Source organism: Oratosquilla oratoria, chromosome 7 (assembly GCF_046742065.1).
Source record: "Oratosquilla oratoria isolate Oo_2021 chromosome 7, ASM4674206v1, whole genome shotgun sequence".
Lineage (NCBI taxonomy): Eukaryota > Metazoa > Arthropoda > Malacostraca > Stomatopoda > Squillidae > Oratosquilla > Oratosquilla oratoria.
In genome coordinates, this window is record NC_134783.1 from 43,709,229 (window position 1) to 43,781,317 (window position 72,089).

Genomic DNA, 72,089 nt, shown 5'->3' on the forward strand with positions numbered 1-72,089 from the left:
CTCCAGTTTTCCAATCCACCTGGCCAGCTGTCCTTCCGGTTCCTTCATCGTCTTCAACCATCTCAAGGCGGCATGATCCGTTCGAATGGTGAAGCGCGTACCATACAGGTAGTGATGGAAGTGAGCGAGTGCTTTCATCACCGCTGCCAACTCCTTCCGTGTGACGCAGTAGTTCCTTTCCGCCTTGTTAAACTTAGCACTGTAGTAACTCACCACATACTCCTTTCCATCACGAAGCTGTGACAGCACGGCTCCCACACCCTCTTGGCTCGCGTCCGTGTCCACAATGTACGGCAAGCCCATTTGTGGGTAGGGAAGCACTGGCGCTTCCACCAACGCTCGCTTCAGTGCCACGAAAGCTTGCTGGCACTCCTCGCTCCACTCGAAAATTGCTCCCTTCCTCGTCAGATGGTGCAGTGGGGCGGCGATAGTGGCGAACCCTGCCACAAACCTCCGGTAGTACGTGCACAAGCCCAGGAAACTGCGCAGCTCCGAGACATTCTGAGGGACTGGCCATCCTTCCACAGCGGTGACCTTGAGTGAGTCCGTCCTCACACCTTCCCTTCCGACGACATGTCCCAAAAAACGGCACTTCTGACTTGAATAGAGTGCACTTCTTTGGATTCAGCTTCAGGCCAGCCTTCCTCATTCGGCTGAACACTTCTGTGAGCCTAGCCAGCTCCTCCTCGAAGCTGTTTCCAAACACCAGCACGTCGTCTAGGTAGACGACTGCCGCCTTCCATTGCATACCGTCGAGTACACGTTCCATAAGACGCTCAAAGACTCCAGGGGCGTTCATGAGGCCAAAGGGCATCACGTTCCAGTGCCACAGGCCTTGCCCAATCGAGAAGGCTGTCTTCTTTTTATCCTCAGGCGCCATCTCGACTTGATGATAGCCTGACTTCAAGTCCAGCGTGGAGAACCACTGGACCCCACTGAGAGCGTCTAATGTCTCGTCGATGCGGGGGAGAGGATAAGCATCAGGGACAGTGACGGCGTTCAGCGCCCGGTAATCTACGCAGAACCTACGGCTTCCGTCCTTCTTCGTCACTAGGACTACCGGCGAGCACCACGGGCTGTCTGACCGCTCAATCACTCCCGTTGCTGCCAACTCTCGGACAAGCTTCTCCATTTCTTCTCTCTTTGCTGGTGGGACCCGACGAGGCGCCTGTTTGATGGGAGGACTATCTCTGGTAAAGATGCTGTGCTGAACCAATGACGTGCGACCCAAGTCCATGTCTCCACTGCTAAACACGTCACGGTACTGTGCGAGTAATGCCTTCACTCTACTCGCCTGCTCAGCCGTCAGATGCGTGATACTCCTCTCCGCCAAGTCTTCCAAGTACTCAGGCAGGCCCTCTGGTAGGTCCTTCCGTTTCTTCTCCTCCTTCGGTGACTCCATCTTGCTGTTAGCGGTGGCGATAGTGGTGGATGCGGTGTGGTGCATGGTCGTAGTAGCAGAGGTGCGGGCCACTCTTCCTTTCCGTGCTTTACCTTTGCTGGGTGACTTGACGGCCTGAGATCTCTGCCCTCTGGGTTCCCTTACCTCATCCCTCGTGGCGAGCTCTCCATTAGGATTCAAAGGCACTTCATAGCCTCCCACTGACATCCTACCCTCCTGGAGATCAACACACGCCCCCACGCGATTAAGGAAATCCAACCCCAACAGGTATTCATCTTCCATCTCCGCCACAAGCACAGGCAGGCGTTCAGTCACCCTGCCTACAGCCAGATTCACCCACACCGGTCCCTTCAACGGTACACAGTCTCCTGTAACACCGCACAGTTGCTGACCCACGCCCTTCACACCACGTTCTGGTAGGACTCCCTCTCGTACGAAGGTCCTCTCTGCCCCCGTATCTACTACCATCTCCACTTGGCGTCCATTGATACTCCCTGTCACCTTGATGGCGTCGGACGCCGCCACCTGACGACACCTTAGTTGGCTTGGGGCGCCCGAGTGCTCTGCTGGGAAGGTGCCCCGGCCCCCAGCTGCTTCAAGTTTCCCGCCGACGGCGTCACCCCCTTGGGCTGGCGGCACTCGGGGGAACTGTGTCCTCGTATTCCACAATTCCAGCAGCAGGGCTCGAACACCGGTCGCATTCCATCCTCTAGCGACCGTGCCCTCCTCTTGCAGTCGTGCTTTTTGTGACCTACCTGACCACAGTTAAAGCACAACCCTTTGAAAGGCTTGGAGCTCACCTTCCCACCAAGTTGAGATGGTTTGCTACTTGCCTGCGCACGCCTGGCCCAAGCACGGCTCGGACGCTTCCACGCGTCGCTGGGAGGGGGAGCAGCAGGGCTGACGCTCATGAGAAAGGCTTCAAACTCCGCTGCCCTTGCCAAAGCCTCTCTCACGTTCTTGGGCGCAGCCTGCTTCACGTGGATCTGTAACTGCCTATCGTGAAGAGCGTCCACGAAGCAGTCCTTGGCCAACATGTCCACGGTGTCCTCCGTGGCCATGGGGTAAGCGCCCCTCACTAGCGCTTCCACGTCCTGCGCTAGTAAGGGAAGGGCCTCGTCCTTCCCTCGCCTCCTCGTCTTCAGTTGAGCCCGGAACACCTCCGGTTGCCGCCTCCTGCCGAAACGACGCCGGAGAGCCCCAGCCACACTGTTGTAACATCGCAGTTGAGCGGGGGTTAAGTGCTCCAGTACTTCCAACGCCTGCCCTTTCAGCACACTCACCAGCTGAAAGGCCTTCTCTTCCTGTGACCACCTATGACGAGCTGCAACCACATCGTACTGTGCCTGGTACGCGTCCCAAGACACCTTCCCGTCATATTCAATCACCTTCCTCTCTTTCTCATACCGCGTGACCTCACCACCTCCACAGGCCCCTCGGGGTTGCAGTTCAACTGAACGACTCCCCAGACGTCTCCCTGTGAGGTCGTCCCCTGGGTTCACGTGGCAAAAGTCGTTCCTCTGCCTTACAGACGCCGGTGGCGGCGAGAGGCTACGAGGAGGTGAGGGTGGAGGTGAAGGTGGTGGGGTGATTGAGCTCACTACGCGATGCTCACCAGCATTGCACCATGTCACGGTATCGAGATTTGCTGCAATCTCCCCATTCTCCTGTCTCACCAAAACCGCCTCCAGTTACCCTGTCAAGACACGTCTGCATGTGCTCACGGTACCGCTCTTCTATTGCTTTCATCTCCTCCTTAACCTCTCCTTTCACTGCCACCACCTCCTCCTTAACCTCTTCCTTCACACGGTGGTACACGTCGTCAGTATACTGGTTAGCACGTGTTTCTAACGACCCCATGTTCTCCCCCATAATAGCCCTCAGTTCCTCTTTCACTTCAGTCATGACCTGTTTTTGTTTATCCATTTGGATCGCAAGCATATCTGCCATGACCTGTTGTTGGTGTTTCAACATCTCGGCCACTGAGTGTTGTGCCAAGAGCAACACTGACTGAGGAGATACATGTTCAGTAGCCTCTCGGTGCAACACCGTGTCCTCACATTCAATCGACGCCATGACACTCGACTCCTGCTTTCCCTCAATTTCTATGTCTTTACCCTCAATTTCTATGTCTTTATTATCACCGGTGACATCCATGATCACTTGAGTCACTTATCACTTCAATATCAAACCACTTATCACTTCGATATCAAGTCACTTATCACTTCAACCTGATCCCGCTTCTGACGCCATTTGTTACGTATTCGCATGTACATTAAACTCACCTTTTTCTATTGCACATGGGCCGTGATCATGGAATCACGAGTTAAAGACAAGTTCACGCCTACAATTGTCCGGATCAGGGAAAGGCAGGAGTTCAGTCTTCTCTTGTTTATTCTGCTTAGCGAACATGAGGATTTTACACGTGTGTTTAACACCAATGCTAGGCTTACTCTCTCTATGCGAGGTATGGCGAGCGACGCCGGGACCCCCCCCCCCTGGCGTCCCCCCAAGCATACCCTCGCTACATACCCCCTTGCTTATGCTTCGACTCTCCGACATCACGCATCACTTACACGCATACCAACCATCCAGGCACACTATGCAACATTCATACATGCAATTTCGCCACAGCACGTTATAAAATATAAAATTACAGGTGTTATATACATTCTCTTTCACCCAGAATGTTTATAACCACAGAAAATGTGATCAATCCTGTTCACATAATAAGGGGTGACTTAGCTACAACTACAAAATATCAGTACGCGACACTGGCACTCACACTCACTTTTGCCTCCTGATGCCAATATAGGCATTATCATATTTGTTGTATTATTGCTTTGCATATTATTCTTATTACCATTGCTGTTGCGCATGTAGATGTTCATGCTTAATATTTACGTTGGCAAACCTTGCATAACAATAATAAAACATTGTACTAGCTTCCACGAGTCTTAACCTGATATGGCGGCAGCGTGTGGTTTTTAGACTATTTACATGGTTTTTGGTTATATATCAAGAAACCACGTCTCGAAAGATACGCTATAAACTTCAATGAACATCCTGGAATGGGAACATTACGAAGAAAATAGACATCTTTCCTGTAATTGCGTGTGAAAATCGTGCCAGACTGACGAGTTCGGAGAAAAGTGTATGCGAATCAGCATATCCCTCAGATATTACATAAAGTTCCCCTCGTTTTGTTTACGTAACCGCCCACGTCAGACGATCGCAAACATTCATATATGAAGTGCTGACAATATTACGCTACCCTAGGCTAATCGTGAACAGTGTAGGCCTACTTCCTACTGCTGAAGACGAAAATTAGGCCACAGTGAATTATTTTCTTAATTTAACCTCCGAAACCGTAGAGGGTTCCGCCCTGGCATTTGACGACGTAGACGTCATCCATAGCAGTGACCGGGTAGGTGACAGCGTCGCGAATAACGTTCTCGAGGAAGAATAATCTAAAATGTCAACATACCAGATTCCAGCACCCCCACCTATGTCTTTAAAAGGGGATGTAGGGGAGAACTGGAAGGATTTTGAAAATTCATGGCACTACTACATGATTGCTACTAATTTGAGGTCAAAATTGAAAAAAGATGATGGAACAGATAACCCTGAGGGAATGGAAATTGTTGCTGCCACACTTTGTTCTGTCATGGGACCTGAGTGCAAAAAAGTTATGAATTCTCTTCCTACGCTGTCAGAGGAAGACAAGAAGAAACCTGCTAGGATTATTGAAGAGTTGCAGAAGCAGTTTGTGCCCCAGCGAAATGTCTTGTATGAACGGTTTTTGTTCAACTCTGCCATTCAGAAGAGCAATGAATCAGTAAATGAGTATGTGCTCCGTCTTGGACAACTAAGCGAATCGTGTGAGTTTGAAACCTTGAAAGACTCTCTCATTCGTGACAGAATTGTCGTTGGTACATCGGATGAGGCAGGGAGAGAACGACTACTCCGTGAACGGTCAGTCCCAAGCCTCGACAAAGTGATTGAAAGTCTTCGAGCAGCAGAAATCTCCAGAACACACAATCAAGTAATTACAGGTAAATTGGAAGCTACAGTAGAGTACATGAATAAGCGAAAAGGTACCAGCACATCTTCAACGAGGAAACCAGTGCACAAAAGAAACCTGAATGAAAATGTACATGAGGCACCGAAACCGAAACAGACAGGAAAGAAGAGAGGTGAGTCTCCAAATAAAACGTCTGGTTTTAGCTCTTCCAGGTGTAGATGGTGTGGCAATAATGACAGACATTTCAAGAAAAACTGCCCAGCCAGAGGTTCTAAATGCCACAAGTGTTCGAAAGTAGGCCATTATGCTTCAGTTTGCCATTTTTCAAAATCTATATTTGAAATAGACGATGATTGTGATGAAATTGTAGATAATTCTTTTGTTAGGGGAAGTCAAATCTGCTAGTGAGAATTTTTGGTCGGTTGATGTCACTGTAGATAGGAAGTGACAAACTTTAAACTTGATTGTGGATCCAAAGTGACAATTGTTAGTGACAAAACATCCTTAAAAAGAACGCTAACCCTTATTTAGGACTACTTGCTGTTCAGCTCCACTTAGAAATGGTTTGACCCCAAGTGAAATACTGATGTGCAGAAAAATCAGAACAAAGCTGCCAGTACTCCCTGATACATTGATACCAAAGGGATATAACCAAGATGATTTACTAGAAAAAGAGGAACTCTATAGAGAGAAATACTCAAAGAACTACAACAACCACCATCGTATCCAGACATTGCCAGCTCTTCAAGCAGGTGATAAAGTATACATACGAGACCAAGAACGTTATGGAGAAGTAACACAGAGACTGACTCAACCGAGATCATACAAAGTCCGGACTGATGCAGGCTCCATAATAAGAAGGAACAGACACTCTCTCATACACACAGGAAACCGCCTAACAATGAATCCAAAGAAGGGACTCCCACCCTGCTCGGTTCTTCTGATGATTCCATATATGTCAGTGATATTCCTAAAGGTGCATCTACATCTATTGTTTGTCCTAGTACTAAACCTAGTGTACCTAGCCCATTACAAACTGAAGTTAGAAGGTCCGGCAGTGTCTAAACCCAATGTACAACCTGAGATGATTTATTATTGAAACAGGATAAGACTACTATTTTGTGTATGTATCGCAAGTACAGTATCTAATTCAGTTCTTGACTAAAGGTTTACTCTAGTTTGATAGGTCATCAATATGCTTTCTTTTGCAGCTTATTCGAGAATTAGTAAACTGTTATCTGCTAATAAGTTTATTAGAGATTTTATAAACTTGAGGAGGGGTGTTGTATTATTGCTTTGCATATTATTCTTATTACCATTGCTGTTGCGCATGTAGATGTTCATGCTTAATGTTTACGTTGGCAAACCTTGCATAACAATAATAAAAGACTGTGTACTAGCTTCCACGAGTCTTATTAACCCGACAATATTCAAGGGGTTAACACTGATACAAGGCAGGTAGATGAAATTCTCTACTGTCCACCTTGTCAGACACTACCATCAAGAACCTCCACTGATCCTGTGAGAAAGAATGAGTGAATGGGAAGTTTGATGCAATGTGAAGGCGAGAATTTTTTTTTCCTTCATGCCTATCCACCTATTTTTATGGATAACAGTTGAATGGATGGAGAGGTGGTGAGGGAAAGAAAGCTGAAAGGACATATCTATAATCTTCGGGTAAAGAAAATAATTTTTAAAGTAAAATTTTATTTCAACTCAATACATCTTGAAATTAGTAAATTAGTTCACACAATGGAAATAACATGGTGGATAGCAACCATAAGAAATTGACCTTATAAATAAAGGCCTATTATTTGATTCTAATACAGTTTCAAATGCAGTTTTGTACAATGAAAATAATGTACATGTCTGATTCACAATCTTAATCAAAGAAATTCCCCAATCACAATCTCCCACGGAATTTACATTATGAACACAATTTATCACTTTCAGGCACTATGAGTCTAACAGTGTGATATATGTACAATATTCACGACATACCTCCAAGTTCAACCATACTGGGCCACAAATAAAGCTGGTGGTGGGTATACAATTAAAAAAGTGATTAATGACTAAGAATAATGTTCCAATAGAATTCATATAAAGGGTAGACTTTGAACTGGATTTGGGTCTTCATTAATACACCCCTTCAAGTCTTACATTTCACCTAAGCCGATATTATCTTTTACTTAAAACACAATAAATATACCATGATCATATGTTAAACACTAGACTAGAGATACGAGTTCTAATGGGATTATAGTGCATTTCAGCACAATACAGTTGATCCATATGTAAAATGGTCAAGAAGTTGCCTGTTGCATTACTGCAGTATTCATATTTTTTGTAATTATCAAACTTGGATGCATGTCAAATCTTGTAGTCTGATGCAGATCATCTGGGTAGATCAAAAAGGTAGAAAAACCTTTTAAAGTCCATATAAATGGGCATGCCTAATCTTCAATAATCACATATCCAAGAGATGGCTAGATTTTCAAATTAATTGATATACAGCCATACAAATACAAATATCAGTTTTTGTTGGAACTGCATTATCATAAATCATATTATAGGAGGGACAACTGCACAATTTTAATGATACTATCACACATGTTCATTAAACACAAGAAATATAAGTATAACAAAAATTATTACAAGTTTTTTCTTCTTTTCTTCAATCAGTTGCAGACACATTTAGCTATTATGCAATTTAACTGTCAACCTTATACTCTGAATTACCACACAAAATAAAATTCCCAAAGTATAATGTATTTTCCTACCACCTTGATTATGAAACTATTGTTACAATATACATACACTGGCTGAAACAATATTAATTCTAAGCATTTCTCTCAGTGTCTGAATGAGTTGCCATTAAAATATCCATGTCTACATATGATATGACCATACGAATTATTAAAATTACTTCTTCTGGATGATTAAAGGGCCAGTGTTGTCATCACAGGATTCATTGTACTTGTTGTGGCTGCCATCACAATATGGAAACTGGAAGGAGGAATGCGAGAAGTTACATACATTTACCAAAGGCTTTTTCCCCCATGCAAGGGAGGTAGCCAAAAAATAAAGGCGTAAAAACCACTCCCACCCATTCCATCCCCAACATACTCCACTCCCATTCCCCCTCTTCCCTCCCTCTTATCTTGGCACCTCCTGAATGATGCGTCGTCCCTGCATCTTGCCCACTGTCCTGGGTCAGAAGCAGTGTTGCAAGACACAGCACATCCAGCAAGGCCACTTCATTAAGTTGGTGACCCCCCCTCTCTGTCCTCTCATGCAAAAAAGGAGAAGATAGGGAGAAATCCCTTTGGGCTGCGTTAATTTATTTCTCACATCTACTCCCTCACCATCCCCTACCCACTCCCCCTCATGCATCACAGCACCATCCATACACAACCATTCTCCATTCACCCCTATCTTTTGTCCTCTCCCATTCTTCCTCAACAAACATTCTCCTCTTTCTCAGTCCCTTTCACCCCATCCATCCACCTCATCCTAGGTCAACCCCTCAAGTTCACTCCTTCCACACCTCTTTTACTAGTCTTTCTTCACTCATTCTTTCCATGTGTCCAAACCATCCCAATACTCTTTCATCAACCCTATCTCCCAACTCCCTTTCCACCCCTGTTCTCTTCCTCAACTCCTTATTTCTCACTCTATTCAGCCTAGTAATCCCTATCCTACTTCTCAGGTACCTCATTTCAAACTCCTACTCTCTTATGTTCCACATTTCTGCCCTGTACAGTGCTGTTGGCACAATCACTCCTTTATACAATCTCCTCTTAGCACCTATTCCCAAATGTCTACTTGTTACATTTTTTAATCCACCAAGTCACTCGCTTCTCTCAATCTACATTCTATCTCCACCTCTACTTTTCCCACTCACATTCTGCTGCCACTTTCTCCCCTTGTACATCTCATCACCTTACTTTTACCCACATTTATCTTCAACTTCCTTCTTTCGCACACCTTCCCAAATTCTGTCACTAACTTCCTCAATCCCTCCTCTGACCCTGCTACAAGTGCAGTGTCGTCAGCAAACTGGCTTATCTTCCACTTTTCTCCATTATCTTTAACCATCTCCAATCCCTCATCCACTACCCTTGCAGTTACCTCTTGCACCAACCCCATCCATGTATAAATTGAGCAGCCAGGGTGACATAACACATCCCTGATGAAGTCCCACCTTTACTTCAAACCACCCACTCTCTCCATTTCTAATCCTAACACAAGCTCTACTACAAGGGAGGTAGCCAAAAAGAGAAGGCATAAAACCACTCCCACCCATTCCATCCCTAAATACCCCCCCCCCCCACCCTCCCTCTTATCTTAGCACCTCCTGGATGACGGGTCATTCCTGCACCTTGTCCACTGCCCTGGGTTAGAGGCAGTGTCACAAGACAGCATATCCACAGCAAGGCCGATTCATTAAATCGGCGACCCCCCACTCTCTCTCACCCCATGCAGAAAAGGAGAAGACGGGGAGAAATTCCTTTGGGCTGTATCAAATTCTTCTCACACATACTACCTCACCCTTCATCCCCCCACCCATTCCAACCTCATGCATCACAGCATCATCCATATACAACCATTCTCCATTCACCCCTGTCTTCTGTCCTCTCCCATCCTTCCTCAATTTTTCCATACATAATTTCATAAGACTATACAACTCATATTGAAAAACAGAAACATAAAACATGACCAATTCATACAAAAGAAATGTAATAATTAAAACTAATTACCCAAAAACTACTCTACTGACCTTTTTGCTTCTCCAACAGCGACAGAAGACTGCTTTATTGCCAATGTCTTCAATGTCTACCATGTCGACCACCTTGGGCTCGTTCTTTTTAACAGATGGATTTACCTTGCCAATACCTAGCTAATGGGTATGCAAGATGGGCAAACATTAATATCTATACCACAATCAGTGTGTAATATCCAGTTTCAAAGTATTTTGTTACATCAGATAAGAAAGTTATCAAGAAATTGGATCACACTTGTCTCCCTTTCAACTTTGAGTGTACCTTTGCAAATCTAAATAAATGTGATCTTAAATCTCAACAAAGACAAACTAGTTTCTGGAGTAACTGTGATCCTACCCACACGTTAGGCCCATAACTTGTCTTTGAGGTCAATTCTGTCAAGTTCTCATTGTTATCTAATCTGCAGTCTCAAGGTAGCTGACAATTTCAACCACATTTCTCCAGAGCTCTCTAAACAACAAATAATATATTTCTGTGTAGTATGTACATTGGGCAGTGGAGAACATGTTTGTTGTCTTCTGTGTAATGTTGTCATCTACTGATATCCAGAAGCAATCAAATGTTGTTGGAATCATTTTGCCACTGTATGATGACCCAAACTTAGCAGAGTGACGACTCACTTGTAACTTTGTCATATTCTTTTCTTTTGTATTTATGTTTCCTGGTGAATACTGTGGTATTGTAGTGTTTGATGTGTTATGTAGGGTAATCTGATTATCTTCCTAACTGTAATTTTAAGATATGATGACTATATATATATATATGAATCACAATGGCAAAAGCCGACACGACTGTGCGAATAAACACCTTGTGAGATCGAAACCTTTATTGGTACTACGTTTCGCTTGTTACAGCTTTTTCAAGTACAGACATGACACACACTCTGAGCACATATAAGCCAACAGGGAAGGAACTGGGAGAGGTTATAAGAGAGTGGTGGGTGGTAGGTGGAGGGGGAGGGGTGGGTGGTAGGTGGAGGGGGAGGGGTGGGTGGTAGGTGGAGGGGGAGGGGTGGGTGGTAGGTGGAGGGGGAGGGGTGGGTGGTAGGTGGAGGGGGAGGGGTGGGTGGTAGGTGGAGGGGGAGGGGTGGGTGGTAGGTGGAGGGGGAGGGGTGGGTGGTAGGTGGAGGGGGAGGGGTGGGTGGTAGGTGGAGGGGAGGGGGAGGAGGGGGAGGGGGAGGACGGGGAGGAGGAGGAGGAGGGGGACGGGGAGGAGGAGGAGGAGGAGGGGGAGGGGGAGGAGGGGGGAGGAGGAGGAGGACGGGGAGGAGGGGGGAGGGGGACGGGGAGGAGGGGGACGGGGAGGAGGGGGGGGACGGGGAGGAGGGGGACGGGTGGGACTTGGAGGAGACAAAGGAGGACATTTCATACATTTATTTAATGCGGGTAATAGATGGATGATAGGAGGGGCTATGTTAAACATGCCTCTGTTCTGCTCAATGGTATATATATATATATATATATATAATATATATATATATATAAACTTTTATATATATATATATATATATATATATATATATATATATATATATACATATATATATGCAAAGTAGACCATTTGGAAAAAGAAACTAACAAAGCAGAATACTTTCGAATATTACATCTTCAGTACTGAAGAGGTAATATACGAAAGCGCTCTGCTTCGTTAGTTTCTTTTTCAAAGTGGTCTACTTTGCATAAGTGAACACATACCAGTGTTCTTATTAGCATTTATATATATATATATATATATATATATATATATATATATATATATATATATATGTATATATATATATATATATATATACAGTAGCCGCGAAAAGTTTGGGCGCAAAATTATAGGTGCCCCAACTTTCCCCTAAACTCAAAACATGCGAAAAATACAACTTTCCACCCAAACTTTTCGCTATTTTTCAATGCTAGCGTTTGTACCCGTATTTAGCCGAGACAATACACACTATTTGGCAACTCTGTTTAGGCGCACTCGATGTCACATGGAGTCACTTTCTAAACATCTCTCACGGAGAGTAGTCTTTTTTTTGCGGTGGTCTCTGTTTTTGTGCCTTGATATCTCCGTAATGGGAAGTGGTAAAGAGCTGGAAAGAGACACAGTTGTTACAATCATAACCCTCTATAAGGAAGGTTATTAGTGTAAAGATATTGCTACTCGTGTGGGAATTGGAGTGCGTCAAGTGCAAAAGTACATACATACATACATATACCAAGGCTTTTTCCCCCTTCCAAGGGAGGTAGCCAAAAAGGGAAAGGCATAAAAACACTCCCACCCATTTCATCCCTAAATACACTCCACACCCCTCCCACCCTTCCTCTCATCTGAGCACCTCCTGGATGACGGGTCATCCCTGCACCCTGCCCACCGCCCTGGGTCAGAAGCAGTGTCGCAAGACACAGTACATCCACAGCAAGGCCGCTTCATTTAATCGGCGACCCCCTTTGCATATAAGGAGAGGACGGGGAGAAATCCCTTCGGGCTGCGTCAAAATTTACTCACACATACTACCCCACCCCCCCGCCCATTCCTCCTCATGCAGTCACAACATCTTCCATATACAACCATTCTCCACTCACCTCTGTCTTCCGTCCTCTCCCTTCCTTCCTCAACAGACATTCCCCTCTTCCCCAAAGCCCCCTTCACCCCATCCATCCACCTCATCCTAGGACGTCCCCTCATGTTCACTCCCTCCACATCTGCCTTCCATACCTCTTTTACTAGTCTTTCTTCACTCATTCTTTCCATGTGTCCAAACCATCCTAATATTCTTTCATCAACCCTATCTCCCAAATCCTTTTTCACCCCTGTTCTCCTCCTCACTTCCTCATTTCTCACTCTATCTAGCCTAGTAACCCCCACCATACTTCTCAGACACCTCATCTCAAACACATTCAAACTCCTTCTCTCTTCTTCTCTTATGTTCCACGTTTCTGCCCCATACAGTGCTGTTGGCACAATCACTCCTTCATACAGTCTCCTCTTCGCATCCATTCCCAAATGTCTATTCCTCATTACACTCTTCAAACCACCAAGGCATTTACTCGCTTCTCTCAATCTACATTCTACCTCCACCTTCACTCCACCTTTTCCTGCTACACTTGCACCCAAGTATCTAAAACTATCCACTTCCTCCAGTCGCTCTCCCTTAATGTTCACTTCCAGTCTACTGCCACTTTCACCCCTTGTACATCTCATCACCTTACTTTTACCCACATTTATCTTTAGCTTTCTTCTATCACATACTCTCCCAAACTCTGCCACCAGCTTCCTCAATCCCTCCTCTGACCCTGCCACAAGCGCAGTGTCGTCTGCAAACAACAGCTGGCTCACCTCCCACTTTTCTCCATTTTCTTTAACCATCTCCAATCCCTGACTCACTACCCTAGCATTCACCTCTCGCACCACCCCATCCATGTATAAGTTGAACAGCCAGGGCGACATAACGCATCCTTGACGAAGTCCCACCTTTACTTCAAACCACTCACTCTCTCCATTTCCAATCCTAACACATGTTCTACTACTCACATAAAAACTCTTGACAGCTCCCAAAAGCTTTCCTCCTATCCCATAAATCTGCATAACCTCCCACAGTGCCTTTCTGTCTACCCTATCATAAGCCTTTTCCAGATCCATAAAAGCCCAAAAAAACATCCTTCCCCTTTCCTATAGCTTTCTCACATATCTGTCTTACCACAAAGATCTGATCTACACAACCTCTACCCGTCCTAAATCCACACTGTTCCTCACCAATTACTCCTTCTGTTCCTCTCCTAATCCTCTCAATTAAGATTCTCCCATAAGCCTTCCCTACTACACTCAACAGGCTAATCCCTCTGAAATTACTACATTCACACTTGTCCCCTTTTCCCTTGTACAGAGGAACTATACAGGCACTACTCCAGTCCTCCGGTACTCTACCCTCTCTCCAGCAAACATTAAATAATCTCACCAACCAGTCCACCATCACTGAACCTCCCTTTTTCAGACATTCTGCATGACATCCATCCAGACCAGGTGCCTTACCTGCTTTCATCATCTTTACAACTGCCTTCACCTCATCCTTCCTTATTTCTCCTCACTCATCACTCTCATTTTCTTCGTATTTCCCACTGCAGCTATCTTTCCCTCCCTATCCTCCTTCACATTCAGCAACTCCCTAAAATATTCTGCCCATCTTCCCCTCACTGCCGTCTCTTCCATTATCAACTCTCCATCTGTACCTTTTACCTTTTCTTCCCTACTTGATTCGCCTCCTCTTCCTCTCTTAATTTCTTTCCAAAACATCTTTATTACTTTCAAAATTTTCTGTCATACTCCTACCCCATTTCACATCTGCTCTCCTCTTTGCCTCCTTTACCTTTTGCTTTACTTCTCTTTTCTTTTCTTTGTACGTCTCATATGACTCCCCTGTCCTCTTTTGTAACCAATCTGTGAATGCTCGCTTCTTCTCTTCTACAACCTTCTTTGTTTCCTCATCCCACCATTCACTACCCTTTCTTCTATTTCCCCCTGTCCTTCTTGTTCCACACACCATCCTTGCACACTTTAAGACTCCCTCCTTGAACCATCCCCATTCCTCCTCCACACCCATCTCTGCTCTATCCTTAACTCCCTCCCACTCCTCCTTCAGCTTCTTTTCGTACTCCTTCTCCTTTTCCTTTTCATTCAAGGAGTTCACTCTAAGAACCTCCCTACCTTTTGTCCCTTTCCTCCTTCTCCATCTATCCTCCACTCTCAACTTAACTTCCACCAAAAAATGATCTGATATTCCCCCACCCTCTACCCTAGGGTTATTAGGAGGCAGTTAGAACCGTAGAAGTACGATTTGATATCTTCCTTGGCCGACCAGAGCGATGCTTTGGAGTACGAATGATGTCACTTCCTTCGTCTCGAAATTTCTTGGTCCACTTTTGCACTTGATGCACTCCAATTCCCACACGAGTAGCAATATCTTTACACTTATAACCCTCCTTATAGAGGGTTATGATTGTAACAACTGTGTCTCTTTCCAGCTCTTTACCACTTCCCATTTCGGAGATATCAAGGCACAAAAACAGAGACCACCGCAAAAAAAAACTACTCTCCGTGAGAGATGTTTAGAAAGTGACTCCATGTGACATCGAGTGCACCTAAACAGAGTTGCCAAATAGTGTGTATTGTCTCGGCTAAATACGGGTACAAACGCTAGCATTGAAAAATAGTGAAAAGTTTGGGTGGAAAGTTGTATTTTTCGCATGTTTTGAGTTTAGGGGAAAGTTGGGGCGCCTATAATTTTGCGCCCAAACTTTTCGCGGCCACTGTATATATATATACAGTACAGTTCATGGTACTTTTCCATTACCACTAAATAAAAAATGCCATTCTTTTGGGTCATACCCTTTAAAAAAAGAATAAAATTACCCAAAACCCATTTATTTTCCTACCTAAACTTCACAAATAACAAACATGATAAACTACAGTTGTATAAAATAAAGTGTTAATCAACAAATTAACCTACCTTGGAACCCATCTGATTTTCCCAAATGAGCCTACAATCAAATGGAAAAAGAAATCACTCAAAACAATCTTTTTTTATATTCTCTGTTTTACATATATATATATACTAGCCAAATTACCCGCGTGTTGCTGCGAGTTTGTGAATCATCCCTAACCTAACCACACCCCACCCAACTTTAACCCTTAACCCTAACCAAAATATATTTTTTTAAATAAAACATGGTTATCCAAGTACCTGGAGTGATAGGGTATCAGAATATATATGGTTATGGGGGTCTATCTGCAAAACCCTAGGAGGAGTTTGTGAACATTCAAACAAACAGACGGACAAATCCAAGTACCTTGAGTTATAAGGTTTCAGAATATATATGGTTATAGGGGTCTATCTGCAAAAACCTAGGAGTTTGTGAATAATCTCTAACCTAACCATACCCCACCGAACTTTAACCCTAACCAAAATATATATTTTTTAAAAATGAAATATAGTTATCCAAGTACCTGGAGTGATAGGGTATAAGAATATATATGGTTATGGAGGTCTCTATAGAAAATCCTAGGTGGAGTTCCTGAACAAACAAATAAACACAGACAAATGAAAGATAGTTTTCCAAGTACCTTGGGTTATAAGGTTTCAGAACATATATGGTTATAAAGGTCTACCTGCAAAAACCTAGGAGTAGTTCGTGAATAATCACTCACCTAACCATAACCCACCTAAATTTAACCCTTAACCCTAACCAAAATAATTTTTTTTGTAAATGAAATATTATCCAAGTACCTGGAGGGATAGGGTATCAGAATATATATGGTAATGGGGGTCTATCTGCAAAACCCTAGGAGGAGTTTGTGATCAAACAAACAGAGGCTATTACTTTATTATAGTACATACATACATACATATACCAAGGCTTTTTCCCCCTTACAAGGGAGGTAGCCAAAAAGGAAAAAGCATAAAATCATTCCCACCCGTTCCATCCCTGAATACACTCCACACCCCTCCACCCTCCCTCTTATCTTAGCACCTCCTGGATGATGGGTCATCCCTACACCTTGTCCACTACCCTGGGTCAGAAGCAGTGTCGCCAGACACAGCAAATCCACAGCAAGGCCGCTTCATTAAATCGGCAACCCCCCCTCTCCGTCCCCCCATTCAGAAAAGGAGAAGATGGGGAGAAATCCCTTCGGGCTGCATCAAATTTTGCTCACACATACTACCTCACCCCCCATCCCCCCGCCCATTCCACCTCATGCTTCACAACATCATCCATATACAACCATTCTCCATTCACCCCTGTCTTCTGTCCTCTCCCATCCTTCCTCAACAGACATTCCCCTCTTCCCCAAAGCCCCCTTCACCTCATCCATCCACCTCATCCTAGGACGTCCCCTCATGTTCACTCCCTCCACATCTGCCTTCCATACCTCTTTTACTAATCTTTCTTCACTCATTCTTTCCATGTGTCCAAACCATCCTAATACTCTTTCATCAACCCTATCTCCCAACTCCCTTTCCACCCCTGTTCTTCTCCTCACCTCCTCATTTCTCACTCGATCAAGCCTAGTAACCCCCATCATACTTCTCAGACACCTCATCTCAAACTCCTTCTCTCTTCCTCTCTTATGTTCCATGTTTCTGCCCTGTACAGTGCTGTTGGCACAATCACTCCTTCATACAGTCTCCTCTTAGCATCCATTCCCAAATGTCTATTCCTCATTACTCTTCAATCCACCAAGGCATTTACTCGCTTCTCTCAATCTACATTCTACCTCCACCTTTTCCTACCACATTTGCACCCAAGTATCTAAAACTATCCACTTCCACCAGTTGCTCTCCCTTAATGCTCACTTCCAGTCTACTGCCACTTTCACCCCTTGTACATCTCATCACCTTACTTTTACCCACATTTATCTTTAGCTTTCTTCTATCACATATTCTCCCAAACTCCACCAACTTCCTCAGTCCCTCCTCCGATCCTGGCACAAGCACAGTGTCGTCAGCAAACAACAGCTGGCTCACCTCCCACTTTTCTCCATTTTCTTTAACCATCTCCAATCCCTGACCCACTACCCTTGCATTTACCTCTCGCACTACCCCATCCATGTATAAGTTGAACAGCCAGGGGGACAAAGCATCCTTGATGAAGTCCCACCTTTACCTCAAACCACTCACTCTCTCCATTTCTAATCCTGACACAAGCTCTACTACTCTCATAAAAACTCTTGACAGCTCCTAGAAGCTTTCCTCCTATCCCATATATCTGCATAACCTCCCACAGTGCCTTTCTGTCTACCCTATCATAAGCCTTTTCCAGATCCATAAAAGCCCAAAAAACATCCTTCCCCTTTCCTATAGCTTTCTCACATATCTCTTACCACAAAGATCTGATCTACACAACCTCTACCCATCCTAAATCCACATTGTTCCTCACCAATTACTCCCTCTGTTCCTCTCTTAATCCTCTCAATCAAAATCCTCCCATAAGCCTTCCCAACTACACTTAACAAGCTAATCCCTCTGAAACTACTACAATCACACTTGTCCCCTTTTCCCTTGTAAAGTGGAACTATACAGGCACTCCTCCAGTCCTCCGGCACTCTACCTTCTCTCCAGCAAACATTAAATAACCTCACCAACCAGTCCACCATCACTGTACCTCCTTTTTTTAGACATTCTGCATGGCATCCATCCAGACCAGGTGCCTTACCTGCTTTCATCATCTTAACAACTGCCTTCACTTCATCCTTCCTTATTTCTCCTCCATTTTCCTCACTCATCACACTCATTTCCCACTGCAACTATCTTCCCCTCCCTATCCTCCTTCACATTTAGCAACTCCCTAAAATATTCTGCCCATCTTCCCCTCACTGCCTTCTCTTCCATTATCATCTCTCCATCTGCACCTTTTACCTTTTCTTCTCTACTTGATTCGCCTCCTCTTTCTCTCTTAATTTCTAGCCAAAACATCTTTTTATTACTTTCAAAATTTTCTGTCATACTCTTACCCCATTTCACATCTGCTCTCCTCTTTGCCTCCTTTACCTTTTTCTTTACTTCTCTTTGTACGTCTCATATGACTCCCTCGTCCTATTTTGTAACCAATCTGTGTAAGCTCGCTTCTTCTCTTCTACAACCTTCTTATTTCCTCATCCCACCATTCACTACCCTTCCTTCTATTTCCTCCTGTCCTTCTTGTTCCACACACCATCTTTGCATACTTTGTGACTCCCTCCTTGAACCATCCCCATTCCTCCTCCACACCTACCTCTACTCTATCCTTCACTCCCTCCCACTCCTCCTTCAGCTTCTTCTTGTACTCCTTCTCCTTTTCCTCTTTGTTTAAAGAGTTCACTCTAAGCACCTCCCTACCTTTTGTCCCTTTCCTCTTTCTCCATCTGTCCTCCACTCTCAACTTACCTTCCAGAAAATGATCTGATATTCCCCCACCCTCTCCCCTTAGCACATGTACATCCTTAACTCTTCCTATCATAATCCTATTTACCACCTTGTAATGGTTAAAGAAAATAGAGAAAAATGGGAGATATATCAGTTTGTTCATGACACAGCGCTTGTAGCAGGATCAGAGGAGGGATTAAGGTTAGTGACAGAGTTTGGGAAGGTGTGCGAAAAAAGGAAGTTGAAGATAAATGTGGGTAAAAGTAAGGTGATGAGATGTACAAGGGGAGAGGGTTGCAACAAAAAACATCCTTCCCCATCCATCCACATGGGGATGGATGTTTTTTGGGCCTTTATGGATCTGGAAAAGGCTTATGATAGGGTAGACAGAAAGGCACTGTGGGAGGTTATGCGGATATACGGGATAGGAGGAAAGCTTCTAGGAGATGTCGAGAGTTTTTATGAGAGTAGTAGAGCTTGTGTCAGGATTAGAAATGGAGAGAGTGAGTGGTTTGAGGTAAAGGTGGGACTTCGTCAAGGATGCTTTATGTCACCCTGGCTGTTCAACTTATACATGGATGGGGTAGTGCGAGAGGTAAATGCAAGTGTAGTGGGTCAGGGATTGGAGATGGTTAAAGAAAATGGAGAAAAGTGGGAAGTGAGCCAGCTGTTGTTTGCGGACGACACTGCGCTTGTGGCAGGATCGGAGGAGGGATTGAGGAAGTTGGTGACAGAGTTTGGGAGAGTGTGATAGAAAGCTGCAGACAAATGTGGGTAAAAGTAAGGTGATGAGATGTACAAGGGGTGAAAGTGGCAGTAATCTGGAAGTGAGCATTAAGGGAGAGCAACTGGAGGAAGTGGATAGTTTTAGATACTTGGGTGCAAATGTGGCAGGAAAAGGTGGAGTAAAGGTGGAGGTAGAATGTAGATTGAGAGAAGGGAGTAAATGCCTGGGTGGATTAAAAAGTGTAATGAGGAATAGACATTTGGGAATGGATGATAAGAGGAGACTGTATGAAGGAGTGATTGTGCCAACAGCACTGTATGGAGCAGAAACATGGAACATAAGAGAGGAAGAGAGGAGTTTGAATGTGTTTGAGATGAGGTGTCTGAGAAGTATGATGGGGGTTACTAGGCTAGATAGAGAAATGAGGAGGTGAGGAGGAGAACAGGGGTGGAGGGGGAGTTGGGAGATAGGCTTGATGAAAGAGTATTAGGATGGTTTGGACACATGGAAAGAATGAGTGAAGAAAGACTAGTAAAAGAGGTATGGAAGGCAGATGTGGAGGGAGTGAACATGAGGGGACGTCCTAGGATGAGATGGATGGATGGGGTGAAGGGGGCTTTGGGGAAGAGGGGAATGTCTGTTGAGGAAGGACGGGAGAGGACAGAAGACAGGGGTGAGTGGAGAATGGTTGTGTGTGGAAGATGTGATGCATGAGGTGGAATGGACGGGGGGATGGGGGTGAGGTAGTGTGTGTGAGCAAAATTTTGACGCAGCCCTAAGGGATTTCTCCCCGTCCTCTCCTTTATATGGGGGGCTGGAGAGGGGGGGTCACCGATTTAATGAAGCAGCCTTGCTGTGGCTGTGCTGTGTCTTGCGACACTGCTTCTGACCCAGGGCAGTGGACAGGGTGCAGGGATGACCCGTCATCTAGGAGGTGCTAAGATGGGAGGGAGGGTGGAGGGGTGTGGAGTGTTTTCAGGGATGGAATGGGTGGGAATGATTTTATGCCTTTTCCTTTTTGGCTACCTCCCTAGTAAGGGGGAAAAAGCCTTGGTATATGTATGAATTATATATATATATATATACATATACACACATTGCATATACATACACAATACTTTTTCTATAATTAAACCAAATTAAACAAACACAAATAAACATTAGCTTGCCTCTTTCAGATGACCAAAAGTCATCTTCAATGAGCATGTATCTGAGACTGCAAAGAACTGTAGTTAGCAAAATGTGGTTGTATATGGTGACATCCTAAAACAACCTAAAAGAAGGTTCTTTTCTGCTCCATATTTTCAAATGTAGAAAGATGGGTGGTTGCCATATAATGAAGCATTGCTTTAGCCCTGAGCAGAGAAGTGGGGAATAGGGATTACCCTTCATCTACGAGGAGCAAAGATGGGAGGGGCACCAAATGGCTTCTGTGTGTGGGATTGCCTTGACTTGGCCAACCCTCTTATAAGGGGGAAAGGAGTTATTATTTACCTAATTGTAGTTTACAGGAAAGGAGCAATGTTCATTGGGTCCTGTCTCCTATTTTCTAAATTTCTAACATACCTTGACTCAAATTCATGTATGGTTCCAACTTAATATCTTTGATTTCCAATTATCATATTTATATTTGAACTTGTGTATTGTTTGAGCTTGGGCTATATCACCTAAGCTATTCTACATATCTATACACCTATATGGAAAAGTTTATTTCACATCCTTTTGACAGGTGTTCTTTCTTAATTTACTTCCATGACTTATCTTAAAGCCTTCCCATCTCTAATCTGGAGATCTCTTCTATCAATGCAATCTATCCCCTTTAATGACCTGAACAATGTTATTATGTCACCTCTTCTCTTTGATCTTTCAAAAAGTGGGCAGACCCAGTTCCTTTGGTCTTTCCTCATATGGTTTATCTGCACTCCGCTACTTACTGTAGTCTGCAGTTCTCCAATGACATTTGTAAAAATTATCATAATGTCTGTCAGTCCAACAATACCATTCTCATTAAAGAAACAAATGTTTCACACAAACTATAATATACTAACCTTCTTATCAAGTATAGTTTTGGTTCCATATCCAACAGCAGCACAGGCAATTCCAAAGGGAATCAGAGCAGCCCATTGCTCCACTTCAGGTAAAACAAAAATAATATATATTACAAACTAATTGGGGGTAAGGCTTGGTTGCTATTGCCAAAAGTATTTACACAAGTATTTAATTTTCTAATATGTATATGTATGTGTGTGTGTGTGTGTATGTGTATATATATATATATATATATATATATATATATATATATATATATATATATATATATATTAGGTAAAGAAAAAACAATATAGGTAGGGTATTTGTTCAGATAAAATATGGTACAGAAACCCTTGAGGTCACAATCCCAAATGTTCTCCATTGCCCTCCCCTACTAAACATGGCAATTTATTTCTAGTATTTTTTTTTACCACAAAAACAATTTATCAAAGACCTACTTTACTATCCAAACTAGTTAAGTAAAACATCTAATTTGAAAAATAATGTGTCATCCACAACATTTACCAAAGGTAACAGTACTTGCTGGCCAAATAGTGTTGCTATTTAGGCAAAAGATCAAGAGTGGAGATTGGTCAATGCTACCTGGTGGTAATTTGCAATAAAGGCGTCCTAAATTAAGCCCTTCCTAAGAAGGGAAATTCATGAAAAACTGGATCATCTGAAATTAGTATCCAAAAATAAATGGCAAGTAGTCCTGCAAGATGGATAGTGAAGGTGCCCATTTTCAAAACCTGTCTACCCCTTCATCATCTCTACATTGAAGTGTAGCCCAAAATCTCTCTCTCTATCAGCTTCAACTGTATTCTTATATCTTTTCACACATAGAGCTGACAACTAGAAACTCCTGCTCCTTTCCTCTTACAACTTTGAGCCAGTGACAGTCCCATGCACCACTACACACAAACGACAATCCAAATTTTCTTTCTGGTGAGATATGTGGAAGGCCCTGAGGACTTGCCAACCATAGAGGGGCTATGGATTTTCCAAGGTAAATTTTTTTGAAGTGCACACTTACACAATATAGCAATAGAAAATTAAACATTTTAAAAATTATAATACATCAATATATATATATATATATTTTTTTTTTTTGGGGGGGGGGCAGAAATCAATAACAGAAAAGTCACTAAAAGTGATACATTAACAAATGGAGCTGCAGTGACTTCGAGACGCCATTTTTGTTTTGACTGATGCGGAAGTCGAAGAAATTAAAGTATAAAAAGTTCCTCAAACCTAACTTAATCTGCATTTAGTAATGTGGTAACTGTAATAAATCTAGGTCACTAGGGTCGTCATCATCGTCAGGGATATTGACAGCCAGTTTAGGCAACCAATCAGACTATATGGTGTAGAGGAGTTTCATTGATTGAAAAGCATGATGCTTATATCACATAGCACAGTTTTAAAAATATGTAGCCTGGTGACTTCACCAGGAGTGGGAGAACACCCAGTACATGTCAACGCCATCATCAAATGGACATTGACAGGCCTGGACAAACAACATGGTGTCTCAAACCAATTGTCACAACTCTGTTCGGTAGTGTATTTGCTTTTAACCTCTTCTATATGATGACTCCTACATACTAACATAGGCATCATGAGGCACAAATATGTATAGCTACAAGGATACTGGCATCAGCCTATTGATTATATTAATTATCTAGTTGTAGATGGGTGACCCCCAAATTCTGTAAATTTGTTTGATCATGTTTACAGTGTTCATTACTCAGAGTGAAGGGAACAAGTAATAAAGAAGTGACTATATTTTATAAATAATGCAAGTAGTGTGATGCATTGTACATTTAACATTAGGCATCAGATGCTGTGCGCAAGAATTTGACTCGTATTGAACAATTTCCACCAAGAAAAATATATGCTGATGACGATGTGCTAAACTTTACAAAATCAATATCTAATTTTCTAGACTATTGTTATATGATAACATGGTGAAGGTATGAACTTCCAAAAAATACCAAAGTACCTTTTCCACTTACTCAAGGCAACAACTATTACTACTATCCAATAATGCTCCTATTATTCATCCCCAATAATTTGTAACTGAAAATTAACTTCACAAAAAGAAAGAAAAAATTTATAAGGCAAAACTAATGAATTAATAAATAAACTAATTACCATCCAAAACCAAAGTAAATGACCATTTTACTGGAGTGGAGCTATATCTCCAATCATACCCAAACAAGTTAAAGTATAGTCAAGATAAAATGTTTGAGGGTATGCAGACCCAGAGGCAATTTACCAGTTTCGATGCTACTTCGCGAATTATGAGAAAAAAATAGGTCTAATCCATGAACAATCAATGTTATTACTAAAATCGATCTCGTAACGATTGGTATAACACAAGAGAAAATAAGTGCTATGGTTGATTTATATAAAGTACCAAATCCCCATGTTAATATATATGACGCAATATTTTGGGCCATGGAGATATCGGGCCAGTGACCGTCACCATGATAATTCGTCTCACTATTCTCTTTTACTTTTTTTAAACTAAACATTTCACACTAATAGCAAGAACAATAGAAGCGCTTCAAATTATACTTGGAGCATTAACTAAATCACTCCAACATTGTGTTACCTGAAAGTTTTTTGTAGAAATCCATGTCGAAGTAAGTATTTCGTCACCGTTGATGCAATACTTACGCACAATGCACTTCTATTGACGGACTACCTGTTCGAATGTTTCCACCACGACCTCTAACTTCAACGTAAATTATACAAGATTAGATATATGTAGATATATATATATTAATATGAAATGTAAAATTCATATTTTATTTACAATAAAATATTATTTATGTGTAAATAGAAACTGGCTGTCATAATTTAGCGGGAATACCATGCCTTTTAGAAGAACTCAGTTCATAGTCCGTGCACCTTCGTAAAATTGCAAGATTGCATGATTTGACATAGCATGACATGCATGATATGTTTCGAAATGTAAATCTTAAGAGCCATTTACATGGTCAAACGGTTTGACAAATCCGGTTTATCAAATCGATTTGTCAAGAGGTTTGAAAAGATGTCAAACCAAACGATCCAATCTTAGTTATAATCGTGGATTTGTCTAGTAAAGGTAACTCTCGGCCAAGACATATTGATAGTCAGGGAAAATAAAATAAATTAGAGGTGGGCAAAAGAATGGTTGTTGAAAACAGACAAAAAATCACATATCCAACTTACTTGTCGATTTAAAATTAGAGCCAGATGACTGGTGTAGTTATATGAGAATAGACCTTATTTCTAGCCATTCTATTAGCACATTCCTTCGATTTCACCGTCCATAAAGCTGGATGTCCTCTATATTTGTGAATAAATTCCAATAACACTTCCCTCTTTCCATTATATTCATTCATATACATGCTCTCAACCGATATAATTGTTGTGTACATTTCAAGGTGTGAATAGCAACCGAAGTTTCATGTTTGAACGGTCTCACGATCAAACTGTTTGTTGATGACGTCATGTCGCTTGAGGGCTGTCCATCAAAGGACTCAGCTAGACTTGCTTCAAACTGTTTGACAACCATATACCCCATTCACATGGTCGAACCACTTCAAACACGTGTTTGACAAATCGGGTTTGGCAAACCGTTTGACCGTGTAAATGGCATTTTACGTTATAGTGGTGGTACTCCATCCAACACCGATCTCATCCGAGACAACTGTCTTCCATGCAGATCGAGACGGGACTGATGACGTCACCAACGCGAGCGGAAACTCGCGCACTCACTAGCCAAAGGGAAGGCGGCCAAATAGAAGACCCACCAGAAACCGGAACTTGACAGTAAGCCGCTACCAGGACTTACAGGATGACCTCTTGCCGATGGAGAGCAGAACATGGCTGTCCCGAACTTTTGTGCCGAATGCTGGAGAACCGCAGGGTCAGTCCTTGCCCCCAATCTGTACAATCTATATATACGAATGACTTGCCAGAGCCGGCTTACCCACGGAACAGAGCTCTTACTCTTTCGTATGCGGACATTAATCAGATTAGCAGACACAAAACGCTGCAGGGAGCGTTACACGTAATGCAAAATATCCTAGACGGGGCACATGCGTGGGAGCAACAGTGGCGTATTAAGACTAGCGCGTCAAAATGCAAAGCTGTATACTTCTGCTGCAAGCAAACCAACATAACAATCTCGAACACTCCTCTTAAAATAGATAACACAAACGTCCCAGTTTTAAGACCATCCCTGTGTAATGGGTAGCACACTGGATAGTGGCCTTACCTGGACCCCACACGTCCGCAGACAGGGAGCGAGGGCTAAGGCTGTGCTGGGAAGACTAAAACACTTCAAAACTACAACAATGTCCACCAAACGTCGATGGTACCTAGCCCTAGTCATACCGATTCTGTGCCAGTCCCCAGGATTGAGCCAGGTGACATGTCCCACTAACAACTACGACCATCAGAAGGTTCAGAATGCTGCTGTCAAGTTCATCACAGGTTCGCGATGGAGCGAGTTCAGAACTGCTGAGTCCCTACACCGAGTTGCCAACATCCGTCCACTCAACCAACACAAACACAAACTTTACACGAGGCACCTAGAACGACTGCACGCCAAACACAAACACCTAATACGACACATCACACCTAGACCACACCGTCAGCTGCGCCTCTCCCACGTGCGGTGTACACGAGAAGTCGTGTATAGCTGCACATATCAATAATGTGTCCCTTCACCAGCTTTTACTGGTGATGATAATAATAACAATGATAATAATGATACTACTACTACTACTAATGATGATAATAATAATAATTATATCAATAATAACAGTAATAATGATAATAATAATAATGTCGATGTCTCGCCTATCAATTGTCAGGCTGTACACACGCATAGAGGCAACAACCCTCTATACGTAGCATACACATACAAGCATATCACAAACAAAAGCACGATTACATGCACAAACATCTACATAAACTTTTCCTTCTACTGAAATTATTTTAATTTCTAATTTTCTCTTCTATTGCATCTTTTCATTTCAATTTGCCTACCACTAAAATGATTTCCAATTTTTCTATCTTTCCCTAAGACTAAGCCTCCTACTCATTTTTTAACTTTGTTGGATGAGGTTAAGATGAATAATTATCCCTACGTAACCTCACGGTTACATGTATCGACTCCAGCCTCCAATCCCAAGTCTCCTGCCCACCACTCCAAAGCCACGACCCCGCGAAATAAATATCCCCAATCGCCCGGTGGCAGAAGCCCTCTTTTATACACAACTATCTTTTCATTTTCATACAGACATCTCCTCCCCTCCTACAACTACCGATCCCACGCGAGCGGGTGGTCTGTCCTAGGTGTCCATAGTCCATACAGCTTCTTCACCAGCAACAGCAACAACTCGTCTAGCTCCGAGACCTTTCTCCTAGCATCGGATGGAGGATCCACAAGCTACAAGACCTTCTTTTTCTCCTAACACCGGATCGAGGACCTCCAGCTCCAGACTTCAGGCTCGCCACATTCTCGCCTGATTCAACCAATAAAGAGAAAAGACACTGCTTTAATTTCATATATTGGTTGCCCTCCATACCAGAACACTATAACGTTACAGCTCCACACTGTTTATTTTATTTTATTATTATTATTTTTTTTTTTTTTTTGTATCGACAAGCAGCGGCTTCGCCGCACCTGGCTACGCCAGGTTGCTTGGCCTGCGGCGTTTGCTCGCTTGGAACCCTGGGGCTCCGCCCCTTTGTTAACCCAGATGTGTAAATAAAAAAAGTTTATGCAAAACATGCTTTTTATTTAGTCACACATGTAATATTACCTTTCTTAGCCGCAGGAGGGTTGCATTCTTCGTCGTCTGTCCCGTCAGCGTATTTATCCACGCTTATTGATTTACGTTTTGGTGTCTTCTGCCCGCCATCCGTGTCTTCATCACTCATACGTTTGATCTCTGTCAGTATGCTTTCCAACTTCTCACGCAAATCCCTATTCTCTTCCTTCAAATTGTCGCGCAATTCCCTATTCTCTTCCTTCAGCTTGGTTAAGATGTCCTCTTTTTCTTTTTCTTCTTCTTCTTCTTCTTCTATTTTTTCTTCTTCTACTTCGCGTTCTTCTTCTTCTTCTTCTTCTTCTTCTTCTTCTTCTTCTTCTTCACGTTCTTCTTCTTCTTCTTCTTCTTCTATTTCTTCTATACACACATACACATATACACCTATACACACACATATAAACAATGTACTTATACACATACACATATTTATATACACATTGAAATATATATGCGTCAGGGGCCACCAGAGGATCGGCGGGGGCCGCCAGAGGATCAGCGGGGGCTCCCAGAGGAGCCGCAGGGGTCTCCAGAGGAGCCGCGGGGGCCCCCAGAGGAGCCGCGGGGGTCACCAGAGGAGCCGCAGGGGCCCCCAGAGGAGCCACGGGGGCCCCCAAATAAGCCATCCTATGAATTCAAGGGGACCCATGGCCTGTCGTTACAAATTATACATTTCGATATAATGTAGTCTACTCTTCGCCGTTTCGTCTCTTGGCATCGTATCGGTAGTCAATATTGTATAGTCAGTCAGTCTTACGAAGATGTCCCCCAAACACCGTCACCACTGAGGTAATTTCAGAACCATTTTGAAAGAGAAATGCATCTATAAGTTCCTGTGATCAGACTTTGCACCGTTTTTAACGAACTTCTTATATCCTGAGAAGTAATACCGCATGAACGGCTCTCAATCCTTATAGTTCTCGGCCAATCAGTCGTCTGCGTTACCGTGACGTCACCACTCTCGGCCAATCAGTCGTCTCCGTTGCCGTGACGTCACCACTCTCGGCCAATCAGTTGTCCCCGTTGCCGTGACGTCACGGGGTGTTACTAAAACACCACCGTGACCAAGGAAATGTAATCTAGCATGCTTGCGTTTTTATACATTTCTATGTTCCTTTTGGTAACTTAATCCAGTTTGACAACCCTTTCGCCAGCAGATTAAATTGTAACCACTTTGAAAATCTCTTTCGCTTTTTATTAATTGCAATTTGAATTTACTGATCCTATGCCCAAAACGTCTGCTTCAACCATTCTCGCAAAACCTACTGTGGATTACCTAGAAAAGACAACCCGCTCGCTCGGGATCGGTAGTTGTGTATAAAAGAGGAGATTCTTAGGGATATTTATTGCGTGAAGTCGTAGCTCAGGAGGGGTGGGCAGGAGACTTGGAATTGGAAGCTGAAATAATTATATGTAACTGTGAGGTTGCTTTAGGGATATTTATTCAACATAACCCCAACCAACAAAGTTAGAAAGAGAGTAGGAGGTTTAGTCGTGGGGACAGACACAATTTTTTGAAAGATTTTTAGTGGCAGGTAAATTGAAATGAGAAGATGCAGTAGGAGAGAAAGTTAGAAATTAAATTAATTTTAGTAGAAGAAAAAACTTATGTAGATGTTTGTGCGTGTAGTCGTGTTTTTGTTAGCGATATGCTTGTGCGTGTACACGACGCATAGAAGGTTGTTTTCTCTTAGCGGGTGTACATTCAACTGGGTGAATAAGGGGCGAGGCATATCTTGGTTCCGGCCAACGAAATAGACTTCCTGAAGAAGCGGAGCCATTTTGCCGGCGAGAGAACAGGTATATTTGGTTGAGATGTGAGTATATATTCACACCTACTCATGGCGCTCCCTGTTTCGCAGTGACGTCATAGATTATGTTCATTCTTCATGTATCATCACTGATGAATAGTGATTGTGTCGAGTACCGCAGGTTATATAATTTAAAATTTACTAATTATGAAATTGAAGAAAGAACTACTGTTGAAAAACACGATTGGGAAGAAAAGAGGTGGAGAATTATGACATTCTAATAACATATAGAACTCAGAATGATAAGATAAGATAAGCTTATATTAACCGCCCAGCTACAATATTATTCATATACAGGACATACACGAGGAGCTAAATGATGGCGCTAGATTCTCTTATAATGATATTAAATGGCCTTTTTTTTAAGTATTATTCAAAACAAATGATAAGAGATATTGTAATTTTTCATTAAACTGACCAGATACTGTAAATAAGCATAGAAAAAAAACCAGGATAAATAATAGGTGAATAACAAAGAAATTATATATATACATATACCAATTGCTATTTCCCCCCTACAAAGGAGGTAGAAAAAACACTCCCACCAATTCCATCCCCATACACTCCACTCCTATTCACCCTCTACCTCTTATCTTGGCTCCTGGATGACGCATCTCGCCCACTGTCCTGTGTCAGAAGCAGTGTAGCAAGAGACAGCACATCCACAGCAAGTCCAATTCATTTAATCGGCAACACCCCCTCTCCGTCCCCTCATGCAGAAAAAAGAGAAGACGGGGAGAAATCTTCGGGCTGCGTCAAAATATCATTCACATATACTCCCTCATCCCATCCCCCCACTCCCTTCCATGCACCACAGCATCATACACAAACATTCTCCATTCACCCCTATCTTCTGTCATCTCTCTTCCTTCCTCAACTGACATTCCCCTCTTTCCCAATGCCCCTTTTACCCCCATCCATCCATCTCATTCTTGGTCGCTCCCTTCATGTTCACTCCCCCCACCTCTGCCTTTCACACTTCCTTCACTAATCTTTCTTCACTCATTCTTTCCATGTGTCCAAACCATTCTAACACTCTTTCATCAACCCTATCTCCCAACTCCCTTTCTATCCCCCACTCTCCTCATCTCCTCCTTTCTCACTATGTCTAGCCTAGTAACCCCAATCATACTTCTCAGGCACCTCATCTCAAACAAATTCAGACTCCTCCACTCTTCCTTCCTTATGTTCCATGTTTCCGCCCCATACAGTACTGTCGGCACAATCACTCATTCATACAATTTTCTCTTGCCATCCATTCCCAAATGTCTATTTCTCATTACACTTTTTAATCCACCAAGGCATTTACTCGCTTCTCTCAATCTACATTCTACGTCCACCTCCACTCCTCCCTTTCCTGACACATTCGCACCCAAGTATCTAAAACTATCCACTTCCTCCAGTCTCTCTCCCTTAATACTCACCTCCAATTTGCTGCCACACTCTCCCCTTGTACATCTCATCACCTTACTTTTACCCACATTTATCTTCAATTTCTTTCGCACACCTTCCCAAACTCTGTCACTAACTTCCTTAATCCCTCCTCTCATCCTGTTACAAGGGCAGTATCGTCAGCAAACAACATTTGGCTTATCTTCCATTTTTCTCCGTTTTCTTTAGCCTTCTCCCATCCCCGGCTTATTACCCTTGCGTTTACCTCTCGCACCACCTCATCCATGTATAAACTGAACAGCCAAGGCAACATAACATCCCTGGCGAAGTCCCACCTTTACCTCAAACCACTCTCTTTATTTCTGATTCTAACATAGGCTCTAATACCCTCGTAAAAAAAAGTCTTGACGGCTCTTAACAACTTTCCTCCTATCCCATATGTCTGTAATAATTCCTGCAGTGCCCTCCTGTCTACTCTCTTATAAGCCTTTACCAAATCCATAAAGGCCCTCAATAAAACATCATTACCTTTTGCTAAAACTTTCTCACATATCTGCCTTACCACAAAAATCTGATCCACACATACCACACCCCAGGAAACGGCGTCGACTGTCCTTCTAAAACAGGTGAGGGTAGCCGACGGGTCTTAAATCCTAGGCGAGTTAGGGCTTGTCTACCTACGTTTGAGAAGATTGGTGCGGCCGGATTGCTCGGAGGAAACCACCAAATTGGTTCAAAGGGTAGGATAGCGGTTCCAGCAAAGCGTTGTGGAATGCGAATAAGGCACAGTGAAACATAAGACACTGTTGGCCATCCACTGCTTGGAGAGGGGTGGGCTCCGCCATGCGTTTAGTGCCCCAAACACACTATGATAATGGCAATTTCCACTAACCCCAAACCCCATACCGGATCTGTCGTCACCCGCGTTTCCCGCTGAACACCAGGGCGGAGATGTCAAATGTGCAATTGGTGTAACACCAAAGATCAGAGGAAGAGGCAACATTTTTATTTATTTGTTCATTTATTATTACTATTTTTTTGTACTGGATGTCCATAGTGACCCTGCATATTCTAATTTTGGTCTTATCAATGTAACTAGTATTCTCTTTACCATTTCCTCGTCCATTTAGTCAAAGGCCACTTTCATTGATCTTATTAAATTGTAGGTTTCTCCAACTATTTTGTTTACATGTTTATCTGGTGTCATGACGTTTGTAATAATTACTCCTAGGTCTCTTTCTGAGTTTTCTTTGGTAACTTCCTTTGTTCCAAATTTGTATTGACCGGATATTCTATTTTTACTTTTTCAAAATTTCATTATAATACATTTCTTAATGTTGAAATTCACTTCGTTCTTTTTACTCAATTTCCAGACTTTGTCCAGGTCTTCCTGAAAAGATTTAAAGATTTGCAATTTTCTTCATTACTCACTCTCTTCAATAGTTTCGCATCATCTGCAAAGAAGTTTATATGACATTCAATTCCTTCATCCATGTCGTTTATATAAACAGCAAACATTATCGGAGCCAATGCATAGCCTTGGGGGACTCCACTTATCATGTTTACCCAATTTGAGTTCTTTTCTCTAAGTATCACTCTCATTTTTCTTCCTTCCAAGAAGTTTTTCACCCATTCAAATGATTTTCTTTGTATACCACCTATTGTTTCAACTTTTCTTAGTACTTTTTTTTTTGTGTGTGGTGCTTTGTCAAAAGTCTTTTGTAGGTCCAGTAAGGCACAGTCTGCCCAGCCATCTCTTTCTTGTATTATATCTACCAATCTTGAGTAAAAGCATATTAAGTTTGTAGTACATGATCTTCCACTTCTAAATCCAAATGGGTTGGGATTTAGTATTTTGTTTTCTTCCAAGTATTTAGTCCATTAATTTTTTATAACTCTTTCGCATATTTTTGCAATTGTACTTGTAAGGGATACCGGTCTATAATCTATTGGATTTTCTTTATTTCCTCCCTTATATATTGGTACAATATTAATTTTTTTTCCAGTCTTGTGGTACTTTTCCTTCTTTGAGTGAGAAGTCAATTATCTTGTGTATTTTATCTGTAAGATCATCTATGCATTATTTTAATATCCAGTTCGCTATTCCGTCTGGCCCATGTTATTTTCTGACATCGAGTTTCCTTATTTGGTCACTTATTTTTTTCTGTGTCACCGTTATTTCTTTCATTTCAGGGGATCCTTCTTGGTGACTATCATCCCACATTTGTGAGCTTTCATTTGTAAATACAGACTTAAAGTGTCTGGTCATTACTTCAACCATTTCTACATCTTCTGAGTATTCTTTATTTCCTTCACGCAGTTTCACTATTTCATGTTTGTCTTTTAGTTTGTCATTTACATCTGTAAAATAGTTCAGGTTGATTTTTGCATTTTGCTATTACATTTTTTCACGTTTTTTCCTCTCTTCGTATGTCTACGTATTTATTTCTCAATCGGATGTATGTTTGCCATTTAGTCTCTTTTCCATCTTTTTCAAGCTTTATCTTTTCTATCTTTAGCATCGCTACACTATTTATTAAACCAGCACTTTATGTACTCCCATTTCTGTTTCTGTTTAGGCACATGTTTATCTGTTCCCTCCTTATATATTTCTTTAAAAATGTTCCATTTCTCTTCCATCTTTGTTTCATCATTTGCAAAATTTTCCCAGTAGGCATTTTGAAAAAAAAAAAAATCTAAGTTTTACAAGTCAGTTTTGTTGTGCGTTAATCTTCCTTCTTATATTTCTCGTTTCTTCTCACAACATTTTGTTCCATAAGCTCAATCTCTATTAGTATGTGGTCACTCTTTCCAATTGGTGTTTTATAGTTTATTTCTTCCACAATTTCAGGCTCAGAGGTGAATATCAAATCTAGTCTCGATGGTTCTTCGTTTTGTCTATATCTAGTATTTTCTTTAACCCATTGAGTCAATGTGTAATCGATGGTCATATCCAGTAGGACATTGCCCCAGAGTTCCTCTCCACCTCCCATTGTCAATTCTTCCCAATTTATTTCCTTTGCGTTAAAGTCACCCATAATTACTATATTTTCTCCATATTTCAGTGTCTCGGTTAATTCATTCTTTGTGTCTTCTAGTAATTTTGAGTGTTCGCTGTCAGTCCAAGTCTTAGTTTTTGGTGGCACATATACAACTATAAACTTTCTACTTTTCATACTGCTATTTTCGACTTTAATTGTGATTAATTCCACATTGTCTTTTCCTTCTGTTGCCTTTATTACATTTAGGTCCTTTCTAGTCAATAGCATGACTCCTCCCCCCTGTTTGTCCATCCTATTTTTCGACCAAAGGTTGTAAACCTTGTCCCACCATACTTGACTGTATAGGACCTTTCATTTTTGTCTTCACAATTCCCATTATGTCAGGTTTCTCTATTGACAAATAGTCATTCAATTCATTTAATCCTGAAATCATACCGTCCATATTTGTATATGCCACTTTTAATTTGTTCTTTTCTTCTCTTTTTTGGTTTAAGTTTCCATTTTTCTGATGTACAGTTATGGTGGACTGGCTGGTGAGGTTATTTAAGGTTTGTTTAAGAGTGCCGGAGGACTGGAGGAGTGCCTGTTTCGTTCCGCTTTACAAGGGAAAGGGAGACAAATGTGAATGTAGTAGTTTCAGAGGGATCGGCTTGTTGGGTGTAGTTGGGAAGGCTTATGGGAGGGTCTTGATTGAGAGGATTAGGAGAGGAACAGAGGGAGTAATTGGTGAGGAACAGTGTGGTTTTAGGACAGGTAGGGGTTGTGTAGATCAGATTTTTGTGGTAAGACAGATATGTGAGAAAGCTATAGAAAAAGGTAAGGATGTTTTTTGGGCTTTTATGGATTTGGAAAAGGCTTACGACAGGGTAGACAGGAAGTCACAGTGGGAGGCACTGCAGATATATGGAATAGGAGGAAAGCTGTTAAGAGCAGTCAAGAGCTTGTGTTAGGATTAGAAATGGAGAAAGTGAATGGTTTGAGGTAAAGGTGGGACTTTGTCAGGGATGTGTTATGTCGCCCTGGCTGTTCAATCAATACATGGATGGGGTGGTGTGAGAGGTGAATGCAAGGGTAGTGGGTCAGGGGTTAGAGATAGTTAAAGAAAATGGAGAAAAGTGGGAAGTGAACCAGTTGTTATTTGCTGACGACACTGCACTTATAGCAGGATGTGAGGAGGGATGGAAGTTGGTGGCAGAGTTTGAGAAAGTATAAGAAAGAAGGAAGCTGAAGATACATGTGGGCAAAAGTAAGGTGATGAGATGTACAAGGGGAGAAAGTGACAGCAGGCTGGAAGTGAGCATTAAGGGAGACTGGAGGAAGTGGATAGTTTTAGATACTTGGGTGTGAATGTGGCAGGAAAGGGAGAAGTGGGGGTGGAGGTAGAATGTAGATTGAGAGAAGCGAGTAAATGCCTTGGTGGATTAAAAAGTGTAATGAGAAATAGACATTTGGGAATGGATAAGAAGAGATTATATGAAGGAGTTATTGTGCTGACAGCACTGTATGGGGCAGAGACATGGAACATGAGAGAGGAAGAGAGAAGGAGTTTGAATGTGTTTGAGATGAAATGTCTGAGAAGTATGATAGGGGTTACTAGGCTAGATAGAGTGAGAAATGAGGAGGTGAGGAGGAGAACAAGGGTGGAAAGGGAGTTGGGAGATAGGGTTGATGAAAGAGTATTAGGATGGTTTGGACACATGGAAAGAATGAGTGAAGAAAGATTAGTAAAAGAAATGTGGAAGGCAGATGTGGAAGGAGTGAATATGAGGGGGCGTCCTAGAATGAGATGGATAGGGTAAAAGGGGCATTATAAAAGAGGGGAATATCTGTTGAGGAACGACTGGAGAAGACAGAAGACAGGGGTGAATGGAGAAGGGTTGTGTATGGATAATGCTGTGATGCATAAAGGGGAGGGGATGGGGGATGGGGGGGGGGAAGTATGTGTGAGAAATAATTTGACGCAGCCCGAAGGGATTTCTCCCTATCTTCACCTTTTCTGTATGAGGAGACGGAGAGGGGGGGGGGGTCGCCGAATTAATGAAGCGGCCTTGCTGTGGATGTGCTGTGTCTTGCGACACTGCTTCTGACCCAGGGCAGTGGACATGATGCAGGGATGACCCGTCATCCAGGAGGTGCCAAGATGAAAGGGAGGGAGGAGGGTGAAGGGGAATGGAATATGTAGGGGATGGAATGGGTGGGAGTGGTTTCTATGCCGTTTTCTTTTTGGCTACCCTCCGTGTAAGGGGAAAAAACCTTTGGTATATGTATGTACCATTTTCTCAGTCTCAGATCCAGCACTCTAAAAAAAAACTATTTTTTCCGTCTCCGTTCTTTTCTCGTTTTTTCCTTGGCACACCACATCAACAAAGTAATAGAAGCAGGAAGAAACTTGAGTGGGTGGGTGCTCAGAACTTTCAACTCCAGAGAAGGGCAGTGCCTGAAGACCCTATGGAAGTGTCTGGTAGTCCCAAGGCTTGAGTACTGCCGCCAGCTATGGTCTCCCTACAAAGTACAAGAAATAGCCAACCTAGAAGCTATCCAGCGTTCCTTCACTGCAAAAATTCAGGGAGTACAGCACCTAAACTATTGGGAAAGACTAAGCCAGTTAAAACTGTACTCTCTGCTGAGGAGAAGGGAACGTTACATAATTATTTATGTGTGAAAATCCTAGAGGTAGAGTGCCAAATGTGGGGATAGTGTCAAACTATCATCCTAGAAAAGGAAGACTTTGCTTCATAAAGGGTACTGTAGGCTCCATACAACGAGTGAGGACACTAAAACACAACTGCTTCACTCGCAATGGACCCCGTTTGTTCAACTGCCTCCCCAGAGATCTCCGAGACCAGACAGATACTAGCCCGGAAACCTTCAAAAGAAAGCTGGACAAATGACTGGATGGGTTACCAGACCATCCACTGATACCAGGCTACCCCTACAGCTACCACAACACCCTGTCAGAAGCAATACAGAACCAAGAGAGAGAGAAGATAATGGGACAAATTGGAACGTGCGGAAGCCGACTTCAGCCGTGTCATTAACAGAAAAAATTACCGAAAGTATTACCGAAAGTATAATCACTTCTCAGTGCCCTATCTTTCTCTATTTCCTCTTCATTCATTTCCTTTTCTATCCACACATTTTTGTATTTTTCACTGTTTAATAGTTTTGCCGCTATTGATAGTATTTCTTCTGCTATCATTCGAGTTCTTAGTCTGATTTTCATTGGTCTGTGTTTTTTTTTCCCTTTTGAGTATATACCCATTCTGTGTACGTCATCAATTTCTTTATCCAGACTCTGTCCTTCATCTTGAACCACTTTTAGTATATATCTCCTTTGCAATTTCTCTTCTTTTTCTCTTTGGTATTTGTATACACTGTGTTTTTCATTGATACTGCAAACCACAATGCATTGCTTTTTATCCACTGTGTCTCTTACCCATTTTCCTTTACTTTGATCACTGTTTCCTTTGCATTCTCTTCTACCTGCTGATGTACTATTTCTTTGAATGAGAGTTTTTGATTTTCACGTTCCTTTTTCCACTGATTTTTTGTTTCGTTCAGATCAGTCTCTTTGATTCTTCCATCTTTTCAGTTACTGCTTGCAATTGTTCTTTGACCTCTTTCTTCAGTTCTTCATTTGTATTTCTAACCTCGTTTTCTTTTCTTTCATTTTCTCTTTTTGTCTCACTTTGTTCACTTTTTAGCTCGTTTAATTCTTTTAGTATCACCTCGTTAGTTGTGCGTAGGTTGGATACCTCTAGTTGCAAAGCTTTATGGTCTAATCTTAAATCAATCAATTCACCTGCTAAGTTGTTCATTTCTCTATTCCTTATTGCTCTGCTAATCCTAAAATCCCTATCAGTGTCCAAGGTTTTCTCCATTATTTCCCCTTGCCTCCTAAATCCCAAGAAATAATCCTCACTGACGAATTAGTCGTCTTCGGAGTATCATTTAGACTTTTTTTTCATATTGCTCCCCACGGGGATACATCCAGTCCTCTCTTTGTTGATTTGTTAATCCTTAATTCTTCTTTGTTATTTTCCATATCGTGCTAAAACTATCAATCCAGGAACTGGACCGTGTGTGTGTGTATTTACCTAGTTGTATTTTACGGGAAGGGGAGCTATGCTCGTGGGGTCCCGTCTTCATATCTCATTTTATCTAAACTATTTTTAAATTCATGTTTTGTTTTTGCACACACCACTTTCTCATCTAACTTGTTCCAACTGTCTATTACTCTGTGAGGAAAGCTGTTCTTTTACAGATCTCTTCTATAGCTTTCTTTCTTGATTTTCTTTCCGTGTCCTCTTGTATTTCTATCATCCCATTTTATCAGATTCTATCAATAATTTCTATGCCTTTCATGATTGTGTGTGTATTTACCTAGTTGTATTTACCTAGTTGTATTTTACGGGAAGGGGAGCTATGCTCGTGGGGTCCCGTCTTCATATCTCATTTTATCTAAACTATTTTTAAATTCATGCATTGTTTTTGCACACACCACTTTCTCATCTAACTTGTTCCAACTGTCTATTACTCTGTGAGGAAAGCTGTTCTTTTTCAAATCTCTTCTATAGCTGTCTTTTTTTATTTTCTTTCCGTGTCCTCTAGTATTTCTGTCATCCCATTTTATCAGATTCTCTCTGTCAGTAATTTCTATGCCTTTCATGATTCTGTAAATAGCTATCAAATCTCCTCTCTCTCTTCTTTGCTCTAGTGTCTGTAGTTCAAGTTTTTCTAGTCTCTCTTCATATGATAGTTTTGAGAGTGTTGGTGCCAATTTTGTAATTGCTCTTTGTATTCTTTCAAGTTTTTTTTTTATAATTTTTTTTGTACTTGGTGACCATATCGTTGCTGCATATTCCAATCTTGGTCTTATCAGGGTGATTAGGATTTTCTTCACCATTTCTTCATCCAGGTATGTAAATGCAACTTTGATTTTTCTTATTAAATTATAAGTTTCTCCAAAAATCTTATTTATATGTTTCTCAGGTGACATTATTCATAACAATGACTCCCAGGTCCTTCTCATTTTTTACTTTTTTATTCCTTCTTCTCCCAATTTATATGCTCCTGTTATTCTGTTTTTGCTTTTTCCAAATTCCATTATACTACACTTTTTTGTATTGAACTCCATCTCCCACTTCCTACTCCATTCTTGTACCTTATTTAGATCTCTCTGTAGTGATTCACAATCTTCTTCAGTTTTCACTCTTTTCAGTAGTTTTGCATCATCTGCAAAGAAGCTCATATAGCTTTCTATTCCTTCATCCATATCATTAATATATATAGCAAACATTATTGGGGCCAGAACTGTTCCCTGCGGAACACCGCTTATTACTTCATCCCATTTTGAGTGCTGGTTTCTTATCACTACTCTCATTTTTCTTTCTTGCAAAAAGTCCTCCATCCAATTTAGTAGTTTGCCCTGTATTCCTCCTTCAGTTTCTAATTTCTTAAGCAACTTCTTATGTGGTACTTTGTCAAAAGCTTTCTTTAGATCTAAAAATGCACAGTCCGCCCATCCATCTCTTTCTTGTATTATATCTATTAGCCTTGAATAGAAACATATTAAATTGGTGACGCATGATCGTCCTTGTCTGAATCCAAATTGCCTTGGATTTAACACTTTGTTTTTTTCTAAATATTTTACCCATCTACTTTTGATAATTCTTTCACAAATTTTTGCTATTGTACTTGTTAGAGAGACTGGTCTATAGTTGGTAGGTTCTTCTTTATTTCCTCCTTTGTATATAGGTACTATATTTGCTTTTTTCCAATCTTCTGGAACTTTTCCTTCTTTCAAGGAACTATTTAGTATGCTATGTATTTTGTCTGCCAGTTCATTCCTGCATTCTTTCAGTATCCAGTTTGCTATTTCATCTGGTCCATGCGATTTTCTGACATCCAGATTACTCAAGTGTGTTAATATTTCATTCTTTGTTACTTCTATTTCTTCCATAGGGGGGACTTTCTCTTTCCATTCGTTCTCTTCAGGTTGTATGTTCTCCCTTGTAAACACTGATTTAAAATGTTTGTTCATAATTTCCGCCATTTCCATTTCCTCAGTGTATTCAACTCCCTCCTGTCTTAATTTCTCCAAGTCTTGTTTGTTTTTCAGTTTATTGTTTACAAATCTGTAGAATAGTTTCGGTTGATCTTTACACTTTTCTATGATATATTTTTCATATTTTCTCTTTTCCTCTCTGCACATTTGTACATATTCATTTCTATAACAGGTATATATTTTCAATTTTTCAGGTCTTCTGTCTTTTTTCCATCTGGTCCAGGCTTTGTCTCTTTTGTCTTTTAACTCCCTACAGCTTTTGTTGTACCAGCATTTTACATATTCTTTTCTTGTTTTTGTCTTGGGACATACTTTTCCACTCTTTTTTTGTAATTTTTTGTCAAAATATTCCATTTCTCTTCTACTGTTGTTTCTTCTTTGTATATTTCTTCCCAGTTTTCCTTTTGAAAGAATTCTCTTATTTTATCAAAGTTTGTTTTTTCATACATCATTCTTCCTTTTCTGTATTGTTCATTTCTTTTCATATATTTTTCTTCATTAAGTTCCAGTTCAATCAATATGTGGTCACTTTTACTTATTGGTGTTTTATATTCAATTTTGTCCACTATTCTAGGTTCAGATGTAATTATTAGGTCTAGTCTCGATGGCTCTTCTTCATTTCTATACCTAGTGTTCTCCTGTATCCATTGTGTCATTGTATGGTCAGTAACCATCTCAAGTAGAGCGTTTCCCCATGAGCCATCTCCACCCTTTACTGTCATTTCTTCCCAGCAGATTTCTTTGCAATTAAAGTCGCCCATCATAACTATTCTTCCTCCCTCTTCCATTATCTTGTTTAATGTTATCTTTGTGTCCTCTAACATACGTTTATGTTCATTCTCTTCCCATGAGGCTGTTTTTGGGGGCACATAATTTATCACAAACTTTCTGTTCTTCTTATCTCTGTCTTCTACTTCCATCATTATCATCTCTACTGTATTCTTTCCATATGTGACACCCTTCACGTTTATATCCTTCTTAGGAACATAACTCCACCCCCTTCCTTTTTCACTCTGTTTCTAATCCAATAATTATATGCATCATGTCCTACACTGTTGGGTGGTAGTGGGCCTTTTAATTTTGTTTCTACAATTCCCATTGTGTCTGGTTCTTTTTCTTTCAAATAATCATTCAGTTCATTCAATCCTGTTATTAATCCATCTATATTTGTGTAAGACACTCTTAGTTTTCTGCCACTTCCATTGTGTTCTCTGTTTCCCTTTTGTTTTTCTCTTGTATGTCGACTTTCTTTAGTTTCATATTCACTACTCTCCAATAGAATCTCTCTTTTTCTGACTCCGTTCTTATCTCGTTTTTTTCCTTTGCTTCAAGTCTTTTCTGTTTTTCTTCCTCTTTTTCCTCTTTATTCATTTCCCTTTTTATCCATACCTTTTTATATTGTTCACTTGTTGCTAGTTTCCCTGTTTTGGATAAGATATTCTCAGCCGTAGTTTGTGACCTGAATTTAATCTTGATTGGTCTGGTCTTGTCTGTACTATATTTCCCTAACCTGAATTTCTCTTCGATTTGTTTCATTATTTCTGGTTCATCTTCCTGAACTAATTCTAGTAAATTTCTTACTTTTTCATTTTCCTCTTTGATTCTTGTGGTTCTATCTGGGTTATGTTTCTCTTCCATTCCTAATATAATTATACATTTCTTTTTGTCTGCTAAGTCTCTTACTATATTCTCCTTCTGTCTCATCATTTTAATAACTGAGTTTTCAGTTTGTTCATTCATTTGCTGTCTGATTGTGTCAGTGAATGCAACTTTGCTAGTTTCTTGAATTTTTTTCCAACCCTCCTTGTTCTCCTTATTATTCTCCTTTAAGACTTTATTCTCATCTTTTACTTCTTTTAACTGTTTTTTTAATTCTTCAATTTCCTTAGTTAAGTTTTTGTTCGCCTTCTCTAGTTCTTCCAATTTTTCAACTCTTCGTATAATATTGTCAACATGACCGAACCTACGCTCCAAGTCCTCGATCATCTTATCGACCTTCTCTTCTAGTCTTGTCAGTCGGGGGGGGGGGTTGTGTCCCCCCCCCACCCTCTTTAAATCCCTGGAAAATATTCTCATCACTTTCTACTGTATTGCTCTTATCTATACTTCTAATCTTTACGTTTTTATTAGACATTTCATCGTCGTCGGGAGGCCTTTTGTTTACCTTTCGCCTGTCTGCCTGGGCCAAGTCTACTTCCTCATTTCCTTCCATTTCCCTCAGTAATCCCTCCCCCTTTCCTCTTTCCCTACTTTCCTACTACTCCACGAGCAATTTCCCCCCCACCCTGTAAATACAATAAGCACTTCTCTTTGCGTTGGGATCCACAAACTTCAATTCTCTTCAGAACGTCTTCTAAGCCGTCCATTCGTTGAAGTGTGTGTGTGTGTGTGTGTATGTGTGTGCATATTTAACTATTTGTGTTTTGCGGGAAGGGGAGCTATGCTCGTGATGTCCCGCCTTTGTATCTCGCAGTGTCTAGTTTGTTTTTAAACTCATGGTTTTTGCGCATACTATTTCACTGTCCAGTTTGTTCCAAGTGTCCACTACTCTATGTGGAAAACTGTTTTTCTTCAGTTCTCTTCTGTAACTATGTTTTTTTTATTTTCTTTCCATGTCCTTTTGTGTTTCTCTTGTCCCAGTTTAGTAAGTCCTCTCTATCCAAAGACTATATAGGAAAGACGGGAAAGCTCACGGAGAGCCGCATCGTCCACATACATTTTACTGTGCGGCTCTCTCACTAGATGGCGTGTACGCCAATCACCAGTTTTAACTGCATCGTCTGTTTGTTTACAGTTAAGCGGGACATTCAATCATGTGTGGTGTGCAAAAAGAAAAAAATGCCTTTCCCCATCTAATACTTCAAGTTTTTCCTAAAGATAGAGAAAGGTAAGAGATTCAACATACACAATACATGGAAACTTTAACAGAAAATGGAGGAATAAAATAGAACATAGTTAAAATCTTCTTTATCTTTATGTCAGACTCAGTGCAGTGTCACTTAGCTTGGAAATGAAAATTATAGATGAAAACCTTACAAATATCTAGAAATATGAATTGATCATGTCAAATTCATACCATATCTTTATGGCAGTCCCAGGCAGGCACAGCAACTTTGATATAGTTATGTCATGTTCTTAGCTTATGTGGTAAAGTTATAAACTTTTACCTTAATTTTGAATAAATGGCCAAATACACAGCAAAAAAAAGTTGAATCGCATGTATGTTTCTTCTTTTTTTTTTTTTGTAGGTTGTGACTGCTTCTTTGGTAGTTTTAAAATTTAACGGTTTTTGTTGAATGATTTCTCTGTGTTATGCTTGTTCTTTTACGGTCTCACTAAATGTCGACCAACGCCGACCAAAGCCAACCAAACCCAAATAATGATGGCTTTTGCTCAAATGCATAATTTTATATAGAAATTAGCATGTGGTTGCATTATTTGACCAATTTTCTTTTTAAATGTGTGATTTTCATGTAATTTGATCAAAGAGAAGTTACGTTCTTATCGTCTGCAAAATTACCTAAGTCGACCAACGCCGACCAAACCCAAACAATGACGGCTTTTGCTCAAATGCAGAATTTTATCTAAAAATTAGCATATGGTTTCATTATTTGACCTATTTTCTTTAAAATGTGTGATTTCCATGCAATTTGATCAAAGAAAATTTACGCATTTATCCTCTGCAAAATTACCAACCACAGCTACGAATGCCGTCCGACTCACTAATAGCCGACCAACGCCGAACAAGGACGGTTTATACTCAAATGCACGATTTTGCATTATTTGACTTATTTTCTTTAAAATGTGTGATTTCCATGTCATTTGATCAAAGAAATTACGTTTTTATCCTCTGCAAAATTACCAACCGCAGCTACGAATGCCGTCCGACTCATAGGCGACCAAATCTCAAACAAGGGGCGGTTTTTGCTCAAATGCATAATTTCATATAAAAAACTAGCATATGGTTGCATTATTTAACCTATTTTCTCTAAAATGTGTGATTTCCATGTAATTTGATCAAAGAAGTTATGTTTTTATCCTCTGCAAAATTATTTTATGTATGATTGCAAATCTTGTTTGTTTGATTTTGTGACTTATTTCTTGCATGTTCATCCTTTTATTTTGGTCTATGTTTTTTACAATACAGTACCTGTCTTGCTACATATGTATATATTTTTGTTTGTTTGCTTTTGGGGTTTTCCTTTGTACTGTTAACATTTTTTTGCTTTATTTTTGCTTAATATGCATGTTATGTCTGCTTCTTTGTTTATTTTTGTTTCATATTATTGTTTTTGATTACTGATTTTTCAATGTTTTGTTTGGTATTTAATATCTGATTGCATGTTTTGGTTGCCTGATGTATGGTTCATTTTTGAAGTTGAATTATGTTATTTATTTTAGTTTGTTTGGTATATGTTCTTTACAAGACAGTATTGCTTTGTTGCAAATAAAAGAATCTCATGTATACCAAACTTTTACTTTCCTTGTTTGTATAATTTGTGTACAGATACTTGAATAAGTATACAAAGTTCAAACATAAGCACAAGCACAAACAAGAAAAACATGATATTACAGAAATAATAAGATAAATATAACTAAAATAACCTTTTAAATTTTAACTGTTTACTCAATTTCAAATATTTAGTAATGAATGATGCATTGTGCAGAAGTATTTTAGTAACTTTTGATTTTATAAATATGATCATGTGTGTAAAGCATATATTAAATAGTCTTGTTTGCATGCAAAAGTCATAAAATTACTACTCATTATTTTATACAGAGAAAGTAAAACTTTTTCGAGATGTTGATTATTTTAGCGAAAGGATCAGTTTTAAAATTTCCATAAACACTATATATAATACAAGTTAAGTATGATTTGAAAGCTGCGCTACGCCACTTCCGATTTATAGTTTGCGGCTCTGTCGATAGATGGCGCGCATTCACGCTGGATGGATGACGTTTTCTTATTAGTAAAAGATAGAAGCTTTCCCATCTTTCCTATATAGTCTTTGCTCTCTATCAAGTATTTCTGTGTCTTTCATGATTCTGTAGATGGTCAGTAGGTCACCTCTCTCTCTTATTTGCTCCAGTGTCGGTAACTCCAGTTTAGCTAATCTCTCCTCATATGATAGGTTTGCAAGTGCAGGTGCCATTTTTGTTGCTGCTCTCTGGATTCTTTCTATTTTCTTTATAGTCTTTTTGGTACTGGGTGACCACAATGTCGACGCATACTCTAGTCTAGGCCTTATCAATGTAACCAATATTTTTTTTTTATTATGTCTTCGTCCAAGTATGCAAATGCCACTTTTATTGATCTTAGCAAGTTGTAAGCCTCCCCGACAATTTTGTTAACCTGTTTATCATAGGACAAGTCGTTTGTGATAATTGCCTCCAAATATTTTTCAGATCCTACCTTCTTTACCTCCTTGGTTCCAGTTGTATATTTTCCTAATATTCTGTTTTTGCTTTTTCCAAACTCCATTATGCTACACTTCTTAGTATTAAAATCCACTTCTCATTTCTGACTCCAGTTCCATACCTTATTCAGGTCTTCCTGCAGTGCTTCACAGTCCTTATCAGTTTCTACTTTCCTTAACAGTTTGGCGTCGTCTGCAAAGAAGCTCATGAAACATTTCACATCCTCGTCCATGTCATTCACATAAATAGCAAACATTATTGGTGCCAATACAGATCCTTGTGGTACTTCACTGATCACCTCTTTCCAATCTGAATATTTTTCTCTGAGCACTACTCCCATCTTTCTACCAGTCAGGAAGTCCTCCATCCATTTTAGTAGGTTTCCTTGTATTCCTCCTATGTGTCCCAGTTTTTTTTTTTTTTTTTTTTTTTTTTTTAAGTAATTTTCTGTGGTACTTTGTCAAACGCTTTTTGCAAGTCTAGGAAGGCACAATGAGCCCATCAATTTCTTTCTTGCACTATGTCTATTAGTCTTGAGTAGAAGCATATTAAGTTTGTGGTGCATGATCTTCCTTGTCTGAACCCAAATTGTCTTGGGTTTATTATGTTATTGTCTTCCAGATGTTTTACCCATCTATTCTTGATGATTTTCTCACAAATTTTGGCTATAGTGATTGTTAGTTATACTGGCCTATAGTTGGTGGGTTCTTCCTTGTTTCCTCCTTTATATATTGGTACAATGTTAGCATTTTTCCAGTCTTTAGGTATCTTTCCTTCTTTGAGTGAGCTATTTATTATGTTGTGTATTTTGTCCGTTAGTTCTTCTTTGTATTCCTTTAGAATCCAATTTGAAATTCCATCCGGGCCATGTGATTTTCTGACGTCAAGGTTTGATAGGTGTTCTGATTCTTTTTGTGTTTTTGTAAACTCACTCATGGGGGGAGATTGCTTGTTATTATCTTCGTCCCAATTTTGTATTTTCTCTCTGGTGAAGACAGATCTAAAGTGATTCTTCATGACTTCGGCCATTTCTAATTCTTCTGTGTATTCTATATTCCCTTGGCGTAGTTTCACAATTTCCTGTTTGTTTTTAAGTTTACCATTCACATATCGATAGAATATTTTGGGTTGATCTTTGCATTTATCTATATCCTTTTCATGGTTCCTTTTCTCCTCTCTTCTCACATTAACATACTCATTTCTGTAGTTTATATAAATTTGCCATTTACTAGGTTTTTTATGTTTTCTCCACCTTTTCCAAGCTTTGTCCCTTCTGTCTTTTGCCTCACTGCACCTTTTGTTGAACCAACATTTAATGTACTCTCTCATTTTTGTCTTGGTACATGCCTGTTTACCCCTTCATTTTAATTTTCCATCAAGATATTCCATTTCTCACCCACTCTTGTCTCTTCCATGTAGAATTTTTCCCAGTTTGCATTCCGGAAGAATATCTTTAGTTTTGCAAAGTCCGTTTTGTTGTACACCAATCTTCCTTTCCTATGCTTTTAATTTCTCTCCATGTCTATTTCTTCCTTTAGTACAGTTTCGATGAGTATATGGTCACTCTTTTCAATTGGTGTCTTATAATGGATCTTGTCCACAATTTCAGGTTCTGTTGTAAATATTAAATGTTTCGATGGCTCTTCATTGCTTCTGTATCTGGTGTTTTCTCTGATCCATTGGGTCATTGTGTATTCCATGGTCATATCCAGCAGTACATTACCCCACAAGTTGTCTCCTCCTCGCACTGTCATGTTATCCCAACAAATTTCTTTGCAATTGAAGTCCCCCATAATTACCAGATTACCCCTGCCCATTAGTATCTCATTTAGTGATTTCCTTGTATCTTCTAGCATTTTTGTATGTTCATTCTCTTTCCAAGCATTCGTTTTTGGGGACACATAGGTCACCACAAACTTTCTACTTTTCATATTCTTGTCTTCGACTTTTATCATGATCAGTTCAACATTACCTTTGCCCTCCGCAATTTTTGTCACGTTTAAGTCTTTCTTGGCCAAGAACATGATTCCTCCTCCCTGTTTCTTGTCCCTGTTTTTTATCCAGTAATTATATAGTCCTTGTCCAATATCGATGGATGGTATTTCACCTCTTAGTTTAGTCTCTACAATTCCCATTATGTCTGGTTTTTCTTCTAGCAGGTAATCATTGAGTTCGTTCAGACCTGAAATTAATCTGTCAATGTTAGTATAGGCCACTTTTAATTTTCTTCTTCCTCCATTATTTTTTCTGTCTTTGTTTTTTTCGTTTTGATGTGCCATTTCCTCAATCTCATGTCGATTAATCTCCAATGGAATTCCTTGCTTTCTATCTCCGTTCTCAGCGAGTTTTTTTTTCCTTTGCTTCTCTTAGTGACTTTTCTTTTTCTAATTCCTCAGTATTCATTTCTCTTTTTATCTATATCTTATTGCACTTTTCACTCCTTGCCAAGTTGCCCACTTTTTCAAATATGCCTTCTACTACCATCTGTGACCTTAGTTTTATCTTTAGAGGTCGATTTCTATCCTTAGAATAGCGACCGATTCTATATGTCTCGTTCAGGTCTTTGGCTGCATCTCGGGCTCCCCCTTGAATTTCATTTAGGATTTCTACTGCTGTCTCTTTTTCTCTCATGTACCTCGTCAATCCCTGTTTTTCTTTTAGTCCATATACCACAATACATTTTTTCCTATCTACTGTATCTCTGACCCAATTAGCTTTTTCATTAATCCCTTGGATAATTGTGTCTTTTGCATTATCCTGCATTTGCTGTTTGACTATTTCTTTGAAAGCAATTTCCTTATTTTCAATGTTTTCCTTCCACTTAATTTTCTGAATACTTTCCTCACCTAGGTTCTCTTCGATTTTTTTCAGTCATTTCTTGTTTTTATTGTTCATCTCTTTCTTTAAGTTTTCGCTATTGTTATTAATTCTCTTCTTTTCGTTATCACTCTTCAGGTCATTTATATCCCTTTTCATTTTTTAACCTCGTTTGTAAGATCTAAGTTGGTTTTTCTTAGGTCAGAAATTTCATGATTCGCTTGTGCTAAGCAGTCCATTAGGCCAAGTCAATAATTTCATTCTCCCACCATATCCTATTTTTGCTCATATCCCTCTCTATCTCTAATAATTGACCTAAGGTCCTGCTCTCATACTTACTAAATCCTGGAAAATACACGTATTTCGGGAGTGTTTGTTTACATTGTGGTTTGACAGACTGACGCCAGACAGCTCTGGTTCGTGGTTGGCTTTCGAGTTGTGGTTTTCTTTCATTTTTGCTAATTCCGTGTTAATACAATTGACTAGCACTGCAGAGATATAATTTCGGACACTCACGATCACTCCCCACCCCTACAATACAAACCAGGCTTCCTTTTTCGTCATAAATCCTTTTCTTGGTCCCGCGACGACGACGACAACGACGGAGGTGTTTACAGCGTATGTGTATTTACCTAGTTGTATTTTATGGGAAGGGGAGCTATGTTCATGGTGTCCCGTCTTCATATCTCATTTTATCTAAACTATTTTTAAATTCATGTATTGTTTTTGCACACACTACTTTCTCATCTAACTTGTTCCAGCTGTCTATTACTCTGAGGAAAGCTGTTCTTTTTCAGATCTCTTCTATAGCTGTCTTTCTTGATTTTCTTTCCGTGTCCTCTTGTATTTCTATCATCCCATTTTATTAGATCTGTAGTGACGCAGCCACAGGCGGTCACACACTTCCCATAGTTGGCAAGAGGTGAATATGAGCTAGCCAATCAGGAGCCAGCAAATGGTTCTCGAGCGGCTAGCGACCTCTCTTGCCAACTACGCTGAGCCGCGAGCGACCCTTAAATAGGGCAGCGGCGGCTAGTCAGGACAGAATGGTAATAGCCACGGCAGCAGCAACAACATCTCGTCCAGTCTTGTAGCAGTTCCATCGAGCCTCGCCGTCATCAGCCGCCACCGCCTCTGACGTTAGGCTCACCGTCCAGCTACGACTGATCAGATCCACTAACCAGTGGCTATTACTTGTGGTTTTACCAAAGAGATTAGAATAAGAGACCAAAGTGAATTTCATTTTCCCTGGCTTGTTCGAACCAAACCACCACAAATTGGTGACCCCGGTGAAAGACAACCAGGATTATGGAAAATTCACAAGTGAAACTTCCCAGTTTCTCCCGTGACTTGGAGAGCTGGCTACTTCACACAGAAGCCTATTTAGCCACTCAAGGTGACGTTCCAGACCACCAAGCCTTCGGCGCGTACATCGCCGCTCTACCAACGGACGTCATCGCCCTTGTCCGTAACGCCGTCTCTTCTCCTCCGGAAGAAGGCAAGTGTGCCGCCCTCAAGACTGCCTTACGGAAGCTATGCGCCAGGCCTGACGACCAGCTCTACCGAGATATCCAGCAGAGCGAACTCGGCGACACCACCCCCTCACAGCTATACACCCGTATGGCCAACCTCAACACCCGTGCAAAGGTGGCATTGCCCAAGGAACTCCTCCGCTCCATTCACCTCTCCAAGATGCCGGACGCCCTCCACTTACACCTGGAAGCTTTAGCCGGCGATAAGGACGACGAACAATACTGCGAAATAGCAGATAGGCTGTTCCAGCGACATACCTCGGTACACAAACCAGTGCATAGTGTTCGCGCAAAGTGTAGTGACAACCCAGGTGTTACCGACCATAGTGCTGTGAGTGAAAACATTCCCATGTCATATAGTGCCAGTGACCAAAGTATGCAGCAACTACGGCAGGAAGTCGCCGACATGAAGACCTTGCTCAACCAGTTGCTTGCCGAGAAGGGAACCCCCCCTCAACCACCACCTAGCCCCGCTCCACGACAGGATACTGCCTCCTGTTGGTACCATACCCGCTTCGGAGCCAAGGCGCTCAGATGCACACAACCATGCAGCTGGTCGCAGGGAAACGCCAAACGCGGGGGTCGGTCAGCACTCCTACCCCCGCTAACCATACTCACACCCTCCTCTCAGTGCGTGATCGCCACTCTGGCCTCTCTTTCCTGGTAGACACGGGCTCAGCCGTCAGCATCATACCCCCGACGGAAGAACCCAACCACGGTACACGGTGGCCATCCTACGACCTGCTTGCAGCCAACGGTACGCCCATTGCAACGTACGGCAGCCACCACAGCGTCCTGGACCTCCACGATGTCAAGTTCCCTTGGACATTCGTCATAGCAGCGGTCCAGCACCCCATTCTTGGCTACGACTTCCTCCAGCATTACAATATGGTAGTAAACGCCAAGGATAACTGCTTGTACCACGGCACGACAAGCATACCGGGAACCACCACTAACGCCAAATCCCACCAGATATCGTCCCTCCAGTCCGCTGGCGATTATGTACGCATCCTGCAGAAGTTTCCCCAGCTAACATCGCCAGACAAGACCAACACCACCACCACCCCTCACAACATCATGCACCACATCCAGACATCTGGACCGCCAGTACGCAGCAAGCCTCGACGACTTTCCCCAGAGAAGTTGGCCGCTGCCAAACAGGAGTTCCAAGAACTCCTAGACCAGGACATCATCCAACCATCGGAGAGTGCTTGGGCATCACCACTCCACATGGTTCCCAAGCCACCCCCACCGCCCAACCAATGGCGGGCTTGCGGTGACTACCGTCAACTTAACCGCATCACGAAGCCCGACCGCTACCCCATCCCTCACGCTCAAGACTTCCACTTCAAGCTTCACGGGAAGCAGGTCTTCTCCAAAATTGACCTGGTCAGGGCGTTTCATCAAATCCCTGTAGCGCCGGAAGACGTCCAGAAGACAGCCATAGCCACTCCGTTCGGCCTCTTCGAGTGGAAGATGATGGCCTTTGGCCTCCGGAATGCCGCCCAGACGTTCCAGAGGTTCATAGACCATGCCCTCAGAGACTTCGACTTCATCACCGTTTACATCGACGACATCCTCGTAGCCTCCGATACCCACGACCAACACCGCCAACACCTCCGCCTCCTCTTCCGCCGCCTCCAAGATTATGGCCTCCGGGTACATCCGTCCAAGTGTCTCCTCGGAGTTTCATCTCTCGACTTCCTCGGACACCGCATCTCAACAGCAGGTCTGTATCCTCTCCCTCAGAAAGTAGACACAATCCAAGATTTCCCACAGCCAACAACCATCAAGATGCTCCGACGATTCCTAGGAATCGTCAATTATTACCACAGATTCATCCCCAACGCAGCTGCAAAACTCGCTCCCTTGAACGACCTCACCAAGAACCATTCCAAGCGGTCGGTCAAACCTGTGAGATGGTCTTCCGAAGCGACCCAGGCATTCGAACAAGCCAAGGCGGCAATCGCTGAAGCCGCCCGCTTGTCCTACCCAGTAGCTCACGCACCCACATTCCTTACCACTGATGCCTCCTCCACAGCAATTGGCGCCTTCCTCCAACAGAAGATCAACGGCCAGCTCCAGCCTATCGCCTTTTTCTCCAAACGTCTGGACCCTCCTCAAATTCGCTACAGCGCCTTTGACAGGGAACTGCTAGCCATAGTCTCGGCTGTCAAGCACTTCCTTTACTTCCTGGAAGGCCGGCCTTTCGTTATCCTTACAGACCACAAGCCACTCGCCCATGCCCTAGACAGAGTCTCTGACCATCACTCCCCAAGAGTCTCCCGGCAGCTGTCCTTCCTCTCCCAATTTGATACTCGCATTGAATACATCAAGGGAGAGGATAACCAGGTAGCCGATGCCTTGTCTAGAATCACCTCCAGCATCCTCCCTAACCACAACATAGACTACGCACGCATCGCCGCATCTCAGAACAACGACGGTGAACTCCGCCTCCTACGTATGCACGACACCTCGTCCCTACAGCTAAGACAGCTTCCCAACAACCCCGTACCATTGTGGTGTGACATGTCCACAGGCAAACCCCGTCCGTACATCCCCGCCTGTCACCGTAAGGACGTCTTCTCCTCCTTCCATGACCACAGTCATCCGGGCATCCGCGCGACACAACGCCTCATCACGGATCGAGTCGTCTGGCCAGGCATCAACAAGGATGTCAGACAATGGACCCGGACCTGCCTCCCCTGCCAGACGGCCAAGGTTACGCGCCACGTCCACGCACCACTCCAGCGTTTTCCTGCACCAACGGCACGTTTCCAGTCAGTTCATGTGGACATTGTGGGCCCCCTTCCGCCTTCTCGCGGCATGCGTTACCTCCTTACGTGTATCGACAGGTACACCAGGTGGCCAGAAGCGATCCCCCTTCCGGATATATCCGCCGAGACGACCGCCCGTGCTTTCCTCTCTGGATGGGTATCCAGATTCGGCGCACCTCACATCATTGTCACCGATAGGGGCTCCCAGTTCGAATCTGACCTATGGTCCAGCCTCCTCAAGTTCCTTGGCACCAAACGTAACCGGACCACCGCTTACCACCCCCAAGCCAATGGACTCGTGGAACGGTTCCACCGCCAACTGAAGGAGTCGCTGAAGGCACAACCCTCATGCGACTGGGTCGACGCCCTTCCCCTGGTGCTTCTCACGATCCGCGTCACACCTAAGGTCGACAATGACATTTCCCCATCGCAGCTACTTTACGCTGAGAACCTTCGCCTCCCTGGGGAAATTGCCACGCCTGCCGTCGGCGATCCGGATCGTCACGCCCTCCTCCAACTCATCAAGGACACATTCGCCAACACCCGTCCAACACCCCCTCGTCCACCACAACCACAGCCGGAGCACCTTCCCCCGGCCCTGTCTACAAGTGACTACGTCTTCGTCAGGAAAGACTCCACACGAGCTCCTCTTCAGCGCCCATACGACTGCCCCTTCCGAGTCCTCAGCAGATCACCAAAGTACTTCGTGATCAACCGAGGTGCCAAACCGGATAGCGTCTCCATCGACAGGCTCAAGCCGGCCCATCTCCCCATCAATCCCCCTACCAAACCTCCAGGGCCACTACAATACCTCTTACAGCATGGTCCTAACCCTATCCTCACCACCGAACCAAGTCATTCCTCACCCCCCGAAACACTCTCCCTTCCAAACCAACACTCCCCTCCAGGGCCACTACAATACATCTTACAACATGGTCCTAACCCCATCCTCACCACCGAACCAAGTCATTCCTCTCCCCCCGAAACACTCTCCCTTCCAAACCAACACTCCCCTCCTGCCCCTGACTCTTCACCATACACAGATCACACGCACACGACAGCGAACCCTTCTCCTTCTCCCACCCCGCAACCACATCCTTCTACAACTGTTCCCTGCACCCCGCAAGATCCTCCCCACCCTACGCCCCCACTCTACCATGCAATGCAACAATTCTCACCCAACCTTATGTCTCCACAGCTCCATACTCAACCGACCCCACCTCGCCAGGCATCTGACTTCGACCACACCACCCTGCATTCGAGCCCCCCTCCATCAAGGCCCTCCTCGCCAGACATGCCCCCTGATGGAATGACCACACGTTTTGGGCGAGTGATACGAAGGCCACACCGATTCAACCACGTCGCGCGCGTCGCTCCCTATCTCCCTCGACGCCCGCTCTCGAAGAGAGGGGGAGTGGTGTAGTGACGCAGCCACAGGCGGTCACACACTTCCCATAGTTGGCAAGAGGTGAATATGAGCTAGCCAATCAGGAGCCAGCAAATGGTTCTCGAGCGGCTAGCGACCTCTCTTGCCAACTACGCTGAGCCGCGAGCGACCCTTAAATAGGGCAGCGGCGGCTAGTCAGGACAGAATGGTAATAGCCACGGCAGCAGCAACAACATCTCGTCCAGTCTTGTAGCAGTTCCATCGAGCCTCGCCGTCATCAGCCGCCACCGCCTCTGACGTTAGGCTCACCGTCCAGCTACGACTGATCAGATCCACAAACCAGTGGCTATTACTTGTGGTTTTACCAAAGAGATTAGAATAAGAGACCAAAGTGAATTTCATTTTCCCTGGCTTGTTCGAACCAAACCACCACAGATCCTCTATCAATAATTTCTATGCCTTTCATGATTCTGTAAATAGCTATCAAATCTCCTATCTCTCTTCTTTGCTCTAGTGTCTGTAGCTCAAGTTTTGCTAGTCTCTCTCCATATGATAGTTTTGAGAGTGTTGGTGCCAATTTTGTAATTGCTCTTGTGTGTGTGTGTATTTACCTAGTTGTATTTTACGGGAAGGGGAGCTATGCTCGTGGGGTCCCGTCTTCATATCTCATTTTATCTAAACTATTTTTTAAATTCATGTATTGTTTTTGCACACACCACTTTCTCATCTAACTTGTTCCAACTGTCTATTACTCTGTGAGGAAAGCTGTTCTTTTTCAAATCTCTTCTATAGCTGTCTTTTTTTATTTTCTTTCCGTGTCCTCTTGTATTTCTGTCATCCCATTTTATCAGATTCTCTCTATCAGTAATTTCTATGCCTTTCATGATTCTGTAAATAGCTATCAAATCTCCTCTCTCTCTTCTTTGCTCTAGTGTCTGTAGTTCAAGTTTTTGTAGTCTCTCTTCATATGATAGTTTTGAGAGTGTTGGTGCCAATTTTGTAATTGCTCTTTGTATTCTTTCAAGTTTTTTTATGCATTTCTTTGTACTTGGTGACCATATCGTTGCTGCATATTCCAATCTTGGTCTTATCAGGGTGATTAGGATTTTCTTCACCATTTCTTCATCCAGGTATGTAAATGCAACTTTGATTGTTCTTATTAAATTATAAGTTTCTCCAAAAATCTTATTTATATGTTTCTCAGGTGACATATTATTCATAACAATGACTCCCAGGTCCTTCTCATTTTTTACTTTTTTTATTCCTTCTTCTCCCAATCTATATGCTCCTGTTATTCTGTTTTTGCTTTTTCCAAATTCCATTATACTACACTTTTTTGTATTGAACTCCATCTCCCACTTCCTACTCCATTCCTGTACTTTATTTAGATCTCTCTGTAGTGATTCACAATCTTCTTCAGTTTTCACTCTTTTCAGTAGTTTTGCATCATCTGCAAAGAAGCTCATATAGCTTTCAATTCCTTCATCCATATCATTAATATATATAGCAAACATTATTGGGGCCAGGACTGTTCCCTGCGGAACACCGCTTATTACTTCATCCCATTTTGAGTGCTGGTTTCTTATCACTACTCTCATTTTTCTTTCTTGCAAAAAGTCTTCCATCCAATTTAGTAGTTTGCCCTGTATTCCTCCTTCAGTTTCTAATTTCTTAAGCAACTTCTTATGTGGTACTTTGTCAAAAGCTTTCTTTAGATCTAGAAATGCACAGTCCGCCCATCCATCTCTTTCTTGTATTATATCTATTAGCCTTGAATAGAAACATATTAAATTGGTGACGCATGATCGTCCTTGTCTGAATCCAAATAGCCTTGGATTTAACACTTTGTTTTTTTCTAAATATTTTACCCATCTACTTTTGATAATTCTTTCACAAATTTTTGCTATTGTACTTGTTAGAGAGACTGGTCTATAGTTGGTAGGTTCTTCTTTATTTCCTCCTTTATATATAGGTACTATATTTGCTTTTTTCCAATCTTCTGGAACTTTTCCTTCTTTCAAGGAACTATTTAGTATGCTATGTATTTTGTCTGCCAGTTCATTCCTGCATTCTTTCAGTATCCAGTTTGCTATTTCATCTGGTCCATGCGATTTTCTGACATCAAGATTACTCGTGTTAATATTTCATTCTTTGTTACTTCTATTTCTTCCATAGGGGGGACTTTCTCTTTCCATTCGTTCTCTTCAGGTTGTATGTTCTCCCTTGTAAACACTGATTTAAAATGTTTGTTCATAATTTCCGCCATTTCCATTTCCTCAGTGTATTCAACTCCCTCCTGTCTTAATTTCTCCAAGTCTTGTTTGTTTTTCAGTTTATTGTTTACAAATCTGTAGAATAGTTTTGGTTGATCTTTACACTTTTCTATGATATCTTTTTCATATTTTCTCTTTTCCTCTCTGCACGTTTGTACATATTCATTTCTATAACAAGTATATATTTTCCATTTTTCAGGTCTTCTGTCTTTTTTCCATCTGGTCCAGGCTTTGTCTCTTTTGTCTTTTAACTCCCTACAGCTTTTGTTGTACCAGCATTTTACATATTCTTTTTCTTGTTTTTGTCTTGGGACATACTTTTCCACTCCTTTTTTGTAATTTTTTGTCAAAATATTCCATTTCTCTTCTACTGTTGTTTCTTCTTTGTATATTTCTTCCCAGTTTTCCTTTTGAAAGAATTCTTATTTTATCAAAGTTTGTTTTTTCATACATCATTCTTCCTTTTCTATATTGTTCATTTCTTTTCATATATTTTTCTTCATTAAGTTCCAGTTCAATCAATATGTGGTCACTTTTACTTATTGGTGTTTTATATTCAATTTTGTCCACTATTCTAGGTTCAGATGTAATTATTAGGTCTAGTCTCGATGGCTCTTCTTCATTTCTATACCTAGTGTTCTCCTGTATCCATTGTGTCATTGTATGGTCAGTAATCATCTCAAGTAGAGCGTTTCCCCATGAGCCATCTCCACCCTTTACTGTCATTTCTTCCCAGCAGATTTCTTTGCAATTAAAGTCGCCCATCATAACTATTCTTCCTCCATCTTCCATTATTTTATTTAATGTTATCTTTGTGTCCTCTAACATACTTTTATGTTCACTCTCCTCCCATGAGGCTGTTTTCGGAGGCACATAATTTATCACAAACTTTCTGCTCTTCTTATCTCTGTCTTCCACTTCTATCATAATCATCTCTACTGTATTCTTTCCATATATGATACCCCTCACATTTATATCTTTTTTAGTCAGGAACATAACTCCACCTCCTTGCTTTTTCTCTCTGTTTTTAATCCAATAATTATATGCATCATGTCCTACACTGTTGGGTGGTAGTGGGCCTTTTAATTTTGTTTCTACAATTCCCATTATGTCCGGTTCTTTTTCTTTCAAATAATCATTCAGCTCATTCAATCCTGTTATTAATCCATCTATATTTGTGTAAGACACTCTTAGTTTTCTGCCACTTCCATTGTGTTCTCTGTTTCCCTTTTGTTTTTCGCTTGTATGTCGAACTGCCTTAGTTTCATATTCACTACTCTCCAATAGAATCTCTCTTTTTCTGACTCTGTTCTGCTCTCTTTTTTTTCTTAGCTTCAAGTCTTTTCTGCTTTTCTTCCTCTCTTTCCTCTTTATTCATTTCCCTTTTTATCCATACCTTTTTATATTGTTCACTTGTTGCTAGTTTCCCTGTTTTGGATAAGATATTCTCTGCCGTCGTTTGTGACCTGAATTTAATCTTAATTGGTCTGGTCTTATCTGTACTATACTTTCCGAGCCTGAATTTTTCCTCAATTTGCTTCATAATTTCTGGTTCATCTTCCTGAACTAATTTTAGTAAACTGCTTACTTTTTCATTTTCCTCATTGGTTCTTGAGGTTCTATCTGGGTTATGTTTCTCTTCCATTCCTAATATAATTATACTTTTTTTTTTCATCAGCTAAGTCTCTTACTATATTCTCCTTCTGTCTCATCACTTTAATAACTGAGTCTTCAGTTTGTTCTCTCATTTGCTGTTTAATTATGTCAGTAAATGCTACTTTACTGTTTTCTTGAATTGCCTTCCATCCCTCTCTGTTTTCTTTATTATTCATCTTTAACTCATTCTCCTTTTTTACTTCTTTTAACTGTCTTTTTAGGTCTTCTATTTCCTTAGTTAAGTTTTTGTTCGCCTTCTCTAGTTCTTCCAATTTTTCAACCCTCTGTACAATGTTGTTAACATGACAGAACCTACACTCCAAGTCCTCGATCATCTTATCGACCTTCTCTTCTAGTCTTGTCAGTCGGGGGGGGGTTGTGTCCCCCCCCCCACCCTCTTTAAATCCCTGGAAAATATTCTCATCACTTTCTACTGTATTGCTCTTATCTATACTTCTAATCTTTACATTTTTATTAGACATTTCGTCGTCACTCAGCTGGTCGGGGGGCTGTTTGTTTACCTTTCGCCTGTCTGCCTGGGCCAAGTGTTCTCCTTCCTCATTTCCTTCCATTTCCCCAGCAATCCCTCCCCTTCTCCTCTTTCCCTACTTTCCCACTACCCCACGAGCAATGTCCCCCCCACCCTGTAAATACAATAGGCACTTCCTTTGTTTTGGGATCCACTTAACTTCACTTTTCTTCAGAACGTCTTCTAAGCCATCCGTTTGTTGAAGTGTGTGTGTGTGTGTGTGTGTGTGTGTATATATATATATATATATATATATATATATATATATATATATATATATATGTATATGGATAGAAAAGGGAGGGAGGTTACTATATAATGAAACAGAGGAAGTAAACCAATTCTAGCTGTTGGCCCCTGTTGTGGAAGTAGTGTCTTGAAGCATTGCCTTTAACCTGAATGGTGTGGCAGGGAACAGGGATGACCCCTCATCCATGAGATGCTTAGATGTTGGGAGTGGGTATTGGATGAGTGCAGAATAGGAGTAGAATGGGTGTATGCTCCGATTTAGCCACCCCTTCATAAGGTGAAAAGGCCATTTGGTGTGTATTTGTAAGTACCATAGGAATGTAGAATCCCAGCAGTTGGAAGCCAGAGGCTACATAACTCTAAGTGCATGCATAGGCTACAGTGCATGTTCTCCCTCTACTCCTCCAAGGTAAGGATTGCTAGAAGAGAATTACTTTCCCTTGCTCCAAGAACATACAACAATGAGGGGTAAAGAGAAGCATCATTCCTTGTCAAGACTATATTTTGTACAGTACTGTAATTTACAGCAATAAATGAACAAGTCACTTGGCTGCCACTGCACTTGGGTCAAGCCAGAACTACATGAACACAAATTCACACCTAGTCACAAGTGATATGCCACCTATTTTGTCAGTCTATCTTAGCAGTGCATATTATTACATCTGACAGCAGTTTCATATGGAAATTAGTTCCTTCAGTATTAGCAGCTCTACTGGGTGTTACTTTGCACCACCACCCTGAAATGAGGCTTTTGGGTTTGAATTCTGTCATGCATATGGATTGATAGACACTCCAGACTACTACTGTACAAACTACAGCTAAAATATATTTTGGTAATACAATTTACATATCTCATAAATCTCAGACTTGGCTCCATACATAAGTTTATAACTTAAATACAGCAATCATAGTGTATATATTAGAACCACTAATAGTATCTAAACTCAATTCATGTGCATGCCTGAACATTTCCCATGATACACCAGGATTTACTGGTGAAGGGCTGGTTAAGGCAAAGCCTCTATATTTGCCTACAAAAAACTGTTGTGTTGCAGCAGCAAGAACTTACATGTGGTACTGTGGTTTCATATATCATTATGCAGTTGGACTCTTAAGGTATTCTGATGGTATGCTAGAATGGTATAGCAAAGCTGTGGTCTGATGATACACAGCTTTAAGTGGTGAGCACTGTAACTGGGAGCCACTAGTGACTCAGTGGTAGGTCTGGCCAGCCCAAGCTCCTAAAATAGAACTTTGGAGGCAACACATGACACGAAAAGATGCAGAATATGTTACATACAATATCCATAATTTATTCAAAGAAATTTTTGAGGCACTGCGTATAAATACACTATTCCTTTTGACTATTGTACAGACATAGCAGTGCAGCGTCTCCACTTGGTGCTGCCCCAAGTGACTTGATACATCATCCTCTACAAAGCTGAATCTCGAGTGTCACATACAAGAAAAAACTTGACTGAAGCAGAACTTGTGGGAATACAAGTAGTGCCATTTACATAGGACTGATATGACTGAACACATTGAAACAATCATTAGGTTACAGTCTTCTACTTGTAATTGTACCAATCGTTAGGGGTTTGACAAAAACTGTTCCAGCAATTGTTTCTGCCCATCACACAAGGCTACCTGTAGATAACCATGCATGTCCAGCCAAAACCAAGTGCAAGAAATTGAGGCCCTATGGTTGCTTTGACGCTGCTCAGTCACACCCAGATGCATCCCTACTGTGGTGGCAATACCAGATAGTTGGCCTACAACAGCCTTTGACTAATGTGTGTCCTGATGAAATAAAATTGTTTGGCTGTGTGGAGGGGGGAAAAGATGGCAGGGCCTCTTCTCCCGAGGCAGTAAGAGTCACTACTGTAAAAGTTTTAATGCTATGGGCCCCACATCACCCTTTTCCCTGCCTCCAGCTCCGACAGAAGCAAAGAAGCTGCGCATAACACAACATTTGAATGCTGAAGCCCATGCATGTGAAATGTGTGGTGTTGCCCAACATGATGGGTAGACCTGTAGAAATGTGTGAGAAGCAATAGCACTATTGAAGTGTACATGAGAAAATGTGAACAGCATTATCGTCATCAGCATGATCATCAACATTCTATACAAAAACATTCGCACGGCTTGTAATCCATGAATTTACAAGCAGCAACAGTTGCTATATGCATACCCAGCAGCTGCATGTACAACCAGCAGCTGCAGTTTCATGCAAAATTGTCACAATAGCAACAGCTACAGCTGTGAATATGCCAGCAGTAGCTATATGTATACACAGCAGCAGCAGCAGCTATGTGAATAACTGGCAGCAGCAGCAGTTTGGAACAAAATGGCAACCTAAATACAATTCGACCCATAACGATGGCGGCAGCTGCAGCACAAGGAATCACAAGGAACAATGGCCCAACAAATTACGAGTAGTGTAGGAAGAGGATGAGTGTAGAAAAGTGGAATATAACTGTATGAAAGTGGACAATTACCATCAGGAATGTAGTAGCTAAAGAGGAACTGGTTGCAAAGAGGTCAAGAAGGAGTCAGCAATAGGAACCAGAAGATGGACCTTTTCATTTATGCAGAAAAATAGTGAACATAGGAGCATTTAATTCACTTGGGGTTAATATCACTGTACGAATTCTGCAACTGAAAAGGCTCAGTCAGAGGGCATGGGAAAAGGTCAAGATGTATTACAGCCAACAGTTTAAGGTTATATAATATTTTACATCAATGTTTCAAATTTCCCCTTGGACCAGTTACTGTATACATGGACACACACTGCTGTCATGGGTAAAGAGATATCAAAGAGGGAACAAGTAATGTTAGAGTTATGAGGTTGGAAACCAGATGAACTGGAGCAGAATACTGGATTTAATTTTACAGAATAAAATTGGGACATGGGACTATAGATATTTGACAGCTGATGATACTTTGATGTTAATAATTACGTACTGGGTGCACAACAGGAAAGGGTATAGGACAAATGAGGTGATAATGTTCTAAAAGGAAGAGGGTGTCCAAAGGCAATGCCTGTTTCCATGGCTATGCTGGACAAGTGGCAGACAATGGCAACACTCAAGGCAAATGGTCAGTGCTGGATGACCTTGTACTACTTCCAACAAGAACACGGAATGGACACTCAAGTATAGGAAAAGTAGTACAGTGAAAGGTTTACATGAGCCAAAAGATTATGTACAATCTTCACTCAACCTCCTCTTTCTAGCTCATATCTCCAATGTACAGCGAAAGTCTTCTGCTGTACACTAGATTCAAAACGTTGGACTACACTACAGGGCTGACACGTGCTTAGTAACATGACTTGTTTGACATTTCAACTTTATTACTAATTCACAGCAGTAGCTTGTGTCTGCCAGTTCTACATAATTTTATTGATCTCAAGTCATGAACATCTTGTTGTTATATTCATCTTCTCTTCAATGAAGTCTTTGGTTTGATTCCTCTCAGGTACAATCATTCACTCATATATTACAAGGTACCTCATGACATCTCAGCTGTCATCTACATATAACTAACATCATGGCCTGGGATAAAAGAAGCAGGTCTCAAGTAAACACTTCACCCTCTCCAGTTGCTCCTTCCACAGTCACAAGAAGGGATAAGAAACATGTGGCCAAAGATTACTTGTCAGCAGCAGCAACAACATCAACAACAACAACAACAACAACAACAGGGACTTGTACACTGGAGATTGTTTGATCACAGATGTGCTGAGGTTGTTGCTGCTGTGTTGAGGTTCTTCCAGTATAACTCTATGACTTAATAACATATGAGGCTAAATCAGATGTTCTCCAATGCTTCATTCTTCACTTAATTACTCTAATTTCTCTCAGATCTGTTTCTATCCTCACACCTTTTTTTCTTTTAATTTGATAAAGGATTTTCACTTTACCTAATCAGCTTTTCTCTTACAACTTGTCCTTTTTCTAATCCTACCTTTAGTGTTTCTCTGGCATTTCGCTTTGACAGTGCTATATGAGGCCATTGTCTCACATCAGCATAAAATGGAAGTTATCCATGGGAAATAAAGGTGAATCAAGGAACCTCTCATTCACAGCATCTACAAATACTGCCTCTACACATCAACACTTTCTTCAGTAATATCAAACATACCAATGCATAACATTATTCTTCATTCATTTTCTGTGATGGAAAGATTGCAATCCTCGTGTTTCATTTCTTACAGTACTTCTCTGCCCAAAAAAGGGATGACTCATATTTTCATGTTCAGAAATCCATACTCTCATTAATTTATACTGATCATTTTGAAGTCGTATCTTGTTAGTCATGTTTGTGGCCCTAAGTTGGACCACAATGTAGAGGGCAGTAGTGAGAATGTTGTAGAGCTCACAATGTTCTTTGTAGTGCTTAAGGTGTAATGGTTGTAGTTGTGACAGAATGAATTGTGTTATGCATAGCATTCATGATCTTTCTGTAATCATTAAGATGAAGTATTAGCTTATTTTCTGGGTGATTAAGTCTTGTGTAGTGAAGGAGGATGGTCTGTCTGTAGTGACAGAAAAATAACTGTTGTGTTGTTTAGGGTAATGATTGAAGTTTTTCTCATTATAGTAAGTACTGGGAAGATGTATTTAGCGAGATGGCATGTTATTCGTGTTTGATTATATATGGTATAGCTCCGACATAGAAAGTGTAACTGTTTTGTATTTAATTACAAGGAACTATTTGCAGTTGTAGTTAGAAAACAATGCTCAATTTCAAAGTATACATGAGAGTTTAGGTTCACATGTGAGTGTTATACTGGTATACTGTGTTCAGCACAAGGTGTTGAATTGTTCACTGTGTTCAGCACATTATGTTGATTTGTTCTTTGTGTTTAGGGCATGGTGTTGGACTGTATGCCAAGCTGGTGATGATAAAATGTTTTCTATTACAGTGAAGTGAGGATATTGAGTGCTGTACAGTGTTCAGTATATATTAATTTATCTCAAGGAGTATGAACTTTTTATGATAATGTGATGTGCACTGGTCCTGTTAGAGGTGAAAATGTTTGATATGATGAAATGGATGTAATGGTTTACTCAAAAGTGCCTTTTTATAAAAAGCTTGTGAGGAAAGGGGTGTTGACAGTGTTATCTAGTGTGAAACTGCATTGTATGTGGTTTTGAGTGCAATGTGTGTAACTATTAAAATTCCCCACCAAGTCTGCTGCTGACTTGATCATTTAGGTTATCTTTTTAATTTTTTTTGTGGACAAGTCCTGGGATATGTGTCCTAATTATGTACTTGTGTATAATTCAAACACATTTAGTGTTTTACATCCTTTTAAGGTGAGATGGATTTGCATTCTGTTAACGGTGGAACTGAAGCTGCTCCCTATCATCTCTGCAGGAGATCCATAAAATGTGTTTACTGAGAGCTGAATTCTTCAATGCAGACTTCGTGCCAGGAGAAGGGTGAGGAAGGAAGCAAGGAGGGCAGTAGCAGTGGAGGAGGTGCTTGTGGCGGATGACACTGTCACATCACGACTCTTCATTAGAACTTTGTTGATGACATGTACTACTCCGTTGACGCACTCGACATCGGGCCTGATGACTTGGGCTTTGATACCATTCCACTCCAGGAAGTAATCTGAAAAGTATTACAATATATGTAATCATATGGTATGCTTTCATACATAATTAACAAAAGAACTCAACATTCCATGCCTATCTATCAGTGTAAAGGTAAACATTAATACTGGATAACAGTCATTACTGCCTATGTAGAAAATAATTAAGGAAGTGGGAGGTCAATGTTCCCCACTCATAGGGTGAAGATAAAGCAGAACTATTTTCCTAAATTTACTTACAATCCTTCATCAAGTATGCAAAAGAATTACAGTATTTTGAAAAAAGATACAGGATCCAATCCATCCTTAAAATCTGTAATTCACAACTTGATCACTTCTAACCTGACAGGGCCTTGAACTCCTTACTTGGCTACTTGTGAATGTCATATAACACACACACACACATTAGACTGATGGCTATGATTGGAACTCCAGAAAAACACACACGCAATTTTCATGGATTTCAGCGATGAGGGAGTACCTGTGTTGTATTAGTAGGGAAGGGGAAAGCTCGTGGTGTAGTGGACAAGTGAAGAAAAAAGAAGGGAGAAATTATTGGGAAAAATGGAAGAAAATGAGGAAGGGGAGGAACAGGCCCAGGAAGTCAGAAGAGGTGTAAACAAAAGGTGCGCAAAAAAACACAGCTGAAGTCGAACAAGTCAGCAAAGGGACCAAAAGTAGAAATATAGATAAGAGCAACTCAATAGAAAGTGGAGATAATTATTTCTATAGATTTGATGAGGGAGATGACAACCTCCCCTGATTAGCAAGTCTATAGGAAAAACTAACATAAATGAACGAATCATGGGAGGTTAGGTTTAGCCAACTCACGCTAATTAAACAAAGAGTTGATAAATTGGAAGAACTAAAGGAGAACCAAATCCTAAATAAAGAAATAGAAGAATTAAAAAGACAGTTAAAAGAAGTAAAGGATGAGAATGAGGAATTAAAGAGGAATAATAAAGAGAATAAAGAGTCCATGGCAAAAGAGGTAAAGGATTGAAAAAAACTTCAGGAGGATAATTAAATTGAATTTAGAGATATAGTGAAACAACAGATGAAGGAACACACTATGGACACAGTTATTAAAGTGATAAGAGAGAAGGAAAAGATAGTAAGAGACTTAGCAGATAAAAATAAATTTATAATTATATTAGGAATGGAAGAGAAGCATAATCTAAATAGGACTACAAGAGTAAGAGATGAGAAAGAAAAGGTAAACAAGGTATTAAAAATATTTCAAGGTGAACAAGAAATAGGGAAAGTAATTGAAGAAATACATAGACTAGGGAAATACAGTATAGACAAGACCAGACCAATTAAGGTTAAATTCAGGTCACAAATGACAGCAGAGAATGTCTTACCAAAAACAGGGAAACTAACAGAAAGTGATCAGTACAAACAGGTATGGATAAAAAGAGAGATGAATAAAGAGGAAAGAGAGGAAGAAAAAACAAAAAGAATCAAAGCTAAAGAAAAAAATGAGAACAGAACAGAGTCAAAGAGAAATTCTATTGGATAGTAGTGGATATGAAAGTGAGTAAATGCTTCATAGGAGAGAAAAACAAGTGAAAAAGAAAACGAGATGGAGGTAACAGAAAATTAAAAGTGTCCTTCACAAATATAGATGGCTTAATAACAGGCTTGGATGAACTGAATGATTAACTGAGGGAAAAAGAACCAGACATAATGGGAATTGCGGAGACAAAATTGAAAGGTCCATTACCACCCAACAGTGTAGGACATGGTGTATGTAATTATTGGATTAGAAACAGAGAAGTAAAACAAAGTGGTGGAGTTATGTTCTTGACAAAGAAGGATATAAATGTGAGGAATGTTACATATGGAAAGAATAGAGTGGAGATGATTATAATGGAAATAGAGGACAGGGACAAGAAGAGCAGGAAGTTTGTGGTAAATCATGTGCCTCTTAAATTGGCTTTGTGGGAAGAGAGAGAACACAAGAATATGTTAGAAGACACAAGGATAACACTAAATAAGATAATGGAAGATGGAGGAAGAATAGTTATAATGTGTGACTTTAATTGTAAAGAAATCTGCTGGGAAGAGATGACAGTGAAGGGTGGAGATGACCTATGGGGAAATGTACTACTTGATATGATTATAGAACATACAATGACACAATGGATACAAGAGAATACTAGGTATAGAAATGAGGAAGAGCCATTGAGACTAGACCTAATAATCATATCAGAACCTGAAATAGTGGACAAGATTGAATATAAGACACCACTAAGTAAAAGTGACCACATATCAGTTGAACTGGAACTAAATGAAGAAAAATACATGGGAAAAAATGAACAGTATAGAGAGGGAAGATTGATGTATGGAAAAATTAATTTTTATAAAATGAGATTAAAAAAAAAAAAAAAAAAAAAAAAAGCAGACTAGGAAAGGATATACAAAGAGGAAACAACAGTAGAAGAGAAATGGAAAATTTGGACAAAAATTTATAAGGAAGATGTGGAAAAATATGTTCCAAGACAAAAACAGAAAAAGGATATATAGAATGCTGGTACAACAAAAGATGTAGCGAGTTAAAAGACAAAAGGGATAAAGCTTGGATAAAATGGAGGAAAGACAAAAAAAAAAAAAATACATACTGGTTTTAGAAATGAATATGTACTAATGCGCAGAGAAGAAAAAAGAAAATACGAAAAGGATGTCATAGAAAAATGTAAAGATCAACCAAAACTATTCTATAGATTTGTAAACAACAAACTGAAAAACAAACAAGAATTAGTGAAACTATGACAAGGAGGAATAGAATACACAGAGGAAATAGAAATGGCAGAAATTATGAACAAGCATTTTAAATCAGTGTTTACAAGAGAGAACATACAACTTAGAGATGTCAAGTGGGAGGTGAAAGACCCCCTATGAAATAGATAGAAGTAACAAAGAATAAAATAATGAATCACTTGAGTAATTTCGATGTTGGAAAATTGCATGGTCCAGATGAAATGGCAAACTGGATTTTGAGAGAATGTAGGAATGAACTAACAGACAAAATACATAGTCTAATAAGCAGTTCATTGAAGGAAGGAAAAGTTCCAGAAGATTGGAAAAGAGCAAATATAGTACCAATATATAAGGGGGGAAACAAAGAAGATTCTACAAACGGTCTCTCTTACAGTTGGAACAAGTTAGATGAGAAAGTGGTGTGTGCAAAAACAATACATAAATTTAAATATAGTTTAGATGAAATGAGATATGAAGACGGGACACCACGAGCATAGCTCCCCTTCCCGTAAAATACAACTAGGTAAACTAGGTAAATACAAGTATGGTGGCTAAAATTTGTGAAAGAATGATCAAAATTAGATTGGTAAAGCATTTGGAAAAAACAATGTACTAAATCTGAGGCATTTTGGATTTAGACAAGGAAGATCATGTGTCACAAACTTGATGTGTTTCTATTCAAGACTAATAGATATGATACAAGAAAGAGATGGATGGGCTGATTGTGCCTTTCTAGACCAGAAAAAAGCTTTTGATAAGGTGCCACATAAGAAATTGCTAAAGAAATTAGAAACTGCAGGAGGAATACAGGGCAAACTACTTAAGTGGATGGAAGACTTCTTGCATGAAAGGAAAATGAGTGATGATAAGAGACAAACATTCCAATCAGGATGAGGTGATTAGTGGAGTTCCATAAGGAACAGTTTTGGCCCCAATAATGTTTTCTATATATATTAATGATATGGATGAAGGAATTGAAAGTTATATGAGCTTCTTCACAGACGATGCAAAAATGTTGAAAAAAGTGAGCGCTGAAGAAGATTGAGTCGCTGCAGAGTGATCTCAATAAAGTATGGGAATGGAGTAGGAAGTGGGAGATGGAATTCAATATTAAGAAGTGTAGTATAATGGCATTTGGGAGAAGCCAAAAAAGAATAGTGGGATCATATATGTTGGGAGAGGAAGAAATTAAAAAAGTGGAAAAAGAGAAGGACCTAAGAGTCATTATTATGAATAATATGTCCCCTGAGAAACATAAAAAAAAAAAAATTGGAGAAACTTATAATTTGATAAGAACAATCAAAGTGGCATTTACATACCTGGATGAAGAATGGTAAAGAAAATACTTGTTACTTTGATAAAACCAAGATTGGAGTATGCAGCGATAACATGGTCACCAAGTACAAAAAAATGTATGACAAAACTTGAAAGAATACAAAGAGCAATTACAAAATTGGCACCAACGCTCTTAGAACTATCATATGAGGAGAGGCTGGCAAAACTTGAATTACAGATATTGGAGCAAAGAAGAGAGAGGAGACTTGATAACTATTTATAGAATCATGAAAGGCATGGAAATTATTGATAGAGAGGATCTAATAAAATGGGATGGTAGAGATACAAGAGGACATGGAAAGAAAATCATGAAAGACAATTATAGAAGAGACCTGAAAAAGGACAGCTTTCCCCACAGGATAATAGACGTTTGGAACAGGTTAGATGAGAATGTGGTGTGTGCAAAACCGATACATGAATATAAAAACAGTCTCGATAAAACAAGATATGGAGACAAGTGTCATGGTTGCACCTCCCCGCCGTGCCCTATATGCCACGGGCCCATACTTGGAGCGGCATAAGTCTGGGACGCAACAGAAACAACAGACCCTCTGTGCAAGTGTGACCCTCCTAGGGTGATTAATGCGTGTAAAGGTACTCACGGACCTGTAGCGAAGGAGCCCGGATCCAAAAGAAACAATTGGCCCCTTGTGCACAAGGACGCTATGGACAAGAAGTGCGCGCGAAGGTGCCAGTGGACCTGCAGCGGAGGAGTACAAAATCGGTGCCCCCGCCGACCAAGGTTAAGGGGCACGCACGCCAAAACCAGGCGGCAACATAGAGCCAACATATATCTGGTCACATTGTATCGTAGGATTAAGGTATTAGGTAGAAACATTTTTGTGAGCCCTCTCCACACAAAAATAAAGGAGATGGTGAAAGATGTGAAGTTGGGCAAATAGAAATAGGATAAGTTAATTAAATACATGTTGGCACCTGTGCTATGGCACCGGTGGTGTGCGGCCTGTGTATATAAGAAGGGGAGCAGTGGTCCTTAGGCCCACTCCCGTTCCTGCGCCCGCTCTCTGTTCAAGCTCACCATTCGGTAAGAGACATATATATATATTTTATACTGTGCTAAAATATCATTCTTGTTGCTTTTTTCCATCGTCTTTATTTATCCCCGTGTAAAGAAAGAATATCCAAAGCGAGGCTACGTTTTGAATCTAAATTTCTGGATTGAAGGAACTACTCGAATCCTAAGTCTCGGTTTGATGTATCAACTCAAACACAGAGCCTAGATTCGTGACACAAGACACCACAAACATAGCTCCCCTTCCCGTAAAATACAACTAGGTAAATACATACACACATTGAGGCTAGGTATGATAAAATTGTAGAGTAGGAGACAGGAAATCAAGGATATAGATTAAGTTGGTACTGTACATGTATTTGTGGCTAGGTGTGGTAAATTGGAGAGTAGGAGACAGGACCTAACAAGTGTTGCTTCTTCCCTATTAACTACAATTATGCAAATCAAGGAAATACACACACTTAAGAAATCTTGGGAACAAATTAAAAAAGACCACATGTCTAAAGGATGTGAAGAAATACAGTTTTCCATATAAATGTATAGATACATGGAATAACTTAGAAGGTGATATAGCCCAAGTTGGAACAATACAGGAGTTCAAATCTAAATATGATAATTGGATATCAAAGATATAGATTAAGTTGGAACTGTATATGAATTTGAAGTTAGGTATGATAAAACTGGAGAGTAGAAGATGGGATCCAATGGATGTTGTTCCTTTCCTGTATACTACAATTAGGTACACATGGGGCTTTGTTCTGTGAGGGCAAGGTGTCTATGAAGAGGCATATAGGATTGCCCAGTATATGTTAGCAGAAACAAACTTAGCCAGTCATAGATGGTTGGAGGAGGAGCCTTACCCCTTCAGAGGTTTTGTCTTGGCTATCACACAGAGTCAAGTTTGTCTAAAGGTCTCAAAACTAGATTATAGCTCTTCTAACCAACAGGCAAGTCTCTGCCTATCAGAAGTCAAGACTGCGGCCTGGACATCACAGAGAAGGTCGGTACATATAAGTCCAGCCTCCCAAACCTCAAACACTATCACTACTCAAATTATTGCCAATTAAAGTAAACACAAATAAAAGTCATAGAGAGGAGAATTTAGTCTCATTCAACACCAACATTTTGAAAGATGCTAAAACTATTTATACAATTGTTCGTAACTTCCCTGGTCCTACCACTCTAGCCACAGCTACCACTTAAGGGGGGCCACCTCAGTGAATTTTTCACAAATATTTTTTAAATTTCACTCTTCAGTTTTATTTGCTCACCCTGTCATTGCTACCTGAAACTATCACTTGGTGATTTTTTTTTTCCTAAAAATTAAATTCTTTCCCCCAGATGCCATTTTTAAATGACCCAGGCATCATAACATGATGCATATGCTAGAAAATGAAGTATCATTCAATGCTTGTAATCTGAAGTTCAATTCAATCTATTGCCCTAGGTATAACTTGCAGGAGATCCACACCTCCCAAGTAACCAACAGCAGCCACTGGACAGGACCATAAGTCAATCAAGGAGGAAATATTGTCTTGTGTGCGTATAGCTAGGGTGGGACAGTGTAGGATATGTTCAGTGTCCTCTGTGTGATGGTTGCATCTAGAGCAGTCTGTTTCTGCAGCCATGCCTATTCAGTGCTGGATGGTGACCTGAATGCTAGTATGCCAAAGTGGTTCTTGCTTCTGTTGGGAGATATCATTTGATGAGCTTGATGTCTGGGGACTTTTGATGTAGTAAATTTGTTAGTCAGTATTGAAGAACTTCTTTTGTGATCTGAGTGTGAATATGGTTTTGTATGATAAGAGTGGTAGATTGTCAAAGATATTTGAGTAGTATGCTACTGTAGTTAATTATCAGATTCAACTGGTTGTGCTTGTGTGATTTAATGAGAAGGGATGAGGTCTCTTGCATGGAACTGTACCTATCACTTTCATGTGATTTTCTATAGAGAGGATTTTGGCTTGTGTGTGTAGGGCCTTAATCAGGTGGTTCTAGTGCACTGTTATCATTCTCAATGCTTTCATTTTGTACAGCTTGTAAGCTGTATCTTTGTTCTCATTGGAAATCATGCTAGAAGTATTTGCCTGTTGGACAATTAGAAATTTTGCATGAATGAGATTTGGAGAAAATTGGATTGTGATGATGTAATGTGAAAAGGATAGGCTGGTAGTATTGTTGGGGAAAAAACTGATGTACAATCTTCATATGATGTAAGAAGGTATGAAATGGATGAGTGTGATGAAAGCAAATGGAGTGAGGATGTACATTTCATTTGCCTAGTGACCTTGCTATGTAGATAACTTGATATTGGTTGATAATTGTAAACTTAAAATTCAGTTAGCAAAGCAAGTTATAAAACTGAAAAGTGTACTTGATAAAAATAAAATCTTAATACCTCATATGCATAGTAAAGATAATCAAAGCAAACTACCTGGTGGTAACTAATATATTAAACCAAAGAGAGACTACATGAGGTACTATTATTCACTAAGACATACATATATGCATATACCAAAGGCTTTTTCACCCTTACAAGGGAGGTAGCCAAAAACAAAGGCATAGAAACCACTCCCACCCATTCCATCCCCTTCATACTCCACTCCCCTCTACCCTCTTCCCTTCCTCTTATCTAGGCACCTACTGGATGACAGGTAATCCCTGCATCTTGTCCACTGCCCCGGGTCAGAAACAGTGTCGTAAGACACAGCACATCCACAGCAAGGCCGCTTCATTATATCGGCAACCCCCCCTCTC

The 72,089-nt window shown here is 41.0% G+C and overlaps 2 protein-coding genes across 4 annotated transcripts in view; both read right to left on the reverse strand.

The window, feature by feature from the left end:
* Window positions 1–7,116: 7,116 nt before the first annotated feature.
* Window positions 7,117–24,595, reverse strand: Cisd2 (CDGSH iron sulfur domain 2). Its single transcript, XM_076188162.1, has 4 exons — window positions 24,473–24,595; window positions 21,873–21,955; window positions 10,207–10,326; window positions 7,117–8,432 (listed from the first exon to the last, which is right to left on the reverse strand). Exons 1-4 carry the CDS (start codon window positions 24,495–24,497, stop codon window positions 8,349–8,351), a joined length of 312 nt encoding a protein of 103 aa, XP_076044277.1. The 5' UTR covers window positions 24,498–24,595; the 3' UTR covers window positions 7,117–8,348.
* A 34,488-nt stretch (window positions 24,596–59,083) lies between these two features.
* Fas1 (fasciclin 1 Fas1 domain-containing) overlaps window positions 59,084–72,089 on the reverse strand; it is a 443,263-nt gene continuing 430,257 nt past the window's right edge. For all 3 annotated transcript variants that reach the window (XM_076188166.1, XM_076188165.1, XM_076188163.1), the window contains exon 13: window positions 59,084–64,221. In XM_076188166.1, coding sequence (XP_076044281.1) covers window positions 64,019–64,221 — 203 coding nt within the window. In that variant the 3' untranslated portion in view covers window positions 59,084–64,018. The remainder of the gene's footprint in view (window positions 64,222–72,089) is intronic.

What these genes read in the sequence shown, in the direction of transcription:
- Cisd2 (XM_076188162.1), bottom strand. Translation starts at nt 24,497, where the DNA reads ATGGATTTCTACAAAAAACTTTCAG. An exon ending in TTTCTACAAAAAACTTTCAG is followed by an intron (nt 21,956 to 24,472) that starts GTAACACAATGT and finishes TTTTACCTGAAG; the next exon opens with TGGAGCAATGGGCTGCTCTG. An exon ending in AAACTATACTTGATAAGAAG is followed by an intron (nt 10,327 to 21,872) that starts GTTAGTATATTA and finishes CATACCCATTAG; the next exon opens with CTAGGTATTGGCAAGGTAAA.